Below are 72,089 nucleotides of genomic sequence, written 5' to 3'. Positions count from 1 at the left end.
GGAATTCTCTGCATATTTACTGGTGTGAGCACTAAGTCAAACAGATACATTTGTCCTTAAATGCACAGGGTGTTGAGCCATGTGAAGGCATAGCCGTGATTTGTCTCGTCTGGTGCAGACCACCCATTGAGTATTCATCCGCGTTGTATTTAATGATGCGCTGGGATTAGTTTCGGTGCAATAGATTGTTCACCTCCAATAATAGGTGGAGCGCACATTTACGAGTTACTAGCGAGTGTACAGGCGGATACAATAAAGAGGACTTTCTCTCTTAGGTATGACTTTGTGGCGGCTCTGAAAAGAGCCTTTTTTTGTGTGAAGTTGTGTTCTTAGGCACGTTCACCACGAATGCGGCGAGCCAGCTGGATGTCTTTGGGCATTATGGTCACTCTCTTGGCGTGGATAGCACACAAGTTGGTATCCTCAAACAAACCGACCAAATAAGCCTCACTGGACTCCTGCAGAGCCATAACAGCAGAGCTCTGAAAACGGAGATCGGTTTTGAAATCTTGGGCGATTTCTCTCACCAGCCTCTGGAAAGGCAACTTGCGAATAAGTAGCTCAGTAGATTTCTGGTAGCGACGAATTTCACGTAAAGCCACTGTTCCGGGCCTGTAACGATGAGGCTTCTTCACGCCACCGGTGGCAGGAGCACTCTTACGAGCGGCTTTAGTAGCGAGCTGTTTTCGGGGAGCTTTGCCGCCAGTTGACTTACGAGCTGTCTGCTTTGTTCTTGCCATCTCGTAGATCTACAAAGTAATCCCGTCGTCTTCTAAAACCAAACGAATAAACTAAACAAGCAGCTGGCCGTAACGCTTTATATTGAAGTCTTTTCGCGCTTTGATTGGATGAAAGGAAAGGGGGACGGGTTCTCTATTAGGCTCTACCCAGAAGACTCGTTTTGATTGCCTGTTTCAAAAGCTCGGCGCGCAATTTGAACGGTGCCTTTGTTTCCGCACCCGAATATTCTAACGGCTACTGCCATTGACTGTTCACAGAAAGCCAGCGTATTGAACGGTGTTCACTCTTCTTTGTTACTATATTTTTTCCATAACTCGCATTAGTATGTGCTCTCTAGATGTTTATATCTTAACTGGTTGTTAAAAAAATGAAAGATAAGTGAGATTTCTGCGTGATGGTCTCTGTAATATCAGTTCCAATACAACATACTGTACAATTCCTTAGCTATAAGCCTTCTAAATTGGTGTATAAAACAGTTATCATCCCAAAAGATCAAATAAATACCATTAATGATATTCAATTGTGCGATTATGCTGTGTTTTTAAATTCATTTGTGTACATATTTGAATGGTGGCAAAATAAGCACTTTTTAATTGTAAGAATTTAGGAAATGTACTCATATAGCATAACTTTTGGGTGCAATTTAGTCAACAAATTGAAAGTTAATAAGCTTTCTCATATGTATCCGCCTAATCAAACAGACATATCACATTTTCGTATTTTGTTCATATTTAGCAAGAAAGGTATGTGCAATATGTGATGGAGATTTGCTTGATTGGGAGCATACAGTGATAGCGCGTTGCCGCACCCACCACATGGTGAACCACCTGGATTGGGACTCGAGTGCAGCGTGTGACACCTCAGCACCACACTGGAACAGCGTTAAGTTTTTTTTTACCATGGCTGGAGCGCCAATCTTGCCACCAACTCCCAAGTTTTCCCTGCAAGTTGGACGACCAGGTTGCAGGGTTGGATGCAGATTAATGTTATACCCTGGACGAAGCAATTGCAGGTTAAGGGCCTTGCTCAAGTCACAGTTTTGATATTTATGGAATCTGAAACGGCAACCTTCCGATTGCTGGCGCAGATCCCTAACCTCGGAGCCACCATTTCACCTAATCTGTAGAAGAAGGTTTGTAAAATGAATAGATACATTAGTAATGAGAATTGTTTGCATTATGGACAAAATGTACAGTTATCTGAATTGTCTTTCATTTCCAAGACCTTAACCTAGAGGAGGGCATAGCACAGCTCTTTTATAAATTTTAGTAAATGACACAGCACCCACCTCTATACGTCAGAAATTAGATACTAATTTTCTCAGCACTGAAGAATTTTATATTCTGAATTTATTTGTACTGTTGAACTTAGATGCGTTTCATTAATTTCACAGTAACGGTTATTCCAACTGCCTCCTGTTTCACCCTGTAGCGGAAAGGGGGAAAAAAATGACACAATTATATTTTGATGCTCTTCTACTGCCCTCTTGTGGACAACCAAATGGAGCCTTACTGTCATTGAGTGAGTTTACCCGCACACACAAAGTCTGAATAAGGTGAGTACATCGATTAAAGTGGAAATCTGGTTTCTTAAAAACCTCTGTTTACATACAGGACTTATGGAGTTCTCTTTTGGCAAAATGCTCAGATGTCATAAAAATGCTGTAAAAAAAAAAAAAAAGATTTAAACATCAACGGCCACTATAAATCCGAAAACAAGAGTGGAGCACGTGTCTCTCGAATAATGTGGGGAGGTTACTTCATTACTTTTTACTTACAAAAAAGGTAACTAAATATGTTACATAGTTACTTATAAAATGTAATGTGTTGCAAGCAATGCATTATTTTTGCATTACTGTTTCTTTTGTATGAAAAACTGCATATTTGACTTGCCAGCATTTGTTATTAAATCCTAATCCCATATATATATGAACCTTCATGAAACTGACTATAAATGCAGCCAAACACAATACATTTCTTGTGTTTTATAAATACTTTAACAGCACTGACACATTGCCAAGGGATGAGTCACCCATAGTACAATAAAGTACACTATCTATCTATCTATCTATCTATCTACAAGCTGGGATGTCATCATGCAAATAAGAAACTTCAGTGCTAGCAGAAGGTGTGCTTTTAAAAATGGAAAGAATTCCCTCTAGTGCACCAAAAATAAACAGCCTTTTTGAGGATACTGACCCTCTTAAGAGCCTTGTAAAGAGCACAATAATCCATTCTTGCACTCTGCGCTACAACGCATTAAGTCCTACATGTAAAAAAACATCCATCCTCTTTTTATATCCCCGGCCTAAGCCACCAATGACTCACAGTGTGAACACTGGCCATTGCATTATCTAATCACACTTTTTTAACTCATCTATGACAAAAACCTGTAATAAATCTAAACTCACTCTATATTGATATATGTCTGTTTCCCGATTTCAAGCACCACACTCTTCTCTGCTTGGATGTGCGATTGAGCCCTGCAAAGTAAAGGCATGCTGGAATGTGTGCTGCTGAGATAATAATAATGCAGGAAGATCCTGTTGCATTTTGTTGAAATATTTAAAATCAAAGTATCAGCAGCATTGCACCCTACTGGCCTGCCCTGTATACATCAGATTTAGTAGATGCATTTTTGAAAAACAAACTAAACAGAAGCACAGGTAAATCACCTGCAAGACATTGCTACCTGACTCACCTCCACCCATGCCAATGTACCGGCTGCAGGGTCATCAGCCGGGATTCACTGATGTTTCTCCCCTTTAAACCAGGAACTTCTCAGGATGGTAAGGCAGCAAGTGGTACTCCCTACAGCTGGCCCAAGGATCTTTGCTCTCCCCAGTCTTGCATCACTTCTTCTAAGCCAAAACCAGAAGCTCCCTTGTACTGCTTCATCTGCCAAGTCCTTGACTGCTTTCTTTAGCCTGCAACCAGCAATCCCAATAGCCCCCAGAAATATTTGGGAGGATGTTCCAATGAAACCTCTGCAGTAGATTTCTTCAGTGTAGATTACTGCTTTCACCCTGCTTCTGCATATGCCTCTGCCATCTCCTATCTCCTTGTACTTCTTCATCTTCTTCTCAATAGCTACCTCCAAATTGCATCCCAAGAGATGGTGAGATTAGTGATGATCACTGTCCTGGTATAGATAGACAACAAGACAATATCTTGTCGTAGGGGAGTTGTGGTGATCTTCACTGAAAATATCAACTGCTGGTCCAGGTTGGCTCTTAGATTCCAGTTTTGGCCACTGCCACTGGGTGATGTTCTGTGCTCCTTCACCCTGCCTGACAAAGTAGATCAATCATTGTGATGTTATAAGACTGACTCTGCTACTTTAGGCTTGTGCCTTTTCATGAGAAAGTTTATTCACGATACAATCAAGTCTTCTTTGAATTATTCTCAGACTGCATTTCTTCATGAAAGCACAGATTCATTAATGTTTCATAAAGTAATACAATAAAATACTGAAAAGTTAAAGGGGATGAATAATATTTATAATAGACTAGCTGTCCCCCGTAGCTCTGCAAGCCGCCAGGTGGAACTCTCCCTGCAAGATGGAGGTGCCCTCAATTCCAGCAGGGCATCATGGACTTTGGAGTTTTAACTCACAGCCGTGCTGGATACCATGGGGGCTTCCAGAGGACGCTGAAAGGAGGTCTCAAGGACTTATATTTTCCATACATCCCAGAATGGGATACGTCCCAGTCATGGGGACAGAAGAAATGACGTACTTCCGGGTTGAAGAAAAAGGAGTTTTTCACCTGACCCGGAAGTGTTACACAGTCACATGGACAGAGAGAGAGAGAAACACTTCCGGGTCAAGAAGTATAAAAGGACTGTGGGAGATCCCAGCAGTGAGCCACGTTGGGAGGAAGGGTAACTGAGCTGCCGGGGGGTGTGGAGGATTATTATTGTGTGTATTTGATTATTAATTTATTATTGATTATTGAAGTATAGTGGAGGTGAAGGTGCTTGTGCACATTATTGTTATAAATAAATTAGATTTATTTAGACTTTTATCTGGTGTCTGGCGTCTGACCTGAGGGTTCAAGGGACGACAGCGCCTCCTGTCTGTCACTATATATATATATATATATATATATATATATATATATATATATATAGCAAGAGAGAGAGATGTATAAACAGGGGTGAAAAGTGTAAACTATTATTTATTTTAATTTAAATTAAAATATGCATTCCCACTAAAACCTGTGCTCATAATACAAATATTTATGTTGTAAAGAAGTGTTGAGAGACAGAGGTAAGAGATGGGGTTCCAAATGGAATGTCCTATTTAACTTTGGATGAAAATAGCAATTCTGTGTATGCATTTGTAACAATAACTTACCGTGCAATGGTGGTCAGTATCAGGGGTGGCATTTTCATTGATGAGACAACATACCACATGGGGTAAAATAATTATGCAGTGTCACGCACGTGTGCATAGAGGACAGCTGAAATGCTCTAGTGACTATAATTCTACCACCGCTCCAGTAGTTGGTGCTGTGTCTTAATTCCTTTTTTCTTTCTCCCTCTGCAGACCGGAAGATGGATGGCTATAACACCTCCGACATCACTTCCAGTGTTTGTCCACCTGGACGCACCTCTTCTTGCTGGAAGGAAAACCAGAAGCTCTTCCATCCTTTTCAGTTCTATCTTGAACTTGCATCTGAAAAAATGTCTCTGCAATTTTTGTGTTTTTTTCATTACTTGCAGTTCAGTTATATGGGGTTACCAGGCTGGTACCCCATCTATTTATTATTGTCATCACTTTACTCTTATATCAAGTAGTTGGAGACAATCAATGGTCAGGTATTTTCTTCTGGGTTGATAATTTTGAACTTCTCTGAATTCTCTTACAGCTTTTTCTTGTGATTCTCTGTACTTAGTTCTGGCGGATTTGTGAAAATATGCATCTTCTTGACAATACTTTGTACATTACCTAGCATTCTCAATTCAGTGTCATGGGGGCCACAATCCCTCCTAGAAGCACCAGGTACAAAGCAGGAAACAGTCTCTGACAAGGCTCCAGTTCATTGTAAAGGATAAGTTTGTTATTTTTCCAAGTTATTTTTCATGGCATTTATTGGATTTACATGTGCTGCATTCAAAAGTGAAGCATCTTATATATAAACGTCGACACATGGAAGTGTGTCTGTCTGGCCCAGAGGTGAAGTCGGGGTAAGGGTTCCACCTCTGAGGAAACAAACTTGCTTAGCCGATAATACACGAGCAAGACAGGCACGCCATAAAAACAAAACCTCCGAAGAGAGAGTCACTCATTTATCTGCTAATACAGAAGCAAGGCAAACACATCGACTAAAAGGTATCCCTTGAACTTTTCCTCCTGCCGCTAATACACAAATGAGGCTAGCACATCGGCAAAATGAAACTTCTGAAGAAAGACAAAGTCACTTAGCCGCTAGTTCACAAGCGATACGAGTACGTCGGCAAAACAAAACCGTGCTTTTTACAGCATGGGCTTACACAGCTAGTATTTTATAAATTTAAAAAATAACTAGTCTTCTGTTGCATGTACCAGGTTCCCATTATAAAGAGAAGCCTTAAAACTTACTGAATATGTCAACTTTGAAGCAACAAAATCAATTTTAGAAAACATGCCTTCCATGTTTATCAGGCATCCATGTAATTTCAAAAGAAAACTAAAAATATTTAATTTATCACAAATTCTTGGTGCTATTTTATCAAGGTAAGCATACTTTTCTTGATTTTTTTGTCTGCTTGCAGTGGTCTTTGTGTGTGGAGTTATGTTCGCCCAATACTGAACCCCCCCAGCCCTTTATTTTCCATGTTGATATTTTACAAAGCCTATGAAAGGAGATGCTCTGCAAATGTAGTTCAGTGAAAATAGCACGTAAGAGGTTAATTGCACTTTGTACACATAACATTAAATCATAACTGAACTGATTACATTGCATTGTATTAATGAAAACACCAAGCCATCCTTTCTGTGGTGTATGTTGTGCATGCATAATCAAAAAAAAAACCTCACAATCAGAGTGAGAGAATGTGCAACAGAACAGATTGAAGAGCCACAAATCAATTATGTATATTATCAATGCGCAATGAGTCGCTCTTGCTTAGGATATGTTAATAAAAGGATTAATCAATCGCTGATAAAACACAGGATAATCTTGCTGACTCCATGTAGAATCTGGCACTGTGAGGTAGGAATGACAGCCCTGTGCTACTCCACTGTCTATACCTATCTGTACTAAACTTATTAAACTTTAACCTCATTGAAATTACAACCCCCAATTCCACAAATTTGGGGACAGTATGTAAAATGCTAATAAAAAAAACAAGGGAGTGAACTGTAAATTTCCTTTTACTTGTATTCAAACAAAAGCAGTATAACAACGATATTTAATATTTCTTACGATCAACTAATTTTTTTTTTAAATATAAGTTCATTCTGAAATTGATGCCTGCAACATATTCCAAAAACGTTATGATATGGATAGTTTAGGACTAGTAATGATGTGGCAAGTTGAACTAGTAAGGTGATGTGTAACAGCTGAGGCCATCACATTCCACTGCAAAAGTCCTTCAAGATTAAGGATGTGACAAGTGTCACCAATTTGCTAACAGATGTATCAGCTAGTAATCCAGCATATTGAGAGCAACGTTCCCCAAAGACAAATCAGTAGAGTTTTGGGCATTTCACCCTCTACAGTGCACAGTATAATAAAAAGATTTAAGGAATCCATTCAAATCTTGGTGCATAAAGGACAAAAAAAAAAATACTTGTGATTGTGTGTAATCACTGATCTCTCAAACACCACTGTCTTTAAAACCATAATGTATTTGTAATGTATATCATGACATGGACTTGGGAATAGATGCAAGTTAAGGCTTTACTATGTCAAGTAGAAGCCATATATCAACACTGTCCAGAAGTGCGGCCAACCTCTCTGGGCCCAGTCTCATCTGAGATGGACAGTAGCACAGTGAAGTCGTGTTTTGTGGTCTCAACATTTCAAATATCTTTTGGAAAAACAGCTGTTGTGTTCCCTGGGCCAAAGAGGAAAAGGATCATTCAAGCTGTTATTAGCATCTGGTTTAAAAGCCAGCATCTGTCATGGTGGTTGGTATGTCAGTGCATATTTAAAAAAAATCTTAAATTTACAAGGTAAAATATAAAACAATGTGTTTCTGGAGTGTTTTCAATATAATACAGGGCAAAAAGAATTTACAAATCACTCTTTTTTGTTATTATTAGCATTTTACATAATGTTCCAACTTTTTTGGAATTGGGTTTGTAGGCGAATTAGCATTACGAAATTAACCTGTGTATGTGTGTTCATTCTGCAGTGGACTGGAGCCTTGTGTCCTATGCTTGCTGGGATAAACTCCTCCACCCCATGACCCTGTACTGAATGAGATGGTGTGACCACCAGGAGGCACACCAGCTCTCCAGACACCTGACACAACGAACACCAGGTACAAGTCCAGGACAACACACGTTTATTTAGATGTGGAAAATGCTTCCCTTTCACTCCCACCTGCACAGTACAGTCTAAAGCACCAGCACAATCTATAAAACAGCACACAGAACGTTGTCTCTTTTCTCTCAGTCTTCTCTTTTCACCTTCACTCCTCCTCAGGCAAGCAGTGATCTCTCCCTCTCGACTCTGGCTCCCTGAATGAGATGCGGCTGTTCCTTATATTCAATATCATGGGAGAATTTCCAGTGTCACATAATTGTGGCCCAGGAATACTTCCAGGTAAGGCAGGAGCACTGTGTAAAAGGGCTCAGCAGTCCCTGCAGCATCCCCTGGTGGCACCCTCAGAACCCAGCAGGGTTGAGCTGACAAATACACATTCCCATACAGTCCTGTGGTAATCCAAGGAACCATTGCAACCCAGGAGAACTACCAAATAGCAGCTGGGGGGGGATAACACTCTTCATAAGCCATCTCCCCGTACTTCCATTAAGGAGGAGTCCCAGCCAGGTAATAATCCCAGCCGTCCTTCTCAATGGTTAAGAAGATGAAATTATTGTTATTATTATATTCATCCATTAAAACATTAACATCGAGGTGTTGTTCCAGCCTTGTGCCTCATCACTGTTAGCATAGGCTCCAGCTACCCCATGACTCTGCCCTGGATAAGTGAGTTAGAAGTATGAATAGATCGATTGATACATGGAATATTGTTATCATCATTGTTATTATTATTATTATTGGGGGATGCAGTGGTAGTGCTGCTGTCTCTCAGTGAAGGAGTCTCTGGATTTTGTTCTGGGTGTTCCCTACATGGAGTTTGCACATCCACCCCAAAGCTTAATTTTCCTCCAACTGTCCAAACAAAGGTTATGTGGTTAAGGTGTGTGCGTGTCTGTGTTTGTGTGTGTGTGTGTGTGTTTGTCTTGCAATGGACTCGCACCATACTAAGAGATTGATCCTGCCTTACATGAATTGCTTGCTCAGACAGGCCCCAGGTGCCTCACAAACCTGCTATGCATTTTTGGAAAATGAATAGATGAATGGGTGGATTCCTGTAACATTTTTTCACTTCTTGACATTTGATTACATGCTACGGGCAAGCCCATCACCATCCTCCTGCTGCATCCTGTGGTGCTGGGCAGCGTGGCGGCATCTGTCGGTGGACCTTTGAGTCCACCCGGACTTTCTCTTCCCTATCAGCACAACATATTTAGAAGCTTCCTGCTGGTCCTCCTGCGGCTCCCTGCCACCATATTGCGCACTTCGGTGTGCTGTCTTGGGGCCGCACTCTGTGTGCTGCTGTGCTGGGTGCATGCCTCGCGCTGCTGTGCCTGGTCATTACACAAATTATTTTAATGGGTCCCAGCCTTGGAACAAGCAGAGAGTCCCATCGAGGATTCCAGTGTAACAAAATATTGGCGCCTGACCCGACACAGACTCACACCGGAGGCACATATAAAAGTAAATGAAGCTTTTATTTTTCTTCACCTGTGGGGAGCGTCTTCCCCGTGTCCCACAGGCACAACACAGCCCCAAAGCACCAAAACACCCAAAAGAAAGTCACCACAACACACTCTCCTTTGCACCTCTCCTTCAGGCAAGCATAGTCCTCCTCCTCCCAACTCAGGCTCCTAGAGTGGTGGCTGCTGGCCCCTTTTATAGTCCATCCGGAAGTGATCCAGCTGCTTGATTGCCGAGTTTCAGCTGCACTTCCAGATGTGGCAAAAACACTGCCCATACGGGCTCAGGAGTCCCAGCTGTAGCACCCCCTGGCGGCACCAGTGAGACCCAACAGGGCTGCACCCAACTCCAATTCCCATAGAGCTCTGTGGGTAATCAAGGCACCGCTTCAACCCAGGGGTTTGCCATCTAGCATCCAGGGGGAGGTATTGCAAAGTCAGTGGCTGCTCCCCCTGAACATATACCGAAGGGGCGTCTGCCACAATAGATAGATAGATAGATAGATAGATAGATAGATAGATAGATAGATAGATAGATAGATAGATAGATAGATAGATAGATAGATAGTGTTTAACATATTATCCAATGTAGTATCTAGCTGACACATGGCTGTGGATTATTTATTACTGCTGTAAAGACCTCCACACGTTGTTAAATGCTACTAATGTCAGTCAACGTTAAAAGTTACAGGTAAGTTTCTATTATCATGACGCAAATCAGTGGGTCCTCCCTCCTTACCCGACGTGTTGGACAAGCTTTCGTTGATTTTTGACACAGTCCCTCACCTCTAATTTGTGTCCTCTCGCGACGACTGATGTCCCACATGCAAACTGCCTGCTATAATAGGGTTTTCTTACAAAAATAAAAGGCTTCCACAAGGAAAAAGGTTTGGGGACTGTCCCAATATAATGTCCATAGAACAAAGAAAAGACACAAAGACTTCTTGCAGTGATCAAGAAACATATCGTGATTTGACATCGTTATAATACAAAATGGTGTTTTTATACAGAAGAACAAAATGCAGATGGGAAGTGAGTTGGCAGGAGATGACGTCGAAGCTGTGGGACGCATGCAACGTCATCAAAGGCGGAGCAGAAGTGATGTGGTAATGGTAGCGATGTCATCAGAAGGAGCTGGAAGTAGTGTCATATGAAAGAGCCGGAAGTGACATCATCTGGTGGTGCCAGATGTGACGTTTTTGGCGGCTATCTTTGGAATCCAGAATTATATATTTTTTTTCTTCTTTTTTTCTGATGGAAAGAAAAAGAGTGGCAACATTACCGCATATCAACCCCTCGTCTCACAATATTTCACTCACCTTTGAATTTATTGACTGCCTCCTATGCGCACATGTGTGACACTGCATATAGTTGTTCCAGTCAACTATTATTCCCTTCGACATGTGTAATTGGTTTTTGCACCACATCACTGATGTTAGCACCTCACACCACAAATAAATGAACTGATCCACAGTTGTGAATGGTAATCGGGAATTCTCCATCCATTTCCCTTGTCGGAAAGTGTCACTTGTGCGGCAAGTTTTCCTGGAGTACCTCCACTTTACACGGTCAGAGAAATATAATTTCATCGGGCGTTTTCGGGGACACTGCCTTTCTATAGGAAGAATACCTGTATCCTGAAGAAAGGAATGTCTCCTCGCTGGTTGGTAGTTCCCAATTTTTCTTTGTTCCAGGGTACACTGCACTATCAAAGAGATAACGTGAAAAGATTAGTGGCATGGAATTAACTGTCAGCATGGCATGCTGTGCATGCGTGACTCTCAGTGGAAGACAGCGGGGGTGGCGGCTTTACTTATATATTTATTGTTCTATTTAAAGCTGCTATAAGAAACACTAATTTAGCAGATTCGGATTTTTGGCTCCCAAGAAGATTCCACTTAGGCTAGTTTGGCTACAGGTGGCATTGAATATGATAGGTCTTCTTGTTGGAAGGAAGGCAGTTTGAGGACAATTTTCAGCTGGATTAAAACACGTCTACCTTGCACCTACACACTGAATTATCCTTTAAAGAATGCTAATATATAAAAATGTTATTTATGAAGGAAATTACCAATTTCAGCATCCCATTCGTAGCACAAACATATTTTGTATTTATGAAAATAATTTAGCTTTTAAAGTCGCATGTTTTTCTTTCCCAGATGTATGAAAAATCCTTTGTTAATATGTGTGATTTTTTTTGTATTCTTCACGAAGAAAGAGGTCAAAATGTACTATTAGCAGAGACAGAAACACAAGTTTGCTATAGGCCTACCGGAACGATTGTTTCTCGAGCACACAGAGCAGTTAGAACATCAAGTTGCGTGCTATTCCCGTGACGTATTTCCGTTAAGTCCCGGAAGCTATGGTGTTACACGTGAGGCGACGAAAGTGAGCGTGCTCTTCTTATATTAGGATACTGCATAGTAAATCATGAATACTTTTGATGAGGAGTCGTTATCCCAATCAGAATCTGAAAATGAGAACTCGGATCTATCAGACGGCGAGGTAAGTGAGTGTGTGCACGCGATTGTGAAACAAACCGCTCTGTCAATCTGATAGTAGTAATACTTATTGCATGGATCAGAAAATGTTATTATTTATTTATTATATTTGTGTTTTATCATTTGCAGCTAGCTATTCCTTTTAATATGTTAGTGTAGAGCTCACTCGTGGTTATTTTTGGATGGGTGTGAGGATCAAAAATTGTCCACATCCCGTTTTACCTCTTGTATTGTGCCTAATCGCACGTCCAAACTGTGTGCTGTTCTTAATGCTGATGCATTTGAGGCTTTTTACATTATAAGCGAACATCCCTAAACATTTCACATGTTCAGCTAATGGTTTTCCCACTATAAAGCTGTAGTTTTTACAGCATCATATTACAGAGCAATATTGAAATAAATATTGCAATATTGAAAGAAAATGAGTCATGTTTGGCACAAATGTTTGCCAAAAATTCCAAAATTTTTATCTGTGGAGATCAATGCATTGGTGAGATTTTGTTGTAATTGCTTAGGCTTTCAACAATGCTTATAAAGTTTCATACGGGCTGAGTGATTCTTTCTTACGCTCCCAGGTCCACAGACTCCTGTAGTAGAAATTAAACATCGTATTAAACAAAGAAACGTCCACTAACTGGACAATTCAGTAATCGGACCGGAGAAAAGGTGTTAATTGTATCTTTTAATTACTTCTCGGCAAACTGCCTTGGAGAGAGCGTTCTTCAAAAGCACTCGGTTACAGCCTGGTGAGAGTGGTCAGGGAAAACCAAGAATAGAGGTTCATTTTATAAACTGCTGACTTTACATACAGTGTCAATCAATGCATGCATTTACTCTGATTGGTTTACACCCAAATGATTTATATAAAATAAAAGTCTGTTATATTCTGGTTCTTATACCTTTTAAGTTGCACCACCACACTTGAAATTTCTGTGCATGTAACAATTGTCCATTCTCATTTATAGGACATCTTCTGACTTCTTAGTCATCCTTCAGTACATTTTGTATGTTACATCAACCTTTCTTCTGGTACATTATTTACTTGACCATCTCAATATTTTCCTAAACCAATTCTTATATTTCAGTGTACATTTTGTTGTTCACTTAACCTTTATCTGGTTTCCTGGTGTGTATGAACAGGTTTCTGACATTTATTAAGCCTTTATGCTATTTATTTAAGATAAATGCCACGTTACCCTAAAATGATTCTTCCACGCTCACAAGTTGACAGACATTACTCAGTTATGTTCATGTATGTGTAGAGTTGCAATATATGGCAGATCCAGCCATGCACACAGAATGGACATAATTTCATATGACAAAACATCCCAAAGAGCAACAATATGGGAAGCAATGCTTTATAAGTTGTGTATAAGAGATGTGAGATTTCAGTCTCGATTTTAAGTGGAAGACTAAAGAAGCTTATCTGACACGTTTGGAAGGCTATTTAAGCCTCTAAGCCAAGAGGGCATTCAGAGCGAGTGACCTTCAGTTTGTCAGATGCATGTTACAGTGGTGAATAATTACCACACAATTCATAATTGATGATTATCACCCTTGATTATATTAATGGCAATTATAATACTACAATAAAATGTATATTTTGTGTTGCCGACTGTGTATATTGTACTCTGTATACATACAGTGAAGTAGAACCTCAACTGAGCACAAACTACTTAAATTGTTAATATGAAATTCTTAAACAGTAATTTTTAAAGTAATGTTACACCATTTTGGCACTTAAAGTGTCAGGTGTTTGTGATTCCCCGGTGCACAATGAAATGTATCTGTTGCTGTTTTGATCAGTTTCTGACAGTTGGAGTGCTACATTGAATGCAGTAATTGCCACTTTTTGAGATTAGTATTTTATAGCACCCATAAATGCAATTGCAATTATTATATGATTAATTGTAAAGCAATAACTAGCTATATGTAGATGTGAATGTATGGTGGTCCTAAATGGAAGTGGAGATGACAGGTGTGATGTGTAATTAATAACATCAATACTGAAGTGAATGCCTACAAATGAAATGGGTTACACTGATAATACAGATCACAATGTCATCAGCAAACATCATAGTCCATGGGGACTCCTGTCTAATCTCGCCTGTCAACCTGTCCATCACCATTCCAAATAAGAAAGGGCTCAGAGCCGATCCCTGATATAATCTGTGATCTTTGACCTCCTCCTCATTCACATACATGTATTCCGTCTTGGTGGTCCTACTGACCTTCATTCCTCACCTCTCTAGGGTCTCCTCAACCTGCTCCCTACTCTCGCTACAGATCATAATGTCATCCGGAAACAACATAGTCCACGGGGACGCCTCTCTAATCTCGTCTGTCAGCCTGTCCATCACTGTTGCAAATAAGATAGGACTCGGAGCCGATCCCTGATGTAATCCCACCTCCGTCACTCCTACCGCAGACCTCACCACGGTCACACTTTACATATCCTGTACAACTCTTATGTACTTCTCTGCCACTCCCGACTTCCTCATACAATACCACAGCTCCTGTCGAGGCACACTAAGGCTTAGTGGAAAATATCTGCTAGTAAACACAAATGAAATTAAAGAAAAAACAACTTGCAGCTTATTTCTGTTTATTTGTTTTTTGTTTTTTTTCTAAAGTATTCAATGTTATCCATTCTGGAAATTACCACTCCTGTGTTTCTCCCATTGCAGCTTTTCTCTGGTAATCAACCTCTTAGTTGGTTCCTGCTTAGTAGAAATGTACATTCTTAAATGTTCTACTAGTACTGTGTTTTGTTTTAAGAGTAACTGTGTAATTTTCTCTTTTTAGCTTCAGGAAGCCTTCAGTAAAGGATTGCTGAAACCTGGCTTAAACATTTTAATTGACAAGAAGGAGAAAGGTGTCAATAATGTGGTGAGTTAAGATCTTTTTTTAAGTATTTTAAGATTGATATTTATTTGACTTTAAAATTGATATTTATTTATTTGACTTTTATTCATAATAATTAAAAAACAATATTTCTGCATGTGATGTGTTTTGCTTTTCCTGGGGCAAAGTTAATCGGTAGATGAAGAGTATTCAGCTCCTGTCCTTGTGGAATCTGGTGGCTACAGTTTTTACTGCAGTCAAACTCTTAATTAAAAGTGGGTTTTGCGCTGTCTGTTGACAATTTAAGTAACAGTCTGCGTCTGCAATTCCCTAGAGGTTATTTTTTATTTATTTATTTTTTTAAATACTCTAATTGTTGGATTTAATCAAAATAATGAGCCAAGTTTTATTACCATTTTTTATTTAAATGGGTCACAGTGCAAACCTTAAGCCAATGTGGCCTTCTGGTCCTGAATTGAACATTCCTCATCTGAATTATTTTGGCAGACTAGTTCCATATTTTTTCACATGGTGGTAATGTTTGTGAACAAACATTAGGGATAAAGTAAAGACTAAAACTTTAATGTGGAAGATTTTGAACCTAAAGGGAACAAAATTGTATACCCCTAGGTATGTTCACTATAAACTGCACTATTTATAAATAAATATTAGTGATGCTTTGGTCAGGTTTTTTTTTTTTTTAAGACCAATTCCAATTTTATGTTACTTGATTGGCTATATATATATATATATATATATATATATATATATATATATATATATATATATATATATAGTGGGTACGGAAAGTATTCAGACCCCCTTCATTTTTTTTTGTTATATTGCAGCCATTTGCTAAAATAATTTAAATTAATTTTTTCCCCCATTAATGTACACACAGCACCCCATATTGACAGACAAAAAAAATAATTTTTGAAATTGTTGCAGATTTATTAAAAAAGAAAAACTGAAATATCACCTGGTCCTAAGTATTCAGACCCTTTGCTGTGACACTCCTATATTTAACTCCGGTGCTTTCCATTTCTTCTGATCATCCTTGAGATCTCCTTTATTTGAGTCCAGCTGTGTTTGGCTTTCCTAATCAAGTCCAATCAGTATAATCACACACCTGTCTGTATAAGACCTTACAGCTCACAATGCACGTCGGAGCAAATGAGAATCATGAGGTCAAAGGAACTGCCTGAAGAGCTCAGAGACAGAATTGTGGCAAGGCACAGATCTGGCCAAGGTTGCAAAAAAATTTCTGCTGCACCTCAGGTTCCCAAGAGCACAGTGGCCTCCATAATCTTTAAATGGAAGACATTTGGGATGACCAGAACCCTTCCTAGAGCTGGCCGTCTGGCCAAGCTGAGCTACCGGGGGAGAAGAGCCTTGGTGAGAGAGGTAAAGAAGAACCCAAAGATCACTTTAGCTGAGCTCCAGAGATGCAGTCAGGAGATGGGAAAAAGTTGTAGAAAGTCAACCATCACTGCAGCCCTCCACCAGTCAGGGCCTTACGGCAGAGTGGCCTGTCGGAAGCCTCTCCTCAGTGCAAGACACATGACAGCCTGCATGGAGTTTGCTGAAGGACTCTGAGATGGTGAGAAATAAGATTCTCTGGTCTGACGAGACCAAGATAGAACTTTTTGGCCTTAATTCTAAGCGGTATGTGTGGAGACAACCAGGCACTACTCATCACTTGTCCAATACAGTCCCCACAGTGAAGCATGGCGGTGGCAACATCATGCTGTGGGGGTGTTTTTCAGCTGCAGGGGCAGGACGACTGGTTGTAATCGAGGGAAAGATGAATGCGGCCAAGTACAAGGATATCCTGGACAAAAACCTTCTCCAGAGAGCTAAGGACCTCAGACTGACTCCAACAAGACAATAACCCTAAGCACACAGCTAAATTAACGAAGGAGTGGCTTCACAACAACTCTGTGACTGTTCTTGAATGGCCCAGCCAGAGCCAATTGCATCTCTGGAGAGACCTAAAAATGGCTGTCCACCAACGTTTACCATCCAGCCTGACAGAACTGGAGAGGATCTGCAAGGAGGAATGGCAGAGGATCCCCAAATCCAGGTGTGAAAAACTTGTTGCATCTTTCCCAAGAAGACTCATGGCTGTATGAGCTCAAAAGGGGGCTTCTACTAAATACTGAGCAAAGGGTCTGAATACTTAGGACCAGGTGATATTTCAGTTTTTCTTTTTTAATAAATCTGCAACAATTTCAAAAATTCTTTTTTTTTTTGTCTGTCAATTTTGGGTGCTGTGTGTAAATTAATGAGGGAAAAAATTAAATGATTTTAGCAAATGGCTGCAATATAACAAAGAGTGAAAAATTATATAGAGAGACAGATATATATATATTTTTTTTTTCTCACACAATCAATGTATTAATATTGGTCATTAAACACTGCTTAAATGTAAATATACATGTACTTATAGGTTTAATAATTTTTAATCATTAATTGCACTGCAGCTTTTTTGTTATTAAAATATAATTTATTATATTTATAAAGTTGTTTTTTCTTCAGACGTTTGTAATGCTTGAGGTGTAATGTTTTAGCTACAATTAAACTTCTAATTGACTGGACCATGTTAGAAAACTTGTGGCTCTTTTATGTTATTCATAACATAATTTCTGAAATGCCAAATTACATGTCCTCTTCTGATTTTTATTCTTTTTTGACAATTTGCTTGTATCACTGGTTATGTCACTTTGTAATTGATAAAGAGAACAAAACATACAGTCATAAAAACTGAAGAAACAGAGTCAGGAGAAATTCACGGTTAAACAAAAAGCAATTAAATACAAACTCAAATTTTTTTCATGGAAATTAAAAGCAAACTTAACATTTCAAGTGTGTATTGTTGGAATTTGACAATTAAAGTACAATTTCATGCTGACATTTTTTTATCTAATTTATTAAAGTGAATAGTCCGCATTATGTTAAATCAACATAGCTAGTTCATGTTGCACCATTTTCTTACCAATTGGTGCTCTCACTTCAAAACCAGTATTTCTCATCTGTTTAATAGGCATGATAACTATCACTTTTTTGTTATTTAATACTCCAGGATGGCCACTCTTAAGCATAATTCTAAGTGTGTTTTTTGCTTTTGTTTATTCTAGGAAGGTCTAAAGAACTGCTTGGCAGATTTTAAGAAGGACATTAACTGGGAGGAGAGGCTGGATATTACCAAAGGGCTGGGCCCTGACATCATGGCCACTATCGACAGCAAAAATAATGTGGATGACAACAGTGAGGTCAATGCAGAAGATGACTTCCAGAGGGAAATGTGTTTGTGAGTCCAGACGTCATCCTCTAGTTTTATTGTCTTAAATATATTTACAGATTAGATTCTAGAAAATGCATGCTATTGTTTGCAAAGCCATTTGTAATTAATATTCTGATTCTAGTGCAGCAACATATTTGGTGATAAAGCACATGCTTGTGTTTAGGAAGCATCAGGATGTAGTTTCTTCTCAAGTAGTCAAGGAAGTGTTATATGTTGTTGTTTTTCATGTTTTTATAACTTGCCTGCTTTAGTGATTCATGTGTCTTAAACTTGTATTGTCTTGTGCCAAAATGAATTTATTAATTTATTTAATATAAAGTACAGGTATAATAAAGTGACAGTTCAAATAGGTTTGTTTTTTTTCCCCACACATAATTTTCATATAATGTGATAAGAATTACTGTAGCTATCATGTCTGTCCATTTGAAACAACTGTCCTCCCGGTGGGCTGATTTTTATTTAGATTGACACATTTTGATCTTCAAAGAAGTTTCTTAGGAAAGAAACAGTTTTTGTTGAGGTGTCTAAAATGGATTGCACTGTACAAATTTAAAAAATTCAAAAACCATTGAAAAACACTGGCAGGTGTTCAGACTCGCTTGTCTTACAATGTAGAAACAATCTGCAATTTACGAATGAGATCTACTTGTAGAGAGGTTACTTTAATGTTTATATTGTATGTATTTGACTCTATTACTCCTCTGACAGCGAAATGGCAAAACTCCTACAGAGGCACACACATGGCAGCAACTTAAGCCCGATTTGTTTTTGTCCTTGCATGGACCTTTGGCAAACCAGTTAACTTACCTTTCTAAAAACATACACAACGTAGGAATGTGTTGAAGAAGAAGAAGAAATGTAGCTTGGTGACACATGGATTTAATGAATATTCATGTACTCACAATTTTTGTTAAAAACCTCGTCACTGCTGTATCGGCTGCAGAGTACCACAATCATCTGCTGTCTATCCTGGTCAGATGCAGCCAACAATTTTGGCATTAGGCTTCAGCATAGATTTTTACCACTCGAATTTCATTTAAAAATGTTAAAACTTTTGGACTACAGTTAGCCATAGAACCTCCACAACTAACAACAGAACATTGGTCGTTGCAATTTTTTTGCATCACTTAGGTTTGAGTCTAATGTCTCTGAAAGATATTTTTCAGCTACCATAAGTATATTTGAGTTCCATAGTATTAAAAAACAAGCATATTTTGTAGTCTATTAAAACATATCATTACTTTTTGTTATCTCTGTTGTTTTTAATACGAGTCATTGTTGAAAAAATATTTAATAATCAATAATGTGGTAACTGACCTTTTCAAGTAAATAAGAAAAAAAAATAGTTTAACTTCCAGAACGATTTACTATGCCCTTGAACATACCTCAATATTTTGGCTTGCGGTCATTTTGTAACTTGACTCTAGTTAAGGAAAGCTCTGCTCACAATAGAAACATATTTACTTAAGAAATCTTATTTTCTTGTTGTTCACCTATTAACATTTCAAGTTAGAGTATTTCATTATCATAAATATTAGACTATAATAACTTTATTATCTGATCTTATTATTTTACGAATCTAACAAATATTGCTAAATTTTGTTCACATTCTAACCTGTCAAGTTGTAGCATTTCATTATCGTAATATTAGGCTTTTATAAGCTAACTTATCTTTTTATCTGATCTTATTATCTTAAGAGTATTTTAATGTAAAAAATCCCTAAATAGTAGGAAATTTTCTTGCACATTTTAGGGCAACAGTTTGTGGACACTCATAGATGCTGTCATGTTGTTTCATTTTGTAGTTTCTCTCTTTTTTTAATTTTTATGTCCTCTGTGAATCCAGTACACTTGAATTCTGAGTATTGCTTGTGTCAGTTCCAAATGAAAAATGGGTTATTATTTAATAAATGGTGTATTCTTTCATTATTAAATATAATAAACATATAAAAGAGCTGTGTAAAACTAGTTACCAAGAAGTCAGTGGTATATATAGTAAGCCGTCTTATTGAATGCTTTGTTCCTCACACCAAAAATAGCACTTCAATATGAAATGAAACGTTTTAAGATGAGGTTGATGTGACCAAATTTTGTGTATTTAACAACACAGAGAAAAACTATTGTGACAAAGGCACTATATAGGCGTCAACCTGACATGAACTAACAATGGAGGCACGTGTAGAAATAAATGAAAAGGTTTCTTCAGCTGAGGTCCACGTCCTCGCCGTGTCCCTCAGCCCTAACACAGTCCCAAACCACACGTTTCTTCCTCCACTACTCCTCACAGGCAGCTTTGTCATCCTCCTCCCGATTCTGGCGCCCTGACTAGTGGCTGCAGGCTCTCTTTATAGTTCATCCAGAAGTGCTCCAGGTGGCAATTAACCTAGATTAGGCTGCACTTCCAGGTGTGGCTGTGTTGCCGCCCACTCGGGCTCAGAAAGCCTTGCAGCTCCCCCTGGCAGTGGCCATGGAGCACAACCAGGATGAGCTCAGGTCTTCCAAGGTTTTGGCCCCGATGCAACCCAGGGGGGCTGCCACCAAATGTTCTGGGGGATGTAGTGTGCATCCCATGGCTGCTCGACCGGATCCAGTATCAAAGGGGCGTCCCGGCCATCCGCCACAATATGTAGTTATCACATATGCAATTAATTTCAAACCAACGTCTTATACAAAATAAATTACCCAAGCATCCACCTCTTGGTAACCTCATTTCATATTTCTTATAGCAGAAATGCTTAATATGGCCAAAAGTTCAAATTGCAATTGCAGTAGGATTTATAATTTAAAAAGAATTCTGTTCCTCATAGTGAAGGTAAGCATCATGTGATAGGCTGAAGACGCCATCATAAATATTGAAATAATTTCTTGTTGCCCAATTTAGTGTCACAAAGGCACTAAAGTCCAGCTCTGTACAGTGGTTACAACTGACCAGCCTCCTGAGCTATACATTGGATGAATTTGCTTTTGTCTTTGGGTGGGGGGGGGGTTCTATGAGCCATGCTCATGAATTTCTGCATATTTCCACCCCACCCCTTTTTTTCCTTGTAGTAATTTTTCTCTTGTAACATCCATGTAGTAACTAATTTACATGGCTCTTGCTGGAAAGGTTGTGCAAAAAATACACTTGTGGTTGCATGTATAGTAAAACAGAACCAAGCATGTTCATGAATAAATGTTAAAATTGCAGTCTTTGTAGTTTTGTTATGGCACATGTTAATATAACAATTTCATTTTTAGACTTAAGCCTGAAATGACTAATTATTAAAACATTACTGGAGTAATTGCCCAGAAATATAAGAATCCTTTTACTTTGGATTTTTTTACAATCAGATATTACAACCTTCACTCTAGGTCGGTGATTCCCAATGTGGGACGCACACCCCACTGGGGGGGCAATTGGAGAATTTAGGTACGTTAAACAATTTCTGAAATGAAAAAACAGAAATTCACTGTTAAAAATGATAGAAAAAAATAAGCAAATAATTTTTATTCTTTACAGAGACATTTATATATTTATATACACATAGAAGGGATGGTGAAGAGCTCTTTAATTTATGATTTTACAACCGGCTTGGGTTTTTCCTACATGGAAATCATTTTTACCATTTAAAATTATATGAATTATAACAATGATTGTAAAATTTTGCAGTATAACAAAAATATAAAATGATCAAATTTTTACAGAAAAAGCTGTCATTAAAGTTGTTTTATATTTATGAATATCACGTCTCTTATTATGCTTTCAAAACTGTATTTGCTGTATATTCATATTACTCCATCCATCCATTTTCCAACCCGCTGAATCCGAACACAGGTCCCAGCCAACACAGGGCACAAGGCAGGAACCAATCCCAGGCAGGGTGCCAACCCACCGCAGATTCATATTACTTTTTATTTATATATACAGTATATATATATATATATATATATATATTATATATATACATAGATATACATATACATACAGTGCATCCGGAAAGTATTCACAGCACATCACTTTTTCCACATTTTGTTATGTTACAGCCTTATTCCAAAATGGATTAAATTCATTGTTTTTCCTCAGAATTCTACACACAACACCCCATAATGACAACGTGAAAAAAGTTTACTTGAGGTTTTTGCAAATTTATTAAAAATAAAAAAACTGAGAAATCACATGTACAGTACATGAGTATTCACAGCCTTTGCTCAATACTTTGTCGATGCACCTTTGGCAGCAATTGCAGCCTCAAGTCTTTTTGAATATGATGCCACAAGCTTGGCACACCTATCCTTGGCCAGTTTCGCCCATTCCTCTTTGCAGCACCTCTCAAGCTCCATCAGGTTGGATAGGAAGCGTCGGTGCACAGCCATTTTAAGATCTCTCCAGAGATATTCAATTGGATTCAAGTCTGGGCTCTGGCTGGGTCACTCAAGGACATTCACAGAGTTGTCCTGAAGCCACTCCTTTGATATCTTGGCTGTGTGCTTAGGGTCGTTGTCCTGCTGAAAGATGAACCGTCGCCTCAGTCTGAGGTCAAGAGCGCTCTGGAGCAGGTTTTCATCCAGGATGTCTCTGTACATTGTTGCAGTCATCTTTCCCTTTACCCTGACTAGTCTCCCAGTTTCTACCGCTGAAAAACATCCCCACAACATGATGCTGCCACCACCATGCTTCACTGTAGGGATGGTATTGGCCGGGTGATGAGCAGTGCCTGGTTTTCCCCCCAAACGTGACGCCTGGCATTCACACCAGAGAGTTCAATCTTTGTCTCATCAGACCAGAGAATTTTGTTTCTGATGGTCTGAGAGTCCTTCAGGTGCCTTTTTGCAAACTCCAGGCAGGCTGCCATGTGCCTTTTACTAAGAAGTGGCTTCCATCTGGCCACTCTACCATACAGGCCTGATTGGTGGATTGCTACAGAGATGGTTGTCCTTCTGGAAGTTTCTCATCTCTCCACAGAGGACCTCTGGAGCTCTGACAGAGTGACCATCGGGTTCTTGGTCACCTCCCTGACTTAGGCTCTTCTTCTCCGATCGCTCAGTTTAGATGGCCGGCCAGCTCTAGGAAGAGTCCTGGTGGTTTCGAACTTCTTCCACTTCCGGATGATGGAGGCCACTGTGCTCATTGGGACCTTCAAAGCAGCAGACATTTTTCTGTAACCTTCCCCAGATTTGTGCCTTGAGACAATCCTGTCTCGGAGGTCTACAGACAATTCCTTTGACTTCATGCTTGGTTTGTGCTCTGACATGTACTGTCAACTGTGGGACCTGCTATAGACAGGTGTGTGCCTTTCCAAATCATGTCCAATGCAACTGAATTTACCACAGGTGGACTCCAATTAAGCTGCAGAAACATCTCAAGGATGATCAGGGGAAACGGGATGCACCTGAGCTCAATTTGGAGCTTTATGGCAAGGGCTGTGAATACTTAAGTACATGTGCTTTCTCAAATTTTTTATTTTTAATAAATCTGCAAAAACCTCAAGTAAACTTTTTTCACGTTGTCATTATGGGGTGTTGTGTGTAGAATTCACAATTTCTTACTGATTTCTTTGTCAGTACTTCAAGTATTCTTTCCCTCTTTTGTTTCCATGTTCTTTGGAAGCTTGTTTAGACCAAATTAATGACATTATGGACTTCCTCCTCGTGAGTAAGAGTTCACTTTTTTGAATAGGTAAGAATAAGGTATATGTTATAGTGGGGGACATCATGATTTTAGAGAGGCCTACGTGGGGTATGGCCAAATTAAGGTTGGGAACCACTGCTCTAGGTGCATTCTGCTTGCCCCATTAATGTCCAGAATTATCCATTAAGAGCAGAAGCACTCCTTTACTAAGGAGAGATATACAGACTCCTTTCCGTATAATTTACTTCAACTAGAAGTCATGTGATGAGGTATTGAGTTTGAGTGGATGTCAAATTTGACAACTGCAGTTGCTGATCTCTTTCTTTGAGCATCTCCTATTAAATGACTGGATTTGTCAGATTACACAACTGTGTAATGATTTTCCAGCGCACCTTCACATTTCCTAAGTATCAGCACTTTGTTGCATTCTGACAGCCCTTACCATGTTGCCTGACAGACCTGCTGCCCATGCAAAGACTTTATAGGTATGACAAGTTCAAGTACAATCTTGGTCTTTTTTTTTTCTTTCCTTTTTTCCATTCTGGCATTGTACATAAAACATGAGACATCAGACAGATGATACAAATTTTGGGCTTGACAATTGGAAGAGAGTATTTTCTTTATTTCTCATAGCTACATTATATGCATTATATTTCTGAATTAGTGCTCATTGGTTGTAACACTCAAAGGCACACAAACCCACTGCTACGACGAAGATAAAATCAGACAAGTTGAGTACTGATTGGACTGAGTCACTGGGTTGTCAGATTACACAACGTGTGGTCGAGGGAGTGCACTGTGACTGCCTCTGACGTGATTATGTAAATGAAATCTGCAACTGAAAATCACTTAAAAAGTTGTGTAATGTGTTATGACCATAATATTCAGTTCTGATACTATCTTTTGTGTTTTCTCATTTGCAAGTGTTTTTAATTTAAGGTTAGTGCTTGCACACTTTTAACACCTATGTTACTTTCCAGTTACCGCCAGGCACAAGCTGCCATATTGGAAGCCTTGCCACGGCTACACAAATTAAAGATACCAACCAAGAGACCAGAAGATTATTTTGCTGAGATGGCCAAGTCTGACCAGCACATGCAGAAGGTAATACATACTCCAGGTGTCCTCAAACATGTTCCACTTATTTTGGGATGTGATTGATCAGTTACAGCCTCTATTAGAAAGGGTTTTGTACATCAGTACGTTCAAAGTATTTTTTATATCTCTGCCATAAAAATGATGAAAAATGATTTTTTTCACTTAAATATTGTTGGTTATGTGAGATTATTAAGTACTAGCTGTGTAAACCCGTGCTGTTAAAAGCCTGGGCTCCTATAAACGACGGATTCTGGCGCTTCTATCATTCAACATTGGTTGTGTATTTGCGGTTAAGCGAGGTTCTCTTTACTCTGTGGTTTCGTTTTGCCGATGTGCTCGCCTCACTTGTGTATTAGCGGCTAAGCAAGCTTCTCTTTTCTCTGAGGTTTCACTTTGGCGACAGAGTCGATTTCGTTGAGCTTCACGCTGTAGCTTCGCACTTCCAAACAGACAGACCCACACACTTCCTCGCATAGATGTTAAGTTTATAGTTTTTTATGATACCTGTTACATGAGATTTGTCTGGAATTTTGGCCTTTCAACAATTTTGGTATCAACAAAAGCTGATATTTTGGCAAGGCTTGAATAAGGAGAGGGTTGAGAAGCTGGTTAATATGGGAACACTATGAAATAGAGTTAGGGTATGAGGGGCAGCTAGTTGATCTAGTGTAGCTAGACTTTGACTTTCTTTCTGTGTACACACTTACATTCTAAATTTTCTCCAGTAAAAGCCACAGATTACTTGATGTATTACTTTGGTTTCCTTTATATTCCCAAATTGTGTTCATAAGAATTATTTTGAACACTATGAAGTTACCTTAGCAGTGTGAGAAAACCCACACATATGATATACCGTTTGAATCCTCTTTATGGGGTTCTCCCCTAGTTTTGGCCCCCTCAAGACCCAAAAAACCATATATTTAGGCCATTTTGGACTGAGTATATCTGAAGTAAAAATGTTTTGAAGTTGTACGTGCCACATCAGCTAATCCAATGATTTCGCCCTGTATTGGGATATAAAGGGTCAAAATTAGTAATTTTTACAAAACTTTGAAAAAATGGGGATTAGTAAAACAGGCATGTGGAGTGCTGTTTTATGCTCTTCTCGAATACAGTAATCCATCCTCGATCACGGGGGTTGCGTTCCAGAACGCCCCGCGATAGATGAAAATCCGCGAAGTAGAAACCATATGTTTGTATGGTTATTTTTGTATATTTTAAGCCCTTATAAACTCTCCCACACTGTTAACATTATTAGAGCCCTCTAGACATGAAATAACACCCTTTAGTCAAAAGTTTAAACTGTGCTCCATGACAAGACAAAGATGACAGTTCTTTCTCACAATTAAAAGAATGCAAATATATCTTCTCTTCAAAGGAGTGCGTGCATCAGGAGCAGAGAATTTCAGAGAGAGAAAGAGCGCTAGCTAAGAAAAGCAAACAATCAAAAAATCAATACGTGCTTTTGTGCTTTTAAGTATGCCGAAGCACCGCGATAAAGCGACATTTTTTAGAGGAGCGTCCGTAGCTATTAAGCAAACAGCCTCTGTGCAAACAGCCCCCCTGCTCACACCTCCTCCATCAGGCGCAGAGAACGTCAGAGAGAGACAGAGAGAGCGCGAGATTAAAGCAAACAATCAAAAAATCAATACTTGCTTTTGGGTTTTTAAGTATGCCGAAGCACCGTGATAAAGCGGCATTTTTTAGAGGAGCGTCCGTATCCTCTAGGCAAACAGCCTCTGTGCAAACAGCCCCTCTGCTCACATCCCCTCCGTCAGGCAGAGAGAGTGAGAGAGACATAGAAAAGCAAACAATCAAGCACCGCGCGGGAAGCATATCTTATATCATTGAGGAGTTTTAGTTAATATGTAATACGTGCTCTGATTGGGTAACTTCTAAGCCATCTGCAAATAGCGTCCCTTGTATGAAATCAACTGGGCAAACAAACTGAGGAAGCATGTACCATAAATTAAAAGACACATTGTCCGCAGAAATCCGCGAACCAGCAAAAAATCCGTGATATATATTTAGATATGCTTACATTTAAAATCCGCGATAGAGTGAAGCCGCGAAAGTTGAAGCGCGATATAGCGAGGGATTACTGTGTTAGCGTATTTTGATATTTGATTCTACATGTACAGTATACTGTTGCTACAAGCTTTCCAAGAGCCATTCTCTGAAGTTTAAGAACTTAAGAAAGATTTAGATGTTAAAAATAACACATTTGAAACATAAGCTTGTGGTGTATCATTTTACACTATTTCAAGGACAGTGATTACAAATATTATGGAAATCTTTCATAGAGTAAAAATGACTAATTACTATTATAATTAAAAATATTTAGACAATGAACATTTAAATTCAGGCACAGATTTTAATATTTCAGATATATGGCACAACTATTCATGTATATTTTGTGTTCTTAGCTCACAAAGTAAATAACGTCTTATAACATCTTCCTGATGTTAAAGATATACTGTTTAGTATTGTAATATTGCAGAAATATGTTACAAAGTGTGCTTTCATTAATAAAGTATGTGTATACACTTTTCTATTGGAGAATATTTGGTAATAAATTTCTGCTACAGACTAAGACAGTGTTTCTTTGTTTGCAGTAATCCTTTTCTTATCTGTGTTTTCATTTCATCCTCAGGTTCGGGCCAAGTTGTTACAGAAGCAGCAAGCTATGGAGAGGTCAGAGAAAGCCAAAAAGCTTAGAGAACTTCGAAAGTATGGCAAAAAGGTAAGTCGGGAAAATCACTAATACATGTTTAAGAGAAAGCAACGATATGAAGCATTCAAAATGATCTGTTGGGAAGACATGCATTTGTATTAAAAAGCACACTTTTTCGCTTCTTCCTCATTGGTTCCTCATACTTGCGAATGGTTACTGTTTATGAATTACAAATATAATGAATGCTTCAATTTACAAGTGATAAGTATATTTCCTTGAGCCTTACACTGCAGCTTTCTTTTCCTTTATCCCTGTTCCAAATAACCAATACTATCTCTAAGTTACTTCATGATGACTGTGGAAATTCTGGAACTGTTCATATGCCATGTAGAAGCTCCATGTTGTATTCTAAAGCAGCATTTCTTAACCTTTTTACTAATAATCCCTTATTTAGCTTGACTACCACAGTGCAACATTCCTCATAGGGCTGATTGATGTATGTGTTCTTCAGTTTGGGTCCTAACCTTACATTTTGACCTTAATATTGGTGTATCTTCATGTCTCTATGTATATTATATAGCGTTTTTCATAAGTGAAGTGACTGGAGAACTTGGGAGCAGTTGTACATCTTAAATGAACATATCAGCCCTGAGATTGTTTGGGCAAAGCAACATTTTTCTCCTTTATTAGCCTTAAAGTTCAATTCAGCAAATCTAAATAGGGGTATGGTGCAATAATTTTACCAGTTGATATACAATAAAATATGAAAATCTAGGTAATCTAGATCGTATACCTGAATTTTGACCTTTTACTTAAATTTTAAGCTTCTCGTCAACTTGCTTGCCCATTTTCCTACAATGGTGGTATGCCAGGTTACCCATGTAATTTGTTTTGGATACTGCAGAGGTGCCTTCCCCATGGTATAGGATTGAGGGCACATGGATTTGCACCAGTGCCCTCTCTTCATAAATGTAACTGTGCAGTTAGTCACACCAATCTTTGTAAATTCTAGAGGCCATAATGTCTGAAATTCTCTTTTCTTCTGTACAGACTGAGTTGCAGTCACATGATGATGGCTAATTAGCATTGGAGGAAGGAAATATCTTTATAATTTTTACTTCAGTTGTCATTTTAAATGTGGCAAATGTTGAAGTTGTGTTTCAGTATTAAAACTACAATGAAGAAACTACTGTACAGTGATCTCTCCTCGATTGCGGGGGGTTATGGAACGCAAAGGTGAAAGTCCGCGAAGTAAAAACAATATGTTGTTGTTTTTATATTGTCACAGATTTGCACAGAAACACAGGAGGTTGTAGAGACGGGGACTTTAAAACACTGCAAACAAACATTTGTCTTTTTTTCAAAAGTTTAAACTGTGCTCCATGATAAGACAGAGATGACAGTTCCGTCTCACAATTAAAAAAATGCAAACATATCTTCCTCTTCAAAGGAGTGCGCGTCAGGAGTGGAGAATGTCAGAGAGAGAGAGTAGAGCAAACAATCAAAAATCAATAGGTGCTTTTAAGTATGCAAAGCACCGCCCGACAAAGCAGCCGCAAGAAAGGGAACAATGTGAAGGTAGTCTTTCAGCATTTTTAGAGGATCGTCCGTATCCTTTAAGCCAGTGTGCGAACAACCCCTCTGCTCACACCCCCTCTGTCAGGAGCAGAGAATGTCACAGAGAGAGAGAGAAAAGCAAACAATCAAAAATCAATAGGTGCTGTTAGAGCTTTTAAGTATGCGAAGCACCGCGCGGGAATATCATTGAGGAGTTTTATTTAATACATAATACGTGCTCTGATTGGGTAGCTTCTCAGCCATCCGCCAATAGCATCCCTTGTATGAAATCAACTGGGCAAACCAACGGAGGAAGCATTTACCATAAATTAAAAGACCAATTGTCCGCAGAAATCTGTGAACCAGAGAAAAATCCGTGATCTATATTTAGATATACTTACATTTAAAGTCCGCGATGGAGTGAAGCCGCAAAAGTCGAAACGTGATATAGCGAGGAATCACTGTACTGAAAAAACATTATAAATGTTGCTTCATCCAATTTCAGAGTGCTTTTAGCTGATGCCCAATTAGATGGTAGTACTGTCTAGACATTCTCTTTCAATTCAAAACCATATTGCCTCTCCGCTTTACTCGTGCAGCATTGAAATGAACTGTTCAAGGGAAGCAAAGCAGCAGTGACAGTTAAGGATATGAAAAAAAGGGTTAAACATTTAGCTGATTTGAGCTTGTAAACTGTTTATAATATTTAAGTTAATGTTGATTATTAGTATGTAGATATTTGCAAGAATGTAGAGCAAGATAGGATATGATATTTGGAAAAATAGCAATGCCGAAGATTGTGGTATTCAGCTTTTAATACATTGTGTAATATTTCAGGTACAAGTACAGGTCCTGCAGAAGAGGCAGAAAGAGAAGAAAGCCATGATGACCGCAGTGAAGAAATATCAAAAAGGCAAGTATACCGTTAGGAGAATGTTTTCTCAGATATGTGTGATATTAGGAATATATTTTCATGAAACAAAAACTCTTTTTATGACATTAGTACTTTTTTTGTTTTATCCAACTTCCCAATTGTGGAGTTATTCTGTATCAAGCCCTTCCTGTGTTGGTTTCCCACTTTCTCTTTGTTTTGGTGCGTCTTGACCAAAAGTCTATAACCTGTTGCCCTTTTCTTAAACACTTTCATTTTAATGACAGTGGTACAATTGTATGAAACGTGAGGAGACAACATTAGCATGCCAGCATACTCTATTTTGGAAACCACCTTATTTTAACTTTCTGTCTGTATAGTTTGAAATCAGTTGTTTTGTATATTTTGAAATTTGTGGATAACACATGTGTTTGTAAGCTGTGTGGCTGCTTTTTGAATCCATATTTTTGACCAGCCATCCATCCATCCATTATCAAACCCGCTATATCCTAACTACAGGGTCACAGGAGTCTGCTGGAGCCAATCCCAGCCAACACAGGGCACAAGGCAGGAAACAAACCCTGAGCAGGGCGCCAGCCCACTGCAGGTGACCAGCCATGTAATCATGAATTTAAATTGAAACCTGTACTATGATGAAAGGAGGTTCATTCAAGACCGGACCCTTAATCCCAAAGATTCACACAATTGACCGATGCAGCAAAAAAAAAAGTTATTTTTAAGAAACAGAAGGAATAAATATAGAAGTGGATGATAACTAAGCACAGGAGTATAAAAAATGTAGTCAAATATCAACTTACTGTAAGGGAAAAAAAAAAAACCTGTAGCTAATGACCCCTATCTACTTCTGGCTCTCCTAGTTTAACTGCTTCAGCACTCTCCGACACCATGCTCATTTATACTAGTTATGTTACATGAACTCATTCCTTTGTATTGATAGGTCATAGCTCTAAAACTTTAACAATGTCCCTGGTGTGTTTTTCTGAGTGCAAGTCAGGTACACAAAACTGCCCATCTGTTTGTATTTTTTTTTTCTATCTCTTCCATATACAATAGGTTTATTTATATAAGGGGTAATCAAAAATGGCAGTGTACTCAAAACCTTTCTTTTTGGGCATTTTAAAAAAACAAAAATTCCGTAGAAAAACAGCTTCATTAAAAAAAAGAAAATACACTAATGCGTGTTTTCCAATAGGAGGCACTAGCTTCCTGGAAATACATTTGTTTTGCAATTGCAGCATTTTAAGTAACCAGAACCTATATAGATATATACAAAGGCGATAATCCTTCCCTTAGTGATACGGCGGTAAGAAATCACATAGGAGAAAATAACTTTCTTTTAATGACGGTTTACGAGGCATAACAGACGGGAAGCCATGACAAGACCTTGTGTTGAGTCTGCAATTTTCGTCTTTGCGTTGGAAGGATTTTCCAGATCAGATGACGTTCTCTCCCATCCGTCCGTCGGCTTCACAGGTGTGCCGAGCAATGTTCCAAGGTTTTATACCCTTTCTCCATGTGCAGGCCCCCACTTACGTAAATCATGCCATTCCAAACAAGGAAAAGAAGATCTAATGTCATGCTGACTCTGTCACACAGAGATAGTACAATGTCCATTTTGCAATTGTCCCTTTCTTGTCTTCTAATGCTTGCCTAGCAGTTCTAAATGATGAGCCCCTGTGTGCTAAATCTGGAGTTATAAAATATTTTTTGTACAGAGCACAGTGACATTTTAAACTTACGTACTTATTACAATGTGTTACAGAGAAAATCCCTTAAACTCAACACTCATTAACACCAGACCAGAGAGCCCCAAATAAATTTGTTGTTCTTATAAAATAAAACAGAAAATAAAATAAAAATAGTCTGCACAGGGGCTGAATACTTATTTTGGGATTAGATTAATACATTTTGGACATTTTCAGAAATTTTGAACATTTGCTCATAAATAAAATTTCCAGTAATATAGAATATTACTTTCTCACTAAGTTATGGAAGATGGCAACCAAGTGTAGTGTAGGGTATCACAATACTGCATCTGATGTTCCAGCCTTTTTTTTTTCTTTTTTTTAAGCCATTTAAGGAAATTTTTTTGCCTTGCTTGTGCACTGTTCTGTAATTGTCTTAACATCTTTGTGATTAGAATAATATGTCCTAAGGAAGTAGTCCTGCAGATTGGTAAATAAGTTTTAGTCACATGAGGCCAAAATCTGGAGAACAGAATGAGTGTGGCTTCCAAGTCTACAGTTTTGCAAAACAGCCTTCCACTCTTTCTGCAGTGTGAATTGGGACATTATCATCACATTGTAAGGTGATGGTTGACTGATTTTTCTCTCCACTTTCCTCTGATTCACTGCCACAAACATCAAAGCAAATTGGCATAATATGGGCAGTTTTGTAGACCTTTGAGGCATGTAATAAATATGAATTAAACCTTTACCCTAAGAACGTGCACACCAGCTCTATAGAACTGGTTCAGTCTTTGAATTTTTGTTCTGTTGAAGAATCATCATAATATTAGTAGTAGAAGAATAATAACTATTGATCCTCATTATTAGTCCCTGTAAGCACTCTGAGGTTATCTTTTTCACATATAGAAATTTAAGAAAAATGCACATTTCTAATGTTTGCCTTTTGACAGTCTGTATATTTAACTTCACCTTTGCTATTGACAGTACACTTTGCCTACTAATTGACTAATGAGTTTGTATCGGCTTTAGTAATTGATGGACTGTAAAACTGTTTATTTGCTTTACTGAATGCTATAAATATAAACAAGCATGCATATCCTTGGTCTGTGATGTTTGTCTGCAACACTTAGGCATGTCCCAGGTATGTCTGTAAACAGTTATCTACATTGAAAGTGATTGCTCATCCTTTATGAGGTTAAGGTGTTCCTCTGTGCAAACTCACATGCACACAAAGAACTGAATTAATGTTGACTATTCAAATGTTACTCATGTGTTTTATACAGATACCCGTATACTGTCTATATTGTACAGAGCTAGCCATTCATGGGTTATGTTTTAAAATACATCATACTTCTTCCTAGTTTGTTTTTCACAGGGGGCCTGATTTTTTTTCCCCCCAGTATATTTTCCACTCCTTACAAATTCTAATTGCATTTACCACACAAAAATTGTGAACATTTACAGAATAAAGTAAAATACAATTTTACACTTTAACAGCTTGACACAAAGGTTTGGTGCAGTCACTGTGGTAACATGGAGAAAAAGTTGAAAAACTAACTTAACTGCCACCAATCTACATGGAATAAAAGATAATGTAGAATCAGTCCAATTGTTACAAAGGGTTTTGGATAGAATTAAGGCTTGGGCAGACATGTGGAAGATGAAATTTTATGTACAGTATTACATGTAGGAATAAACATTAGATTTGAATAGACAATGGAAGGTCTGAAACTTCAAAATACCCCTTATGAGAAAGGACCAAGGAGTTACAGTAGACTCATTCCCTATTTAGATCTAGACAGAGTACAGAAGCCATTAAGAAGGCTACCAGAATATTAGGTTATATAATACAATGTGTGAAGTACAAGTCAAAGGAAGATACAGTAATCCCTCGCTATATCGCGCTTTGACTTTCGCGGTTTCGCTCTATCGCGGATTTTATATGAAAGCATAATTAAATATATAACGCTGATTTTTCGCTGCTTCGCTGGTTCTGCGGACAATGTGTCTTTTTACTTCCTGTACATGCTTCCTCAGTTGGTTTGCCCAGTTGATTTCATACAAGGGACATAATTAATTTTCTACTTACAGTACTTAGTACATGTACGTACGTTTAGTGTCACTGTACACACATTTACTGTATACTATTTTTGTTGCATTGTACGTATTTATTGCTGGTGGCATGTCTATCGTAATGGCTGTAACGTGATATCGGAGACACTCGATATCTTTAAAATAATATTTAGGTTTTACTGTATATAAACAGTGTGTTTATATACATAATTTCAATGAATCTTACCTAATATCTAAGAGAATACAAAGGGATTATGCTGTATAACTCTGCGCGGAATATTTATAAACAGTGTGGGAGAGTTTATAAGGGCTTAAAATATATAAAAATAACCATAGAAACATATGGTTTCTACTTTGTGGATTTTCACCTATCGCGGGGGGGGTCTGAAACGCAACCCCCGCCATCGAGGAGGGATTACTGTACATTTAAGCTTTATCACTCTCTAGTGAGGCCTCTTCTGGATGCTGCCTGCACATTTAGTCTCTAGCATATAAATAGATATAGCAGCACTGGACTAAGTCCAGAGAGGAGCAACTGGGCTGATTCTGGGACTGAGCTATGAGGAGAAATTTTAAGAAGTTGAACCTTTTCAATTTAAGCAAACAGAGGTTAAGAGGGGACATGATAGTAGTATTTAAAATTATGAAAGGACATGGGGGCTCTGCCCCCTGCTCGCTTCACTTTCTAACCCCCAGGTGGGTGCTATGCACCAGCCACTTCACGCCTCTGCCACTCGCGTATAGGTAAGCGATGGTACAATTTAAATAGATTGTTATTTTTAATGGAAATTGTTACATATGTGTAATAGAATTAACTATTTTACATTAAAGCGAGTAATTAACCATAGTTAAAAATAGCAAAACATAATAAATTGAAATAAAATTGTTTCATGTTGCGTTAGAAGTACTCGTTGAGTTATACATTTTCATTCTGTTTGGCTTTGAAATTAGGACACACATACTTTTTAAACTTCTGTCTTTGATATCTCCATCTTTCGAAACTATTATCGCTAACAATTCCTCACATCTTGGTTTATTATAAATGAAACCGTGATCTTTCGGACTCATATAGAAATCCAAGAAAAGTTCTTTGTCCATGTTTTGCAGATAAATTTTGTGTAAAGTGCAATACCTTTGGACGTATGGATTTGTATCTATTATTTGCCGTAGAATTTCTAATACGTCCAATTGTTTAACTCTTTTGATTCTATGTTGCATCGCTTCTCCATGATCATAACTATAAACCTGACCGAATTGTGGTTTCTTTGAAAAATTAAACTTTTAGTAGCTTTAATTGTAGTGGGACCACAGATTCTCGTAGCATATGGTCCTGAATTGTGTAAATGTTGCAAACGCAAACAGATTATTATAGATTCTGATATTTTACCTGTAGTGTTTGTGGATTTCACTTTCACCAAACAACAGATCTTTTAATTATCGTGGATACGCATCTTCATTGGGAAGAAACACTACTTTTCCCTGATGGCAACATGAATTAGATGATCTACAAATCCCCGACTTAAACTTCAAAGCCGAACAATATCTATATACTTCTGTCATATCACCTATGTCCATATATTCGATCTCTTTCCGCTGTTCCATTATTTCACCGAGTAATAATTTCCACTTGTTAGCGCTAATATGATCTTTACTATCAGATTTTTAAGACTATTGAGTTTTAGTACTTTTATAATCTCTAACCTGCTCTGCATGTGTATTGCGCCGACATTTTTGAACCTCTTTAGAACATTCTACTTTGTCTTCTACTCTTTGCCTTTTATTTCCGACCCCGCTTGGACCAACTTAAGTTTTCAGTTCCACTGGGCTGATTATTACTTTCCTTATTTTCCAAATTTGTTCTTAGATTATTATTGTTCTTTTTTGAATAATTTTCTCTCCAATGCTTTTGGGCCTCTTTTTGACACGCTGCCCTTTCTTCTTGGCTTAGTCATTAACGTGTCATCTAGAATTTATAAAATTATTGTCCAGAAAAGGACTACATTGAAAGAAACAAATAGATTGTAAGTTTAAAAATACTGTCTAGAAAAGCTTCCTTGAAGGATGAAACTGGGGACTTTTCCTAAACGACTTTAAATGAGGAAAACGTAAAAAATTTATAAGAGCTGAGAGCGCAGGAACTGTGTCTGACAAAAGAGTTCACACCAATGAGAGGTGAGAGGGCTGTAGGCATGTTTGAAAATGGTTGAGAGGAGGGCAGGACTTGACAAAATCTCTTGAAAACAGTCTTGTCTAGTATTATAGAGAGAGACAATAGAGAGAATTAATAAAATAGATTGGAGACAGTTACTTTAAAAAGAGTCTCACAAGTACAAAGGGAAACCTGTTAAGTGTAAATTTCGCACAAACAATTAGAACTTTTTTTTTTCTTCTTTCACACAGAAACTTATACACTTGAAATAAATTATCAAGTAGTGTGGTACAGAGTACAACTTTAGAGTTAATTTAAAACTCATCTTAATGCTATTTTTGGGAAATCACATGGATAAGGATCACCAAGCTTTGTTGGGCTGAATGGCCTGTTCTTATCAAAAGTTTTGTGATGTTCTAACTGAACCATCAATAGGTTTGTCACTCTGTGTGTTAGATAAACATAATTACAGCTAATTGTTTTTTTCAGTTCTAAACATTTATTGTGTTTAGCCCTAAATTGGCATTAATTTCCAACAAGGTAAATAATGTATATAAAATAGCTTAATTGTTTTAAATAAATGTTGACTTTAGATACCATGCTGCCTCTGTCTTGCTTTATTCTTTCTGAGTTGCAGGCCTGTGGTAGGTTGTTCAAACAGCTAAATTTGAGTCACAGGTACCATCAAACAGTGTAGAAATGCTCCACCATTTCCCAGACTAAGCAGAATTTTTCCTTTAGCAGAACTGTGTATGACTGTGATGGACTGAGGTTGTGTCAAGGATTGGTTTCTGCCTCATGACCAATGATGTCAGAATGGGCTTTATTACTGAAAATGAGAGTATGCCGAAACTGGGAGACAAACCGAGTATTTTAGAGAGTGTTTACAGTGCATAAAATGCAAATACTGCCAAAGCTGTTATTATATAATGCACTTCTGTTTATAAGCCCAGAGCACAGTACACCTTTAGAAATAATGTTAAAATAAACAGAAATAAATATAATGCATACATTCTGGCAATCGTTTATTTTTTTAAACCTGTCAACATATGCGTCGTTGATGCTTTTCCATATGTGTAAGAGAGAGAGTTTTACTGAGTCGATAAGTAAGTATGTCTAGTACTTGTATATCAATCAGATTCTGCACACATTCTACGTGCTTGCTAGCTACAGCTTGGTATCCATCCATCCATCCCTCTTCTGCATTATTCAAATTGTATCTTGCATCTTGCCTCAATGTATATATATGTATATATTCATGTAGAGTTAGCTCTGTAACAAGTGAATACATTATACGTGTACATGCAAAGAAGTGAACATCTGCAAGGAAAAATTAATTTGCATGAAGCCAACTTGTCTGCTGCTGGCAAAGAGTACAGCTCACAACAGTCAGTCAGCAGTAATCGCACCACAGCAGTCAATTCTGGAAAAAGTGATAGTGGTTGCAAAATAACACCTGTACTACTACTCATCCTGAAATAAGCATTTTAATTGTGAATGATAGATTAATCATTTGAAATTCTATTTCATGTTATACCTTCATTTATTTCATGTGATGTATTGGTGTGGTGCATTCATTTGCTTGATTTATACAGTATGTCAGTCATTTTTACTTACTATTATCCTGTTTACAATTTCATTTACAGTACTTGCGCAGCAGTACATAGTGTGATTGTTTTTTTGTTTTTTTTTTCTGCATAAAAGGTTATGCTATTTTTCATTCATTCAGACGCAGTTGCAAGGGAACTTAGTAAAAAAAGTAGACATGTTTTTACCCAGAATGTAATTTATTTGAAAGTGTTTGGTTAGTCTGAAAAGTAAAAGCCAGCAGCAGCTTAGATAAATTGGTGACTCATGGGGCACCACACAGAGGGAGGTTCATATCCCCTGTCGTTGGTAACTCTTTGTAGTTAAGTGATGCCTTTACAATAAACAACTCAGGAATCGGCTTTCATTGTAGCTATTATGAATTAATTATTATTCAGTCTGTGAATGTTCACTGAAGTGGCAGAATTGTGGCTAACCCTTGTTTTCTGTCTGTGTTGCAGGGATGGTAGACAAACTTGATTTCTTAGAAGGGGATGCAGAAAGAGGCAAGAAGAATACTGTGACAGCGTCCAAGTCCAAATCTGCCATGAACATGAAAGGGTAAGCAACTTGAGTTTGACTTGTAACAAACTGAGGGAAAATGGCATTATGTAACTAACTCTGTCATTGTCTACTGTATTTATTAGATCTAATGCCAAAAGAAAGTACAAGGACAAGAAATTTGGCTTCGGTGGCAAGAAGCGTGGCTCCAAGTGGAACACCAAAGAGAGCTATGACGATGTTTCGGGTTTCAGATCCAAGGTTGCACATGGGAAAGTTGGTGGAATGCGTGGAAAAGGGGGTAAAAAGGCAGTAAATGTAAGTCAACATATGTTATTCTTCTCTAACGTTTCAGTAGATTGAATAGAAAAGGTCCCTCTTAACTTGCTAAATCCCAGGCTGAATAAATTATCCTGGTGGACCTTGGTGGCTGCAAGTCTTTTAGTCAATCTAATTGTATGAAGGAAAATTGAGTAGTGAGAAAAGTGCTATATAAATATAAATAATTATTATTTTTATTAAATCTGTAAATTAACTACTTAGACTCCTGAGAGTCTTTTATAACAGCACATTTCTAATGAGCATAAGCTGTTGTTTAATGGTAGAATATTAATTTAATATCTGACCTTAATAATATTCTTATGCCAGTGGTTCTGTTTTATAGCTCAAACTGAGCAGGTAATATATTTATTTAATACAAATGTATGCTAACATTTTGAAGAAAACAAACGTACACTCAACCTACCCATCTTTAAAACTAGGGGGCTTTGGCCCCTGCTCACTTCACTCGCCTACCCTCGTACCTACACTATGTGCTAGCCTCTTTGCAGTACTGTTGCTTGTGTATGGGGATGCAATGTACAATTTAAACATGTTTTTATTTTCATGTGAATTGTTACATATGCATAATAAAACTATTTTACATTACAGCAAGTAATTAACCCTATTAAAAAAGAGTAAAACGTAATCATTTGAAAGTAAATTATGTTTCATGTTGCGTTAGAGTTATTTGTTGCGTAATATGATTTTGTTCTATTTGGCTCTGAAATTAACACGCAAATACTTTTTAAACTTACACTTTTACTGTAAATCTTCAGTAAAAACAATTTCTTTAAATTCAATTTTGGTCAATATCACATTGAATTTTGATTCTATGTTTGGACTTTCATCGTGACAACGCGGTGTATAACTGCCCGTGATTGAATTTCGTTTCTTTCTCTTTATTAAATAAAACGCATTTTTCGAATGTTTGGCTCTGAGATTTCTTATTTGACTTTGCAAAAGTTATTCTAATGGGAAGCTGTTAACGTTTTAATATGAATGCCATATCAAGATCTCCTTTGTTGTGTAATGTTACCCACGGAAAATGTACTACATTACCTTTCTTGGATACATCCTTCTTTCTACAGTAATTTGTGCGGTGGAACACCAGATGGTGTTAAACGGTTGTAGTTGTTCTTCATGATATTGTAAGTTGATGTTTTCATCTTCCACACCATCACCACCAACTGTTTCAGCAGAGTCTATTGATACGCACTTAACCAATTTGCCATGTAACCGATCAGCATTTTTGGCTTCCTCATTTCTCAGTGCTAGGGTTGTCCATGTACTCATTTCTTCTGTTGATAACCCTTCATGATGAAATTCTTTAATAAGATTTGGACATAATACGTCTTCTTTAATTGGGAAATTTTTAAAGTGAGAAAAATGTTAAAATTTATAAGAGGTGAGAGAGCAGAAACTGTGTCTATCAAAAGCATTCACACGAATGAGAGGTGAGATTACCATGTGTGGTGGAATATGGTTGAGATGAGGGCAGGACTTGATAAAAATCTCATGGCCAATGTCTCATCTCGCAGGACTTGAAAAAATCTTCAAAAAAGTCTTGTCTCATCGCAGGATTTTTTTTTATATAATAGAGAGATGTTAGAGTCTGGCAATGTGTGTTTCACTCGTACCTCATAAGTAACACCTTTAAATGGTGTAAGTGTTATGCAGTGGGGCTTCAGCTCTTTAGAAAATTATTTTAACAATCTGTTCTTGGTGAGGCTTTCCCAACATGTAGGTACAAACCTATTAGGTTTGGAAATTGCCAGAGAAATCATGATACAATTTTATTTATAGAAAGATAGATAACATAAATGTAAAGAAAGAATATGCTTCATTTGTCCCCAGGGAAAATTTGGCTTTTTACAAGAGTTCAATAAATTAAACAATGTTCCTACATTATGAAAAATAACACACCCACTTTCAAATACATACAAGAATAAATACAGTGAAAGCAAACTAAAGAAGAAAACTTCTGATGTGGCTTAAAATAATTAGAACAGTCACAGTGAAGCAGTATAAAGTTTTGTTGCTGTAGGTATGATGGAGTCCTAGTAAAGCTTCTGAAAGCAAACAATGTTAGTGTGTAAGAGTGAGGATGTGGTACATTGTTCATAAAGGCACTCAGTTTTGTTTTTATTTTGTCCTTCGCTACTACCTCCAGGGTGTTGAGTGTGTGTCCCATAGCAGCATACAACCTTCACATCTACTCCCTGAATAGTAACCAGACATAGAGGCTCTTTGGTGCAGTAAAAGTCAATAACCAGTTCTTTGGCTTTGCTTATATTAAGTTGCTGCCAATTTCTATTTGCACCAAGGAACAAAGTTCTCCACTTGGCCTCTGTATTCTCTTACCCCCCTTGTCATTACACCCCATTACTACAGAATCATCAGAGAGTTTCTGCAGGTGACATAACCTGGTGTTCTACTAAGAGCTCGTTTATACTTCACACTCAAAACGCGTATGCGCCCGCATCATGGCTGCCACGCGTTCCCAGCGTTCATTTGATGCGTCCTCTTAGTCGGTCCTCGGAAATTAACGCGACACATGCGCGAGTTGCAGTACCAACAAAAAGTTAGAGGGCACAGTGTGATAAAAGTCTAAATGTGACGTCAGAGTCTCTGTTTACTATCTACATGTGACAGAAAGCCGCTTTGAGGATCCTCCGGGATCGATGTTTGATGAATGGTTCGATGTGGTGAAGCAAAATGCCGACATACATTCGCATGCCAACATGCATTCGTGGAGCTTTTACAGTGGGATGCAAAAGTTTGGGCAACCTTGTAAATAGTCATTATTTTCCTGTATAAATGGTTGGTTGTTACGATAAAAAATGTCAGTTAAATATATCATATAGGAGACACACACAGTGATATTTGAGAAGTGAAATGAAGTTTATTGGATTTACAGAAAGTGTGCAATAATTGTTCAAACAAAATCAGGCAGGTGCATAAATTTGGGCACCACAAAAAAGAAATGAAATCAATATTTAGTAGATCCGCCTTTTGCAGAAATTACAGCCTCTAAACGCTTCCTGTAGGTTCCAATGAGAGTCTGGATTGTGGTTGAAGGTATTTTGGACCATTCCTCTTTACAAAACATCTCTAGTTCATTCAGGTTTGATGGCTTCCGAGCATGGACAGCTCTCTTTAACTCACACCACAGATTTTCAATTATATCAGGTCTGGGGACTGAGATGGCCATTCCAGAACGTTGTACTTGTTCTTCTGCATGAATGCCTTATTGGATTTTGAGCAGTGTTTCGGATCGTTGTCTTGTTGAAAGATACAGCTCCGGCGCAGCTTCAGCTTTGTCACTGATTCCTGGACATTGGTCTCCAGAATCTGCTGATACTGAGTGGAATCCATGCGTCCCTCAACTTTGACAAGATTCCCAGTCCCTGCACTGGCCACACAGCCCCACAGCATGATGGAACCACCACCATATTTTACTGTAGGTAGCAGGTGTTTTTCTTGGAATGCTGTGTTCTTTTTCCTCCATGCATAACGCCCCTTGTTATGCCCAAATAACTAATTTTAGTTTCATCAGTCCACAGCACCTTATTCCAAAATGAAGCTGGCTTGTCCAAATGTGCTTGAGCAGACCTCAAGCGGCTCTGTTTGTGCTTCCTCTGCATCACTCTCGCATACAGCATCTCCTTGTGTAAAGTGCGCCGAATGGTTGAACGATGCACAGTGACTCCATCTGCTGCAAGATGATGTTGTAGGTCTTTGGTGCTGGTCTGTGGGTTGACTCTGACTGTTCTCACCATCCATCGCTTCTGTCTATCCGAAATCTTTCTTGGTCTGCCACTTCGAGCCTTAACTTGAACTGAGCCTGTGGTCTTCCATTTCCTCAATATGTTCCTAACTGTGGAAACAGACAGCTTCAACCTCTGGGACAGCTTTCTGTATCCTTCCCCTAAACCATGATGGTGAACAATCTTTGTCTTCAGGTCATTTGAGAGTTGTTTTGTGACCCCCATGTTGCTACTCTTCAGAGAAAATTAAAGGAGGAGGGAAACGTACAATTGACCCCCTTAAATACTCGGATTCACCTGTGTATGTAGGTCAGGGGTCACTGAGCTTACCAAGCCAATTGGAGTTCCAATAATTAGTTCTAAAAGTTTGGGAATCAATAAAATGACAACGGTGCCCAAATTTATGCACCTGCCTGATTTTGTTTGAACAATTATTGCACACTTTCTGTAAATCCAATAAACTTCATTTCACTTCTCAAATATCACTGTGTGTGCCTCCTATATGATATATTTAACTGACATTTTTTATCGTGACAACCAACGATTTATGCAGGAAAATAATGACTATTAACAAGGTTGCCCAAACTTTTGCATCCCACTGTATATCTAAGCGTCGCATATTCCCCATCGTCTGCAGTTGGTTGGCGCCCCACCCGGGGTTTGTTTCCTGCCTTGCGCCCTATGTTGGCTGGTATTGTCTCCAGCAGACCCCTGTGACCCTGTAGTTAGGATATAGTGGGTTGGATGATGGATGGATGGATATTCCCCATTGTAATGACACAATACATTTTAAAAGTCTCACATACTATCTTTTGTGCCGTCTTTTTTTTTGCAACATAATGTACAGTGCTGTAATTGAGCCACAGAGGAAAAAATTAAGGATGCAGTGAAGATTTGAATTTTGTGATTAAAGTTGAAATTTCTGCATTAATCTTGAAACGTCCACTCTAACCTCGTAGTTTACTGTATCATTAAAGCAGACCGTTGAAAAATGTCATCCCAGTTTTTAATCGCTACAAGCTTCTGACCTGACAGCAAACAGGAATAGATCGCCACACAGAACACATTAAATGTATGATATTCCTCTCTGCAAATTTAGGATCTTTAGGTTTATACTGGATATTACTTTCATGATAAAATGCATTTAAGTATGTATGTTACATTTTACAGATAAATCGTTAATTTAATTTAAATAATGAATACTGTTACTAATTACACACATGGTGGTGACACGGTGGCGCTGCTTTCTCACAGGGAGTCACGTCGCTGGTATTCCCTGCCTGGAGTTTCCATGTTTTCATGGTGGGTTTCCACACTCTGCTCCAGTTTCCTTCCAAAAATATGCAGATTTGGTGACACTAAAGTGATGCAAGTGTATGTGAGTGCTTGTATTCACCTTGCGATGAGCTGATGCCATGTCTAGGGATTGTTTCTGCTTCGTGCCCAGTGCTAGCTGGAATGGGCACATTCCTGGATTGATGGATTTAATCATTAAACATCCTTTTCAGAGATATTGCGGTAAGGCGTCATTGAAATTTAATGGCTGTTCCAGGTAATTCGCAACACAGCGAAGCCGAACCTGTTCTCACTGGGATAATATCTCACACTGCCACCTGGTGGATTCCTCCAGATTTACGTAAAGTACGCGCGCAAGTATAAGCAGTAAAATGCTTGCGTAGTAGGAGCGTCTGCTGTAGCGTGCATCACGTGAAGTATAAAGCCGGCCTTAGAGTCCAAGTACACATGGTGAACAGAGGAGACCATACATGTTTCTGTAGTTTTATCAGCATTACTCGCATCCCTCAGTAATTAAGTCTTACAAACTGCAGTCTGTCTGGCAGATGGTCCATTACTCAGGACACCATAGGCTCATCCACCTGCGTGTCTCCGCACTTACCCTTTAATGGGGATAGGTGGACGGTATTGAAGGCACTGGAGAAATCAAAAAATGTAATTCTGATAGTGTTGCCAGCTTTGTCCAGATGGGAATTAACCTGGAAGAGCAGATAATTTCATCTTGGACTCCAATTTCTGTCCTATAGACAAATTGTAATAGGTCTAGGTGGTCTTTGCCAAGAGAATTCCTATAAGTCTGGTCTGTAGTCATTAGGTGAAGAGACGCATGCCATCTTTGTAAATGGAACAATGCAGGATGTTTGCCACAGCAGTGACACATATTTCAGCCTTAGTGACAAACTGAACAGGTGACAGTGCACACTACAAAGTTGGTTAGAACAGGTCCTAAGGACTTGAAGACTGATTCAATCTGGTCCCTTGACTTATCTCAATATAACTACAACATTAATGCAGTTTTCTTTTAATGTTTCACCAAACATTAAAATCAACAAAACCCCAGCATTGGTGGATAGTACTTTATTTGTCCCAAGGGGAAATTTAGCTTTATGTATAGCATGAAAGTCCAAAATCAAGTTGAAGAAGGGCTCACTAGATACCATCTAAAGAAATGTTCTGATCAGATGATATGGTACAAGTAAAATTGAGATTACTGAGCTTGATACACAATGCATAAGTTAGTATATTCTGTAAATGTAGCTCTGGTAGAGTCCTTGTGAGATGAGCTCTTATGTTTTATAGCATGGCTGTTGGCCAATCATTGACATTAGAATGTTTCATATTTAAAATATTATTTGAATATGTACAAAAATGTATTAAATATATTTATGTATATGTTTGTATATAAAAATATAATGTGTGCATCTATTAAAATCCAACTTCCTTCCTGTGTCTGTGTGGGTTCAGTTTACTCCACCAGTCTGAAGACAGGACAGGTTAGGTTGATTGGTGATGCTAAACTGACTTTAGTGTTCCTGTCTTTCACCCTGTGCTTGCTGGGATGGGCTTCAGCTTCCAGACGAAACTGCTGAGGGTAAAGCAGATTTCGAAAATGGGTGGATGTTTTCTAGAGAGAAAGTAAAATTAGTGAGAACTTGTCACTAATGCAGGGAATTGTACGGTTTTCTTTGTGTAACATAAAAAATTATGAAGTTAGATTAGCAAGTAAATGCTGTGGTGCAGGAATAGCTTGAAAATGATAGGATAGTATATGACTTAAGGAAGCCCAGAAAGTGATGCATCATTTTTGTTATAACTTTTTTTTTTTTTTTTTTCTCTCTTCTTCTTGCAGAACCGACCAGGCAAAAATGCAAGGAAGAAAATGAGAAATCGATCTAGATAAGCACAAACTCGGGGCCTTGAAATAAGTTGCAAGCAAAGTTCTATCTCAGACAGGTATTGAGCTTGGATATTTTTCACAGGCCGTGCTTTATCTGTGAAAATTAAAAACTGGTTTGCGTGTTCTCAGCTCTCACAAGCACCATATTCTTCCAGCTACTCACCAGGAGTGAACCCAGAAACAACACTGGAAGCCAACTGGGAAAATGTGCAGAAGCCAATTTTGTTGCTTCATTGAACTGCCAAAGAAACTGTTCATTGTACAAAACTGATGGCAGAAGTAAAATGTTGCGTTCAAGCTGCATTTCACAACAAAAGTGTAATAGATCTGGACATCTGTTTGTAATTCACTTTATTTTTTCGTAAATAAATATGAGTGTTTGTTAGACTTTAACATCTCTGTATTTTTTAATGAAAAGAAATTTTCCAAATGGTGCTGGATTACACCCAATTACATAATAAACAAGCTTCTCGGAGTTTATTTAGGAAATGAACCTGCCAAGTTTAGTTAATATTCATAACTACTATAAATATTGGAAGATTGTGTAGGTAGCCAATGTATTTTAAAATAACAAAACGCATCCTGTTTTGAAAGCTTTGATCTGCACCACCACCATGTGAGCCAAACTGTAATCTGTATATCTATAAATTAACATGCAGTATTTTGATCCTGTCTACATACACTTCACAAATAGATTACAAAAGTCTGGAAGTAAGCACAAAGGTCTAGTCAAGTATGTTACTGTGTGTGTACACAGTAGCAGGTTTGGGGTGCACCGTAGAACTTATGTGAGCCATTAAATTATCCTTCCACCAGGTTCAGGCCCATTTGAACCTTTAAAGAAGAATAGTTTTTTAATTGATATTTTAGAAGATTTGATTGTGACACTGGATGAATGTTCTCCCACATCAGCCTTCAGACATGTCAGAACTCTAGAGTTTTATCCCCCATCTAAATGACACAGTGGATCTTCTTGGCAGATGTGTGGCCTATGCCAGATTCTGTGTCTGCTCCTTCAGCCATGCCGCCTCCATATATGTAGTTATTTCTGAGTTCTTCCGGTGAAAGTTAAGCCTTCGATCAGTGTGGTCGACAGTAGTCTGATATTTGGATAGGAGAGAAAAAAAAACACAGAAAATTGAGACAGCTTTGCATGTTTTCAAATATTCAGCAACAGAACAATGAAATTAAAGGACATAAACTGTCAGCTTTTTGGGCCAGGAGTTGTATGTCATTTCCCCTCTCCCTTTTTGAATTTATAAGCTTTGGCTCGATTGGCCTGTGCACTTCTCGAGTGTAGAGACCGGGCATACTGTGTACTGGTGAAGCCTATCTGGACTAAGGGTACTGGCTTTAATTTTTTTTTTGAGAATTGAGGCCTGCCTTTGTGAGTTTTATGGATGTGGCTATCGTAACACAACAACCACTTTTCTGGTTGTACAAATCAGGTGGTCTTCACACCAAGGGGAATGCAGGACTGATCGCTGAAGACAAGCTGACTGCAATGCCAAATCAACCGAGTGTGATGCCCATTGTGATGGACGGCCGACAGCTCAACCCAGGCCGGGACGCCCAAAGAGTGGAAGGATGGAGGAAGGCAGCTACTTTGGGACACTACCTCCCACAGGATGCTAGATTGCAGCTTCCCTGGACTGTAGCGTTACCCCAGATTCCCGCAGGGCAACATGGGACACGAAGTTCACTTATACAGCCCTGCTGGGTACTGTGGGTGCCACCAGGGGATGCTGTGAAACAAGGATGGGAGGTGAAGTGCTCGCCTATCCCGGAAATACTAGAAGGTCATGGGAACGTAAGCCTAGAAGTACTTCTGGGCTGAAGAAAAAGTTAAGTTCTCTATCTGACCCAGAAGTGCTGGCAAGTCAGGTGATCAGAAGGACGGAATTAATTCTGGGTCGAGGAATATATAAAGGACTGCGGAACAGTCGGTTGCAGGTGAAGGAATCTTGCTGGGAGGTGTGGAGGAGAAAGAATAGAGAGAGAGAAGAATATTGTGCTTAGTTTTATTACTTGCCTGTTTGTTGTAGCTGTGGTGCGGAGTGGGCACTGTTAAAGGAAGAAAAGAATAAATACAGGGTGGTCCAGATCTAATTATGCAGATCCAGATCCTCTAGGTGACTTTCATTTATGTAGGGATGATTCCAGTTCGGCCCAAAGACGATTCTTCATGTCATCAGTTCACACACTTCTCGATGGTCTGGGCTTTTTTGGGTGATATTCTGTGTAATAAACTTCAGTTATAGCATAATGAAAATTGCATAATTAGATCTGGACTACCCTATATATCTTCTTGGTGCTTTTACTCTGTGTTCTGCGTGTCTCTCTGTTGGGTTAAAGGGGCAACAGTGACCCCTAGTGTCCACACCATCAAGATGCACTTTGGGATTTTCAGAGTTTTGTGGCACACGATTTCACCATCTGACACATTCAGAAAATTCAGGGCAACAGAGCATGTTTACTCATTTAATATTAGATTGTGGGGAAACACCTGAAAATACCCAGTGGCCAAAATTTGCAAAAATAAAGAAAATTGGAAAGGGCTAATGTTTTTTTTCTTTCATGGCCCTATATAAACAAAAGAAGGAAAAAGTGCAGACACCGAAGAAGGACACCAGAAAACATTTTGGGCCAGGCAAGCACTGTGGCCACTAGGAGTCCACATGGCCCACTTCTCACACACGAGCTCCACACATCCATGATGGTGTCTTACCAGAGGAGTTGTTATCCAGCCAATCTCCTGACTCTCAGTCTGAGGGTGAGTGAATTTCTTTGTGGGCTCCAGCCTCGCTTTGTGGATAAGTTTCAAAAAGTTTTCTGCCAAGTGAGAAGACGGAAATTGAAATAGAATTAGTGCTGCATTAAATATTTAAGTATAAAAAAGTTACTGATACAAGTTGGTCAGGGTTATGTGTAGAAATGTAAATGTAGTTCATCTTTATTTAATGTAGTATCTTGTATATAAATGTCTATGCGTGGAAGTGTGTGTGTCTATCTGGGCCCGGAAGTGAGTCGGGGTAAGGACTCCATCTCCGAGGATACACAAGCGAGGCCGTCATCTCGGCAAAGCAAAACCTCTGAAGAAAGACAAAGTCACTTAGCCGGTAATGCACAAACGATGCAAGCACATCGGCAAAACGAATCCTCCTAGGAGAGAGATGCCCAGAGTAGTTCATTTCAATTACCTGACATCTCTACATTTCAATCTTTTTTTCTGACGATTTCAATAGTTTCTAGGACCCTGTGCTTTTTACAACACAGGCTTACACAGCTAGTATATAATCCATGGGTGGGCAGCATCGGTCCTGGAGGGCCGCAGTGGCTGCAGGTTTTTGTTCCAACTCAAGTTTCTTAATGAGAAGTCGGTTATTGCTGATAAAGCACCTAGATAGAGATAGATAGATACTTTATTAATCCCAAGGGGAAATCTCAAGTGAGATTCTAATGCTTCATTTTAGTGGTCTCGCTTGTTAAGGCTCCCCACCCTTACTTGCTTATTTCATTCTTAAACAGCTGCAGTCACAAATTTTAATGGCTCCATCCAGGAGTTCTACATCTGACTTGTTTCAATTTATGCCTGTGGGGAATCATCCTGCACTATCTGGTTTAATAAAACACTTAATATGACAGACTGACATTCAAATCATTTGGATGATATCCATGGAATGGAAAAGAATCTACAATACACAAACCTAACCTTGCAAACTAATAAACCATAAGATCAGGTCCGAGATTGGCAAGGATTGGTTTTTAGTTAAGCAGTTGGGTTGGAAAGAAAACCTGCAGCCCCTGCGGCCCTCCAGGACTGACTTTGCTCACCCCTGGTATAATACATCTGACAGACTCCCGAAAATTAAACCCATTTAGTCTCAAGCAGAGGAGACAGGATGGGAACCTAATCCGGGTCTTCAAAATTCTCAAAGGCATTGATAAAGTTGATCCATCGGAATTCTTTCAGCTTAATAGTAATTCAAGTACTCGAGGACACAACTGGAAATTAAGGGGATGAGCATTTAGGACTGAAGCCAGAAAGAAGGCAATATATTACCCAAAGCCATGGATTTGAAGAAGAATACTGAACAACATTTAAGAAGAATCTGGAAAAGATGTAGGGACAGGTTAGCTATTAGCTAACTACTCTTATTCTATGTTAATTAATGTTGACTTATGTTTATTTTTTATTGTGTCTTCTATTTTTCTATTCATTTTGTAAAGCACTTTGAGCTACATTTTTTTGTATGAATATGTGCTATATAAATAAATGTTGATTGATTGATTGATAGCTAAACAGATGAACCAAAAATGAACTGAACGGTCTATTCTTGTTTATTAATTTATGTTCTATTGTGCCTTTTAAAATGAGTGTTACTAAGTACATTTGTCAAGTTTATGTTCTATAGCATGTTAAAACGAGTCTTACGGAGTACATTTGCATGCATAGACAAACCGGGATAAGGTGGGTAACCTGCTTAAAAACTCCTTCAGGGCTGGTGTCGACTTTTGTCAAAATTCAGGGGTACAGGACAGTAATCAGCTGTAAACTGTGACAAAACTTGACCCTTGCATTTAAGTTTGACTTTCTTTGCTAGAAAGGCAGTAACATACAAAGTAAAAAGTATGTGAACCCCTAGGAATTCTCTCTATTTATGTCTAATTCCCATATAAAACATGGTTGAATCTTCATGTCAGTCACAATAATGAACACACACACAGTCTCCTATAGTTAAAGATACACAGATTTTCAGAGCATTTTTTGACCATATTGAATAAATCATTCAAACTGTGAAACTGAAGGTTGGAAAAAGTAAGTGAACCCTAAGCTAATGACTGAAAAAGCTCATTGCAATCAGAATTTAACACACCTGGAGTCCATTTAATGAGACAAGTTCAGAGGTGTGGTCTAGAATGACTTTGATTGATCAAAAACACTATAAAGTTTGAGCTTTTGACAAGAAGCATATCCAGATGGGAATCATGCCTTGCACAAAAGAGCTGTCTGAAGAGCTACGATGGAGAATTGTTCATCTACATAAGGCTGGAAAGGGTTTACAAAGTCATCACAAAGATTTGAGATATTCAACAGTCTACTGTTAGGCAAGTTGTCTATAAATGGAGACAATTTAGTATTGTGGCTACTCTGCCTAGAAGTGGGTGCCCTGCCAAGATGACCCCAAGAGCACAAAGTCAGCAATGAGGTAAAGAAGAACCTTAGAGTGACAGCAAAGGACTTGAAGAAGTCATTAGAACTGGCTAATGTCTCTGTTCATGAGTCAACTATACGCAAAACACTGAATGAGAAACAAGTCCATGGCAGGACACCCAGAAGGAAGCCACTGCTATAAAAAAAGAACATTGCTGAACGGCTGAAGTTTGTGAAAGAACACTTGGAAACTCCACAATGGTACTGGGCAAATGCCTTGTGGAGTGATGAAACCAAAATTGAATTATTTGGGAAGAACAAGCAGAACTTCATTTGGCATAAAAAGGGCACTGCATGTCAACATCAAAACATCATCCCTACAGTAAAGTATAGTGGAGGTAACATCACGATTTGGGCCCGCTTTGCTGCAACAGGGCCTGGACAGCTTGCCATCATTGAGGGGAAAATGAATTCACAAGTTTATCAACAGGGCGTCTGTCCGTCAACTTCAGCTCAGAAGAGGCTGGGTAAGGTAACAGGACAACGACCCCAAACATCGTAGCAAATCCACAGCACAATGGCTTCAGAAGGACAAACTCTGCCTTTTGGAGTGGCCAAGTCAGAGCCCAGATCTCAAGCCGTGGAATGACTTGAAGAGAGAGAGCCACACGCAGAAGACAACCAAAGAATATGGAAGAGTTAAGGCCGTTCTGCATGGAACAATGGGCTCAAATTCCCCCCGCACGATGTGCAGGTCTGATCTGCAGTTACAGGAAGTGCCTGGTTGAGGTCATTGTTGACAAAGGAGGGTCAACCAGTTATTAAATCCCAAGGTTCACTTTTTCCACTACCACTGTGAATGTTGAATATGTTTGTAAAATAAAGACATGAAAGAGTAGACTTTTTTTGTGTGTCATTGGCTTAAGCTCATTGTGTATATCTGGACCTGGGACTTAGATGAAGATCAGATCACTTTTAATGACCAATTCATGCAGTAAACCAGATCATTCCAAAAGGTTCACATACTTTTTACTTTGACTGTAGCTTTGTTGATTTAACCTCGATTCCCTACGTGTGCCCGAGTAGCGAAGAGCAAACAACCTCCAAAATGGCATAGACTTCTGGCGAGAGACCAAAGCAAAATACTCCATGGACGTTATACAAAATTTTGTTGAACAGAACTCTGACTTGTCGGACTCAGAGTTTGATGCAAGTGATCTGGAGATGGATATCGAAAACGAAAGTGAGGTACCATCATCATCTGATCGGTCGCCAGCCGATTGTGGTGCTGAACACTTTCATGTAGCTGATGTGCCTACAGCAGCATTCGCCTGGGTGGACCACCACTTATGATGACAAGAGGTACAAATCAGGTTGTGTCACACTGCGACTGCCGCCCACCTGCCGTGCGAAGGCAGCCGGCCCACCGCATATTCCTGTTGACCATCAAGGTGTCCCTATGCAGTCACTGCTGCCAGAGATGCAAAACTTGCGCCAACAGCAGCCACAGCACATAGCAACAGACATTTTATGTTGGTTTGTGTGTGAAACCATTGCTTTGTGAGTTTTTCAGAAAACTGAGTTCTTTGGAAAAAATCTTCAGCCCTCAAAGAGTTAAGACAGATACCATCCATCCATTATCCAACCCGCTATATCCTAACTACAGGGTCACAGGGGTCTGCCGGAGCCAATCCCAGCCAATACATGGCTCAAGGCAGGAAACAAACCCCAGGCAGGGCGCTAGCCCACTGCAGGGCACACACACGGGACAATTTAGAATCACCAATGCACCTAACCTGCATGTCTTTGGACTGTGGGAGGAAACCCACGCAGACACGGGGAGAACATGCAAACTCCACGCAGGGAGGACCCAGGAAGCGAACCTGGGCCTCCTAACTGCGAGGCAGCAGTGCTACCCACTGCGCCACCACAGATACCTGATTTCTAAAAAAAAAAACATTTACATTCTTAAGCCCCCTTATGGAGTTCTCCTTTAGCAAAGCGTTCCAATGTCACAGAAATGTGCTAATAAAAGATGTACAGTAACATCATCAATGACCGCCTTGAGTCTGAATACAAACATGGAGCCTGTGTCTCCTGAGCAGTGTGGGGAAAGTTATTTTTAAAAGAAACTTAGTTACTGTGTTATATAGTTACTCGTGATGAGCAAAGGGTCCGCAAAAGGGTAACAAATCTTTTTCCCAGGCCCAGCTTTGGCTCCCGATTCAGACTACATAACACAAGTTACTTTTAACGTGTTACCCTACTGTTCCCAAGATTGTGCTGCTGAACTTAGCACTGCACGTTCAACTCATCAACAGAAAGAAAAATGTTTACTTTTTAAAATCTGAAATTTAAAGCATTCGTATTTTAAAAATTTTAAAATATAAGCGCTCATCATATATTGTCCAAACCCATTTTCTATTTTTGTTTTGATTTGGGAAAATGGTTCAAGGGGTTCTTTAGAATAAGTGGGCAAAAATCAGAGAGAAGAGGTCCGATACTTCAATAAAATTTACTTATTCAATTATAACATTTAAATACATATAATGCAGTATAATGAGGTAGCGATAGATTATAGAAACATATATATGCTTACAGTAATAAAAACAAACTTATACTGTAAGCATGAGTTATTTTCTTTTGATATACTGTAAGCATATCAAAAGAAACAAAGCTATCATCCTAGACCAGTAGACTGAGGGAGCCCGCATGTCAGTCTCGTCAGAGGATCAACTCGTTAGCCTACTCCCAAATACCAAACAGGTGTGCACATTCCCCACGGTTGAGCTTCCAAAGAAACTGAGGGCGAAACCTTCCCTTATATACTAATTGAGCGTCCTTGCCCAAAGCGGCTTACGTGCAAGCAGTGTATACAGAAGTGATCAGTTTCAGTACACACCTTTCCACGGGACGCGGTGTTGTTTTTCACTTGGTCCTGATGGAGACGGCGCCTAGTACCAGAAGGCACACAAAAATAAGAGCTGTGTACAGTAAAGCCCCTCGAAGTGAAAAACAAGTCAGCATAACCCTTTGGCTGTATCTTTAGAACATTCCCGGCTGTTTCTCCCAAAACATTAGTAATGCAGCTGGGTTTGCACTGGAGTGATCAACGCCCATCTGCTCTCCTGATTCCCTTCCTATTTAGAAAAATCCTTCCATTACAATTTTACAAGCATCAACATAGCCAGGAGGGTGTTTCTTGCTTTAAACTCTTCCCAGAAATATATTTAATGGCAGTTCCAACTGATTGACCATTGATGGACTTACAATTCTTGTACTTTCCCAAACCGCCCTATATCCCCTGCCCAACATTCAAGCCTGGCTGCTCCTCTTTTTACAGGGTTGTGGGAGAGAAGCTGAAACTAATCTTAGTAGAACTGGATGCAAGGCACGAAGTAACCATGTATAGAACAGCAGCCAATCACGTTACACTCACGCCAACTAAGCAGTCACCTGTGATACTCCAGTGCCCACAGCCATGGGCACCAATCCCTAATGAGACATCTAGTAGTTCGTAATCAAGATGGACCAGGGCAAGTGAGATGGCAGACAAAGCGTACTGTGCAGAAGTGTATTAAAGCAAAGAATTAAAAGTGTCACAGTGATGGGGTGGGGGTTGATTTGTTTTCGATCCTATTTTTGTAAAAAATTTATTTATTTGTATGGAATGTTGTGCGATTTCAATTAAATCAATAAAATCAAGGATGGCACGGTGGCAAGACCTAGGTTCGCTTCCCGGGTTCTCCCCGCATGGAGTTTATATGTTCTCCCCCTGTCTGCGTGAGTTTCCTCCCACAGTCCAAAAACATGCAGGTTAGATGCATTGGCAATCCTAAAATTGTGCTGGGTGTGTGTGTGCCCTGCGGTGGGCTGGCGCCCTGCCTGGGATTTATTCCTGCCTTGCGCCCTGTGCTGGCTGGGACTGGCTCCAGCAGAGCCCCGTGACCCTGTGTTAGGATATAGCGGGTTGGACAATGACGGACAATAAAATCAAAAAAAAAAAAAAAGTCACAGTGCAAACCCAGTCATTCAATACATAAATCTTTAAAATTGTGCTCATGAGACCAGAATTTTCAGGAGTGCAATTCAATATCCAAAATAAATACTTTTAAAATCCAAAAGAAATCCTTAACAATGCATTCCTTTCACTCACTGCCAAAAACACTGGAACAAATCTCTCCTGTTGTAGCCTGCCACATCCCAAAACTGCAACTCCAGCACCTGCACGATCAAAATGCCAGCTCTATCAGTACCCGCAGATCACATGATATTTGTCCTTTACACCAATGATGCTACACTCTAGATCCCCATTCCCCCCATTTCTGAAGCAACTCTGTATTCTTCTTTGCTCTCTCTTTCTGAAAATCATCAGTTTTGAATTATTTGCGTGCGTGCCGTCCTCTCCTCTCGTCTCGTCTTTCTTCTATTCCAGCTGACACCCATTAATTACTAGGCTGCTTCACAGTAATTAACTAAAATTAGTGATCACACTCACTCACATGTGAACCGCTAATCAGTGCAAGTTAAGTCATCAGGCAGGGCTTAAAATCCACTAAAGTAAAGAAATAATTTAGTATCCTTTAAAACTCTCCTTGACTCGGATTATCACATCACCAACTAAATTAACACCACCTTTCATTTTACGAGTGATAGAGACTTATTTTTTACTTTATAACTTAATATAAATGTGGTTTTTAAAAAGTATTTTTAATATATTTTTAAGAAGTGAACAAATTAAATTTTAAAACATGACATTATTATTTAACAAAAGTATTAATCCGTTAGCTTCCTATATTCCACGAGCCCTCTCCCCTGTACTCTTCCCTGAGCCAGCATGGTTGGTGAGTTTATAAATCTTTATTTTCTTAATTGACTAGGATTAAGACTTTCTTAGCGGACTTTGTTTTCTGCTCAATTGGAGTTAGTTTATGGGTTCTGGCTAACGTGGTGGTGGCGGTTACTGCTTTTTCTGAAGATTATCAACTCTACAACACAATTATGCGCTTGCCGTATGCACTCCTGACTGGATACGGCGGTTTACGGTTTATGCATGTAGCTTGGCATTCCTCGTCCGCGGTATTTACACCGCTCCTCTCGGCGTCATTTTAATATCCCTCTGCATCCGCCGACACTATTGCCACGATTTGGTCTGTTACACCTGTTTGCTCAAGAAGACATTTCGCAAGACGATGGAGTAGGCGGACGAATTGGCTGAGACACCTGCCGCAAATGCTGGACCGTAGTAACCAAGGATTACAATCTGACGTAACTCTCCACTGTGCGCTCCTTAACTGCAGATCAGTAACTAATAATACTACTTTCCTCAACGACTTATCAACTTCTAAAAATCTGGACATGTTCATTGTAGAAACTTGGCAAAATCCAGGTGATTACTTACAACTAAAACTGCTTACCCCTTCTGGTTACAGTTACCTGTCTAAACTCCGTCTGATGGGCCGAGGTGGTGGATTGGCGGTGGTTCAGCGTGATTCTCTTAAAGCGACCACTGCTGATTTTCATAACATTACGTCCTTTGAATACCTGGTTGTTAAAATCACTGGGAAGGCTTCGCTGCACTTTATATTCATCTACAGACCTCCTGAACTTCCGCTGGATTTTTTCTCTGAACTTTATGAAATACTCACTCTTGTCTGTGGCATGTCTGCTGCTGTTATTTTACTTGGTGACCTTAATACTCCTGTGGATTCTGAATGTCCATCTGCTTGTGTGCTACGTTCAGTACTGGATTGTTTCAGTTTTGTGCAGCATGTTGGTTTTTTTAAACCCATGCTAAATGCCATATTCTGGATCTTGTATGTTCCACTGGTCTGCAGAATGTCTGTACATCCGATATTGTTAGTGGTATCTCCGATCTCAAGCTGATTTAAATTTAGCTTCACTTATCCCTTCCCTAAAATAAGTCTAAAATCAAAAATAACCTATCGTAATATCAAGAACATTGATCAGTTATCCTTCTCTATGTCTGTTGGTGCTTCCTGTTTTCACGATGTTTCTGGGTTGTCTTGCCCTATACGGATTTTATCTCTATATAATTCCACATTGTCACAAATTTTGGATCATTATGCACCTGTTAAATCCTTGAATGTTTCTGCTACCCGGTCATCTCCATGGTTTACAGCAGAATTGCGTACCATGAAACAATCTGGTCGACGCTTGGAAAGGCTGTGGAAGAAGACTGGTCTGGCTGTTCACGCCATGGCTTACACCGAGATGTGCCTTATCCGCTGCATGTTCAAAGTACTCTTCCTCTCTTATTGACTTTGGTACTTGTCGCCCTAGTACTCTTTTTAATACAGTTAACAGACTTTGTCAACCTGCTGGTAAAAATCCATATTTCTCTGTTGATCACTGTAAACTATTTTTGGACTATTTTCAGTCAAAAATTATGACCATATATCAAAGTTTCCCTACTAATCATTCCTTATCTCTGTCTACTGATCATACTTCTAAATCTATAGTTTATTTATCTAAATTTAACTCCATGACACCAACTTATATTGCCGAAGTAATATCTAAATTAGATCAATCTACCTGCCACCGAGATCCTGCACCTACTTTACCGATTAAGGCTTGCACTGTCAAACTTTCTGCCCCCATTTCTCACTTTATCAACTGTAGTTTCCACACGTGTGTTGTTCCAAGTGATTTAAAAACTGCTGCTGTAACCCCTGTTTTAAAAAAACCTGGCTCAGATCCCTTACAGCTACATTTTTACCTCCCAATTTCTAATCTTCCATTTATGACTAAGATCTTCGAAAAGGTTGTTGCTGCTCAACTCAATGATTATTTAAACTTACATAATCTGTTTGAGCCTTTTCAATCTGGATTCAACGCCCTACATAGCACTGAAACTGCTTTACTTAAGGTAGCCAATGACTTACTGATAACCGCAGATTCTGGGATGGCCGCTATTCTAGTAGTTCTTGACTTGAGCGCAGCGTTTGATACAGTTAACCATGACATTTTACTGTCCCGACTCTCAGCTATTGGTATCTCTGGTTCCGCTCTTTCTTGGTTCACATCATACCTCAGTGATCGCCAGTATTACGTCTTCATTAGGGAATCCAAATCTGCCACGACTTCATTCACACAGGGTATTCTTCAAGGGTCAGTTCTCGATCCAATATTCTTCAACATCTGTATGCTCCCGTTAGGGGAGATTATCTGTCGGTATGGTCTGAGCTTCCACTGCTATGCCGATGACACACAACTTTATGTAAGCGTGGATGGAACTGCAGCATCTTCACCTGTTGCACTGACTGATTGCATTTGGGAAATCAATCATTGGATGACAGATAATATTTTAAAACTCAATCCTGATAAAACAGAAGTCTTATTAGTTGGCACCAAATCTGTCCTCTCTACATTTCGTGGGCTAAAAATTGACATTGATGGGATCCTGGTTCAACCCTCAGCATCTGTAATTTGGGTGTCATCTTTGATCAGCTTCTTACTTTTCAATCAAACATCAGCTCAATAGTACAGACGGCCTCTTTTCATCTTCGCAACATTGCTCATCTTCATTCTTTCCTCAGTGTGAAAGATACCGAGTCACTCATTCACGCTTTCATCACTACCCGTCTGGACGATTGCAATGCTTTGTTTTATGGCCTCCTGAGTAAATATATCAACAGATTACAATATGTTCAGAATTCTGCTGCTCGTTTACTTACACACACTAAAAAATCTCCTCACGTTACATTGGTCACCGGTTTCTTCAAGATTCAAATACAAAATTATCCTTCTCACTTTTAAAGCCCTTCATGGTTTAGCTCCTCATTATCTGTCTGAGCTGCTGGTTCCCTACACTCCTGCCCGTGCCTCACGATCATCGGACGCTAAGTTACTCACCGTACCTAAATACCGGTTAATAACTATGGGTGGCAGAGCTTTCAGAGGGATAGCCCCTAAAACTTGGAATTCTCTCCCTCTCAGCCTTCACATGGAAAAGTCAATTATTAATTTCAAACATCTCTTCAATGAGTATTATTCTTCTTCATGTATGTGATTTCTACTGTCTTGTATTGAATTGTAAAATGTCCTTGAGTGTATGAAAGGCGCTACATAAATAAAACTTATTATTATTATTATTATTATTAAACCACGAATACATTTTTAAATGTTTAAACATGTTTTAATGTAAAATATATAAAAATGAGATCATGTAATAAATGTTTAATACTTTTAAAATATTTAAAACAGAAAAATATAAAATATTTAATTTTTAAATTTTAAAATATAAACCAATTATATTTAAATACTGACTTTTCACTTTTAGCCGATACAGTAAGTTTTATTTGTGGTTTAAAATATTGTAAAGTATTTTAACATTACTTCTCTGCTCAAAATATAATCAACTTAAATAAAAATATTCAAACAGTGGTTTTTAAAATTTGAAATGTAAATGACATATGTAACATATTATGAAGGTATTGTTTATACATTTAAATTGAACTTAAAATGTTTATTCTTAGGCCAATCGTAATTTTTTCTGTGAAGCACTTTCAGCTGTATTCAATTTATGAAATATAGGTTATAAATACATTATTATTAGTAGTAGTAGCAGTAGTAATAGTAGTAGTAGAGGTGGTATAAAAAAAGAACAAAATCATATATTATTTGAAATGTAAAGAGATTTAAAAAAAAAAAAAAAACGTTCTTACCGTCTTCTTCATTATCCTGGCTTGCCTCTTTTGACATGGGCTTCCCAGTTAAAGGGTAAACTGAAATGCAGAAAACTTTAGTTTAGCATTTTAAAGTATTTATATGCCAAGATTGCCATTAACTAAGCTGGAGTGTCCTTCTTGCACCAAACAGCAGGACTCTTATCTGGTAATAATAATAATAATAATAATAATATAGCACCTTTCCCATGCTCAAAGTTTAAGAGAGTTAAGCGTCCTCTTAAGGAGTTGTGGTCGTGGGCCCCCAAATCACACAGGATAGAGGAGTGAAGGGACTGAGGACTCAAAAGTAGGCATACTACCTAAGTCCACCAAATTCATAGGAGGGCGAGTTGTCTTCTGTGATTTAATTTTCATTAATGCAGTTGGATGAATGCATAATTCTGAATCAGTGCACAGTGTGGCCTCCTCATGGTTAAAGAGATGGTAACGCTCAACTCACAGGTTCTGGCCTCACTATGGTCTTTACACAAACATGAACAATCTGTCAGTGCTCACATTGTAAAATTATGGAAACATTTACCAGTTAAGGACCCCTTCTTTTTTTCACCAGAATGTGCTCAATCATATTTTACTGTTGCGGGGCTCTGGAGCCCATCCTGGCAGCACTGGGATCATGGCAGGCACCAAATCTAACAGGTTACAGTAGCATGTAATGGTAATAATAATGGCTTGTCTTATACTTGGCAGTAGCCACTGCACCCATCTTAGGGGTCACTTGTAGACATGATGTCCAGCCTTTTTGTTCGCTCGTCATCCTCCTGTTTTAAAACTTTTAAAATTGAAGAACACCAAGTGTTGTAATTTGTTGAAAAAAAAATCTTTTGCAGAATGTATCCAATTTGTCATTCAGGAAGTAGATAGATAGATACTTTATTAATCCCAAGGGGAAATTCACATAATCCAGCAGTAGTATACTGATACAAAGAAACAATATTAAATTAAATAGTAATAAAAATGAAAAAAAAAAAAAAAAAATAGCAGACAATAACTTTGAGTAATGTTAGCGTTTACTCCCCCGGGTGGAATTGAAGATTCGCATAGTGTGGGGGAGGAACGATCTCCTCAGTCTGTCAGTGGAGCAGGACGGTGACAAAAGTCTGTCACTGAAGCTACTCCTCTGCCTGGAGATGACACTGTTCAGTGGATGCAGTGGATTCTTCATGATTGACAGGAGTTTGCTTAATGCCCGTCGCTCTGCCACGGATGTTAAACTGTCCAACTTTAATCCTACAATGGAGCCTGCCTTCTTAACAAGTTTGTCCAGGCGTGAGGCGTCTTTCATCTTTATGCTGCCTCCCCAGCACACCACCGCGTAGAAGAGGGCACTCGCCACAACCGTCTGGTAGAACATCTGCAGCATCTTACTGCAGATGTTGAAGGATGCCAACCTTCTCAGAAAGTATAGTGTGCTAGTAATATACAATCTTAGCACAGCCAATGTGAACTTCCTCTTCTTATTGGTAGAAGACGCTATTTTCATTGAAAACGCTTGGTTTTACTTCTACCTATCTTGACACACACTTCTGTTGCCATGACAATGAGAAAATACAATTCTCTTTTCCAACGTCACAAAAGCAACTTAAACCTTACTGTATTGTGCAAACAAGTTCTGTGAATGCGTCCATGGGCTTGTCCAGCCATGCTTTGTTATACAATCAGGATTGCTTGCAGAAGAAACTGAAGCTTGAATTTGCCCAATCATACTTTTATGATTAAATTAAAAAGAAAATGGAATCATAAAATGGAGTGAAGGGCAAATGCTATATGGAAATATTTAGGTGTGCAGCAATATTTGCCCTGAAGTGGTTGTTTCAGGTAAACATACACATCTTCATCAGTGTGATATTCAATGTTTACACACAAAGCCATGAATTTTTAAACCATTACATCTTGTGAGGGTTAACATCTAGTAACTTCTACAAAATCTGTTCTCACTAAGAGTCTCATGTGGACAGGGCGTGTTTAGGACATTCACAGGCCCTAAGCACTGCATCTATATCTACAGTAACTTAAAATATAAACAATAATTAACTGTAAAATTTTGTGAAATGAAACTAAACTTACAGTAAAAGGGAAAATAATGTTTATTTGTGTATACTTCCATTTTAGTTATATTTGAAAAGTTTTTTTCTTTATCTAATTGCAAAGTCTTTAAACAGATCCTCAAAACTAATCTTACGTAACACATCTGCTTCTGTACTCAGTAGAGGTAACGCATCCAACCTACCTGTATTATTATTTTATTATTATCTCTCTATTATATAAAAAAAATCCTGGGACGAGACGTGACCTTTTCAGAGAGACAATTTCAAGTCCCGTGCGACGAGACTTTCTGCCAAGAGATTTAACCAGGCCCGGGGCCAGAAATAAAAGACAAAGAGTAGAAGACAAAGTAGAATGTCGTAAAGAATTCAAAAACGTTGGCGCAGTACACATGCAGAGCAGATTAGAGATTATGAAAGTACTAAAACTCGAAAGTCTCGAGATAAAGTAAAGATCGCATTAGCACAAACAAATGCAAATTATTACTCGGTGAAATAAGGGAACAGCGAAAAGAGATCAAATATAAGGACATAGGTCAGGGGTCCTCAATCACGGTCCTGGAGAGCCGCAGTGGCTGCAGGTTTTTGCTCCAACCCAGTTGCTTAATAAAAAGCACTTATTGCTAAAGTAACACTTCTGCTTCACTTTAGTGATTTTGAGCCCTTATTGCTTAACTTTGTCTTAAACAGCTATTTTAATTGCTCCTTATTATCAATAACATGCTAATGACAAGAGAGAGCAGCATTTCTCCATTTAGCTTATTTACATTTACACCTGTGTGTATTTATCTGCACTATTGGGTTTAATTAAATACTTGGAAGAAAAATGAAGAGAAAAAAGTGAAGGACTGAGAATTACTCGTCCATTTTAGCCTTCAAATCATTTGCATGATAGAAAGGGAAAGAAAATCTAGGATATGAGAATGACCTGACATAGCAGAGTTAATTTAATTTCATAGCTTGTTAGTGCTTTATTGGCAAGAATTGCTTTCTAATTAAACAACCAGGTCAGAACAAAAACCTGCAGCCACTGCGGCTCTCCAGGACTGGGATTGAGGACCCCTGACATAGGTGATATGACAGACGTATGTAGACATTGTTTGGCTTTAAAGTTTAAGTTAGAGACTTGTAGATCGTCTAATTCGTGTTGCCATCAGGGAAAAGTAGTGTTTCTTCCCAATGAAGAGGCCTATCCACGAGAATTAAAAGATTTGTTGTTTGGTGAAAGTGAAATCCATATACGCGAGTGGCAGAGATGCTAAGTGGCTGGTGTGTAGCCCAGGCCGGGGGTAGCAAAGCAAAGTGAGCAGGGGGCGAAGCCCCCTAGTTTTTATTATTGTATGTATGCGTGTATCAAGTGATTTTTTTTTTTTTTCCATTTAATGTGTCCTTTTTGTGGAACCTGATTCATTTGCACTATTTGCAGTTTTGCACCATATGGTCCATGGTGAATCTGGCAATGGAAAATTTCTTTGGTGCCCCACCTACCCTTGACACCCTAAGCACGTGCTTATTTTGCTTAATGGTTAATCCAGCCCTGCATATGGGGTTAGTAATGGGAAATTAGAATTTTATACACAAACATTTATTAGTTTTAAAAGGTGAAGTGACTGATGCAGGGTAAGAGATGGAATAAGAAGTGTGATTAACCTCTAGGCCACTCTCCCTGTTCAAAAATGTTTAGTGAAGCCTGTGGTATGTTGATTGTCCCTTTTTTGATAGAGACAACAACTTTTAAGCAATCTCCATGATCACTGGGGTGGAGTGGTGGCTCTCTAGTTAAAGGATCTGGGCTGGTAGCTCAAAGGTTGCCAGTTCAAATCTGAGCAAAGACAGAAGAAATGCTACTCCATTGGGCCCTTCAGCAAGGCCTTTATTCCTAATACAAGAAATTGTATTTGACAAATAAAGCATTAAAAAAACTCCTAATTTACTGTATACATGAAATTATCTATTGTATAGAGTATTCCACATCTGTCTAGATTTAATTTTCACCTAGCACAGCAAAGTCTAGATTTATTATAATTTATAATAGTATAACCCCAATCTGTGATATAGTTCCTTAATACCTTTTGATATAGCTATTTTAATCTATTTGTCTATTATAAAGTGCATTTTTATCTGTATATCTTTTATATAGTACCTTTCATGTCTATGTATCAACCTTCAATGCTTTAATACCTTTAATATAGAAACTTTCATCTGCTTTTCTCTTAATGTATATAGTGCCTTCTGCATCTATCAAATAGATAGGTAGACGTGAAAGGGACTATCATTATATTTTGTATTTTCCCATTTAGTACATTGCTTTCACCTTTATCTTTCAAATTTATGATGTAGTGGGCAGGCTTGGCAAAGCGTACTGCTGTCTTTCATCGAGTGTTCTGTTTCATGAAAACCTAGCTATCTGTCATATAGCAACTTATTATCTATAATAAGGACAATTTAGTCTGTTTTCTGTTATATAGTGCCTTCTGTATCAAAATATTCAGCACAATTTACAATTTTACTTTAAAGGCCAAAAAACCGTCTTTGCATATGTAAATACTGGCTATTCAGTGTTTTATCAACACACTTACGTTTCGTAAACTGGTTGATGTTGAACGTTGTGTAGATCTTATGGCAGTGCTGCTCCTTGCGGATGGTTTCGCACAGAATGGCATTTTGGTGCACAAAATCCACCGGGTCCTTGTCCCGCTCCTTTCCCTTGCCGGCCATTGTGATTTCTGTGGCCGGCGAACGCCGAGCATCCGAAGTGAGTTGTTGTCGTCTTGGAAACGCGCGTAAACAATGCAGCCTGTTGCTTACCAACGCTCTTTGGCACTTACGCAACGCTCTTCCTCTATGCAACATCAGGGAATTCGAACCTCCAAAAAAGTGAAGAACTTAGTGAGCACTTAGGTGAAGTTTACGGTTCTGCTATTGACAAATGTTGTCAAGACATATTAAACTGTGCTGCTGTGTCTTCTCCGTTGTAGCATTTCATTAAAATCTATCTATCTGCCCAGAGCAAGAACGCATTCGGATTGATAACGAAACGAAATTATAACTTAATAAATTAGTTGTTTATATTCCTGGAAATTCTTATCGGTATGTTTATTTTTGTTATTGTCTCATAAATTTCAACTGCTGTGTCTGATGCCATCACAGAAGGAAAATATTTTTGAAGCATTTGTGGATAAAAATCAGAGAATTTAACTTTTTTCATACATGAGTGATATTTTTCGAACTCTGCTGCTTACACACGAATTGTACTGAGCCTTTTGGCCAATAATGATGCCCCCAAAATGCGTCGCCCGGGACGGACTGCCCCCTCCGCCTGCCCCTAGCTACACCACTGTATATTTCTGTTATGTGGTGCCTTTCATTTACATTATTTCTTAAATTCTGTGAACAGACTACATTCTTTCAAACGCCCTCCTTTATACAGTATGTCATTTCGTTGCGATTTCAAGCAATTCCCCCATTGGCCGCACGAGGGCAGTGCAATCATACGGTGTCTCATTTCTTTCTCTAGCGGTAATAACGTGCATGTAGAAAGTGGAAACTTAAAGTGAGGTTCGAAGTCAAAACTCGTGAATGCAAACACGAGAGAACTTCTCGATTAAATGTGCTGTAGTAAATGACCTCATAACTGGTAGTCGACACGGTACATGGCAACTTAACAGTTCATTCGTGGAATAAATTGGTTCAGAAAATCGAAATAGAAATTTAGACAGGAAAATCATTGGATGGCGGATTTTAGGCTACTGACTGGTCTGGTCCAAAGTTAAATAGTTAACAGGCGTGAACAGAAAGCAACGAAATGTGAGAAGCCATGCGTGTATTATTGTATGTACAAACAGCCACGTTCAGCTCCAGTTAATTTATTTCAGGGTCACAAGTACCAAAATTTAATCCAGAAACACAGTGTGCTGCCCCAGCAGTGCCAATCCATCACAAGGCACAGAGTCAGTCAAGAGTCACGAATACACATACCATACAATCATTTTTAAAGTTAAATGACACTTTTAGTAAACTATAGACTTAGAGAGAGAGAGATAGGTTAAGAGCACGCGCTTATACAGTGCATTGCCGCACCCACCACATGATAAATCAACTCAGGGATCAGGATTCCAGATTAGGACCCAAGTGCAGCCATGCGATGGGTGACACCTCAGCACCACACTAGTTCAGCTGGAATGGGACAGTGGGAGGTTTTTAATGGTAGCTGGAGTGTCAATTCTGTCTCCAACCCCCAAGTTTTTTCCCTGCAGGGCTGGATGCAGATCAACATCATTCCCAGGATGAAACTTAATAAAATGATTTATCAAAGTATTAATTGTTTTTAAGAGAATTACAACGGCGCATTAGATTGGGGTTTCAATAGCTACCGTACAATACCATTCCCGACGGCAGCAAGCAGCACGTATACAGTGGCGTAGCTCGAGTTCGTGCCGCTCGGGGCGGGGCAGTGTTTCAAATTGCCGCCCTCCATCATATTTCAATATGTTAACTTATTTAAATAGAAAATTAAAATGACGTATAGAGAAAATTAAGATCAATTTTGCATAGATGTATTCATGTATAGAGAAACCGCATTCATTTTTCACAGATAATTATTTATAAGCATCAACTAGACAAGAATATCGTATAGACGCACTGATAAGCCATGTTCTAAATGTTAGTTTAAATTAATAATTTAAACCTCATGTATAACGCCGTGCGTAGAACTCGCACTATAACATGGCGTAAGCACAAAAGCCGAAATGTGTTTACGCACAGAAAAATCCAGATGCAGGAATCTGTGCGTACTCCAACTTCCACGTTCTTCTGCTACATAAATCCCGATCAGCGTGAAAACTAACGCTCGTGCACGCGCATTATGTAACGCCCCAAATCCTCCCAGAATTACGCCTATTTGAATATGCAAATCAATATAAATCGCCCTTAAGCGCGGCCTTCTGTGAAAAGACAATGGGAAAAGCACGGGGAAAATATAAGAATTTCAGCGAATACCAAGTGGAGGCAAAGGAAAAACATACTATTTGTTCAAATAAACCGTGGTATAATCAACAAAATGAAGTTGATCGAGTGACATAGCGTTTTGGAGAAACTTGAAAGCTCACATTCACAAAATCGCACAGTACCGGAAATAAAAAAGAAGTCACATATCAAAGTTGCCGTGAGAAGAAGAGTTGTAAGCCCACTGCCTGAGTGTCATATGAAAGTTTATTAGGGTACAGAGAAAAAAGGCACACAGTGGGGAAAAAGCACGAAATGTCAACTTCAATCTCGACATTTCCACTTTAATCACGTAGTTTATTTTGTCATTTAGTAGAACATTATAAACTTCATCTTAAAATCGTTTAATTAACCAGTTTCTCAAATCACATCGTAATTAAAGTAGCACGTTAAATGCTTTGTTTTGTATTTGATCTTCTATGTGCTCTATGTGTGTGAATCACTACTTGCTTCTTAAACTGGCTCTCTTCCTCCAACTGGACACAGAGTCCATTACATTCGTGATATTACAGCTCTCTGAATAACTAAAATACTGAGATGTATACGTGATGTCATTTTCATGATGATAGGAGCTAAAGCACATTATTAAACATGTGTTTCATGAGCCTCGTGCTCATGACAAGCATTTATCTTTTGTCGAAATTTGTCGCTGCGTTTTTAGCTGTGTTGTTATTTTCTCTTTCTGTTTTGTATTCAATATATATTGGCGTGGCCGCCCCAAGAGTCCTTGCTTTTCTTTCCCCAAGTAACCGATCGCCACACAATCAGCTCTGTAATAGAAGTTAAGCCATCTGTAAGCTTAGCACCGATTCTTCAAAACGTTTAAAGAACATTGAAATATCTTCGTAGTACATGTTTAATTATTCTATCCTTCACGACACTCCCAGTGAAGAATATAGATTATTTAAATGAAGTTAAAGTTTTATGTGTATAATTTAACAAACATATTTTGCTGCATTTCACCTTAAAATATCGTCATCATATGTAAATACGCGCTTTATAAAGTGGCCCAGGTTGTGAGATATTATAACTATAGTGCAAGTTTACAGTGGGGTGATTGTACTTCTAAGTACAAACAGTTCTACAAGGAGCAATTGATTGAGTGCATTTAAAGTTCTTGGGATTAAACTGTTTCTGAACCGCGAGGTCCGTACAGGAAAGGCTTTAAAACGTTTTGCAGTGGCAGAGACAGCGTGTGCTTAATGCCGTATACCGATAATTCTCTTTCCGATCAGCTACTCTGAGTCGTGCAGTGAGAGTAATATGGAAAAAGATGATCCGCTGTCGCAACTCCTAACGGGAGGAGCTGAAAGAAGAAGAAGAAGAAGTGAGAGTAACAACGCTAAAGCAGTTATGGTATTTGGAATACTATGGCTGTTCCCTGGACCATTATATTGTTACGAGTTAATTACAATCAGATGCATTACACTAATAAACAATATGCGGTTAGTTTCTGTGTATTTATAAAGCCGCGTCATGAAAATAATGAGTAATCACACAAGAACAGTACCATTGCTTTGACGCTGGGTGCCGCCAGTCAGCAAAACCGAGCGGAGAACTTGCGTACGACAAGGCATGAGGTACCGTGGAAAAGTGCGTGGCTTTACGGCAAGTGTAGGTTTTATACATCGCGATTTGAACGTGGAAAACTTCTTACGCAACATTTCTGTGCGTACGCACCGTTTATACATGAGGCCCCAGGTGATAAAGCGGCGCGACTGCACCACACTGGCAGCGTAGCCAATATTGCCAAATTGAGTTCAATAATTTACTGCGTATTGGGTTATGTTCAGGATACAACTAACAGCGCTATAATATCTGTCGGACGAAAGAGCGTTCGTCTCGTGCAGATTGACTTCATCGGTGTCCTCGTTTACGAGATTTTTAAAAATGAAAACATATTTAATCGTTTCATTACATAAAAAAATAAAGAATAAATTATTTATTCTTATTTGTTTTTGGGATTAGAATTACTACCAAAACACAAGGCATTTTAACAGTTATTAAAGCACTTAAAAAAATAATAAATTGCAAATATTTCATCGAAGCCAAACACATGTAAATCTTATTGAAGTAAAAATGATAGGATACCGCGACACCGCACGAGTATCATACATTTGTTAGTTGTATCATGGGTTATTCTTATCTATCTTATATTATGTAGGGAGTGCAGAATTATTCCAGGTAGAAAACGGGAGGGGGCACGAAATACAAAAGTTTGAGAACCGCTGACTTACACTATTTTTAATTAACTCAAAAGATACAACGGGTAGTTGAGCCAACAGTGCCAACTTAATGACAAATATCACCACTGCCTTCTCAAGGAGGGCTTCAAAGCAAATAAGAACAGACCCGTGAAACTCTCAACCCAAAATAGGGTGGAACAGAGTGCACTGCAATGATGCCTGCAGTTGGCACAAGTGGCACTGGCCAAGCTCCCTTTACAAATAGAGCATTACCCTGAGATTAGTCTGGTGGATTAGAGTAGATTGAATTGCTTGGGAAGATACAGGCCTGAGGCACAACATGCATAAAGTTCCAGCCTGGCGAATCCATTTGTGATGCCCATAGTAGGAAGCTTGTATGCCACAGCACTTTTCACTGCATACTCCAGGCATCAATTAAGCAAAGGGTTTGTGCCAAGCAGGAGTCGGACTTGACATCATTCCATTCAAAATATAATGTAGATGCCATCTGTGCCGCCAGCACTAAGGGCATGACCCATAAGCTTTCAAATGACATAAGTGGCATAACTGAACAGCACTTGATGTAATTAAACAAAATACAAGTGGTGTGGAAAGAGGTCATAAAATAAGAAAAGGGGTGTAGCAAAACGTTACTCTTAAATACACCAACTGAATTGTTGTGTGTGTGTAAACCAAAAAGATGGCATTAAAGAGAAAAAGGAATTTGTGTAAAAATTCAGATGCAGGAAATCAATGATGCAGCTTCTTTCCCGAGTGGCTGAGATGGCTTCCCAAGATAATCTAAAATTTGAACCGATGTGGCTGGATGGAGGAATGGCAGGTAGCGGAAGGATAAATGTTGGGATACCAACCGGGTCAACCCATTTAATCAAACAAAGGTCCAACAAAGGAAAACACCTCTTGGCGTTGTATAGCCTACCCTTGGGCAAAATATATGAAAAGGTATCGGACTCTTAGCCGCAGAAACAAGGGTCATTCATAGCAGCTCCATCCAGACGGTCGCTCTTATGTAAAGGACGCATCCTTCCGGGAGCCGGGCTTCTTATAACGGACAAACCAGAAGGGGCGGGACTAAGCGCCCTTCCTGGGCGGGGAGAGAAGAAGAAGGGAATGTTAGTGACTTTGCCTCCTCTCGCCCCGGCGCGTTTTCGCATACTGTACCTTGAATGAGATCGTTAGGTGATCGTCTAATGCGCATGCGTGACTCTATATAGCGCCTCTCATGGAACTTGCTGTTCATATTTGTCAGCTTTGTTTCCTAACGCCTACATTGGGTGATATCATGTTTTTGTTACCTATGCCTGTTTAAATATTTTTAATTTATTTAATATTATGTTGTAATCTTGATTAGTGCTTAAGGTGCCTTGTTATGGGGGTACTGTTTAAGGTGCTATATAAAACTAAGACTGACTTATTGACTGGAATACCTTTAAATCTTTTTAACAGTCATCGTCCAACCTGCTATATCCTAACACAGGGTCACCGGGGTCTGCTGGAGCCAATCCCAGCCAGCACAGGGTGCAAGGCAGAAACAAACTCCTGGCAGGGCACCAGCCCACCTCAGGACACACACACTCACATGCCAAGCACAATTTAGGATCGCCAATGCACCTAACCTGCATGTCTTTGGACTGTGGGAGGAAACTGGAGCACCCGGAGCGAACCCGGGTCTCCTTACTGCGAGGCAGCAGTGCTTCCACTGAACCACTTATTTGGCCTTAGAGTTTGTGTGTGTGTGTGTGTTGGCCCTGTGATGGACTAGTGGCCTGACCAGGTTGTTGCTCCTGCATTTCACCCTCTGATTGCTGTGATGGGCCCCCAATGCACTGCGACCCTGCCTTGGATAAGCAGGTTAGGAAAATAGATGGATGGATGGAATTAGCAGACAGTTTTAATCTAAAGTTTCCAACATAAAATACCTTGAACTGGATTAAGCAGATTTAAGAATACGCTCTTATGTTGTGCATCAGAAAATGGATTCAACAATGAGAGTTCTGCAGGACAACTGACTTGCTCAGGGTGATCCAGAAAATAACTGGTAACCTAATGGCATACCCTCTTGAAGGATGAAGGAGGTGATGCACACCCTGGTAAACTGGATTATGAACTACGGACTTGTTTTTACTTACACTTACTTACACTTTACTGTACTTGCTTACAGACTTGTTGTGGTCCTTTCGATTGCCTGGTTGATGTTCTCCAAGCCCAAGGGTGGCGAACTCCATGCCTCAAGTGCCACAGTGGCTGCAGGCTTTCATTCTTACCATCTTCTTAATTAGTAACCAGTTTTTGCTGCTGATTACTTCCTTTAATTAGCGTGACTCAGGCCCCAGAGCTGTTTCTTATTCTTTAATTAGCACCCAAACAATAATGAGGCACAAAACAAGCCACCACATGACCAGCTCCCCTGTGCCCATCACACAACATCTGAAATTAAAGAGAGGTGAAGGTCTTGGTAAGGCTGATCTCTTAGGTCACTAAAACATTTTGACATTGGTGCTCTTAGAAAGAACAGAAAAGCAACAGTTTTTGAAATGTGTGCTGTGGCAGAATGAGAGCAGCAACAAGCCATGGAATTAAATAACGGGTTTAATTAACAGCAAGAATTGGCTTTTCATTAAGAAAGTGATTGGAGTGAAATTGGTTGGAGTTTAAAGCCCCAGTTTAGCTGGTCATCTGTTAGCTCGTTTCAAAACTCATTTCTGCTTGGCTGTCATTTAATGAAGAAAGGAATCAATTCAGAGGGCTGAACTCTTCTAACAGTGATGGGGAAAAAGTAAATTAGCAGTGAAAACTGGTCACTGATTAGGAAAAGGGTGAGAATGAAAACCTGCAGCCACTGTGGCCCTCCAGGCCTGGAGTTCGCCACCCCTGTCCTGGTCAGTAGGTGACAGAGTTTGTTGAATGTCATTTAGCCGATAATGTCACAGCAGAGGAAGTGAGACTCTGCTGATGGAAGAAGACCAGTGTCTGCTATTGCTGACTCTAAGAGGAAAAAAGAAGGCAGAGCGTCAGACCTACTGAGCTGGGTGACCTACATGATGAGCATCAGTCAGTTATTATCCATCCATCCATTATCCATCCATTATCCAACCCGCTATATCCTAACACAGGGTCACGGGTTCTTCTGGAGCCAATCCCAGCCAACATAGGGTGCAAGGCTGAAACAAATCCTGGGCAGGACGCCAGCCCACCACAGATGATGAGCAGATGCACTTCAAATATTTTGCATGTCTGTCTTGTGCTTTGATGACCCGTGGCGTCAAATTCTGCCCTTCATTCATCATTCTGGAACCGACGTAACTGAACTCTAATTCCAATTCAAGCTGATTCAACATTTAACTCCTTTATCTTGATATCTACTTTCAAAAAGTTGATTTCATGAGTTTTAAATTTGATGCTGCACTCAGAAATGTAACATCGGGCTTATGAAATTTGATATCGAGCTTTTGAAATCTCATTAAGTGTATAGGTTGTCCATATCAGATTTTAAGAACGTGATATCAAATTTCAAAAGTATGATTATAGTCAGAAA

At 39.0% G+C, this 72,089-nt stretch overlaps 3 protein-coding genes across 3 annotated transcripts; 1 reads left to right on the top strand and 2 right to left on the bottom strand.

Annotated features, from left to right (window-relative positions):
* Positions 1-281: 281 nt before the first annotated feature.
* LOC120514643 (histone H3-like) lies at positions 282-759 on the bottom strand. The gene has a single exon (XM_039735137.1). It carries the CDS (start codon positions 738-740, stop codon positions 330-332), a length of 411 nt encoding a protein of 136 aa, XP_039591071.1. The 5' UTR covers positions 741-759; the 3' UTR covers positions 282-329.
* An 11,256-nt stretch (positions 760-12,015) lies between these two features.
* Positions 12,016-45,828, top strand: ebna1bp2 (EBNA1 binding protein 2). The gene is made up of 9 exons (XM_039735248.1): positions 12,016-12,183; positions 14,985-15,068; positions 18,161-18,333; positions 24,916-25,039; positions 27,687-27,776; positions 30,102-30,177; positions 38,115-38,214; positions 38,301-38,472; positions 45,388-45,828. Exons 1-9 carry the CDS (start codon positions 12,109-12,111, stop codon positions 45,436-45,438), a joined length of 945 nt encoding a protein of 314 aa, XP_039591182.1. The 5' UTR covers positions 12,016-12,108; the 3' UTR covers positions 45,439-45,828.
* fam183a (family with sequence similarity 183 member A) lies at positions 45,820-64,082 on the bottom strand. Its single transcript, XM_039735249.1, has 4 exons — positions 63,923-64,082; positions 59,278-59,337; positions 48,164-48,267; positions 45,820-46,535 (listed from the first exon to the last, which is right to left on the bottom strand). The coding sequence occupies exons 1-4, from the start codon at positions 64,059-64,061 to the stop codon at positions 46,425-46,427; spliced, it is 414 nt and encodes a 137-aa protein (XP_039591183.1). The 5' UTR covers positions 64,062-64,082; the 3' UTR covers positions 45,820-46,424.
* Between the last annotated feature and the right edge of the window lie 8,007 nt (positions 64,083-72,089).

The sequence above is a fragment of the Polypterus senegalus genome, chromosome 14, assembly GCF_016835505.1.
Source record: "Polypterus senegalus isolate Bchr_013 chromosome 14, ASM1683550v1, whole genome shotgun sequence".
NCBI classification, from domain to species: Eukaryota; Metazoa; Chordata; class Cladistia; order Polypteriformes; family Polypteridae; genus Polypterus; species Polypterus senegalus.
Note: the sequence above shows the minus strand (reverse complement) of the source record. Positions and strands in the feature narration are given on the sequence as shown.

Excerpts from the sequence above, each read along its gene's own strand:
- fam183a (XM_039735249.1), bottom strand. The coding sequence starts at position 64,061 with ATGGCCGGCAAGGGAAAGGAGCGGGACAAGGACCCGGTGGATTTTGTG. Across the intron at positions 59,338-63,922 it reads CATCAACCAGTTTACGAAAC|TTTACCCTTTAACTGGGAAG; the intron begins GTAAGTGTGTTG and ends TCTGCATTTCAG. Across the intron at positions 46,536-48,163 it reads GCTGGATAACAACTCCTCTG|ACTACTGTCGACCACACTGA; the intron begins GTAAGACACCAT and ends TCCAAATATCAG.
- ebna1bp2 (XM_039735248.1), top strand. The coding sequence starts at position 12,109 with ATGAATACTTTTGATGAGGAGTCGTTATCCCAATCAGAATCTGAAAAT. Across the intron at positions 25,040-27,686 it reads CTGACCAGCACATGCAGAAG|GTTCGGGCCAAGTTGTTACA; the intron begins GTAATACATACT and ends TTTCATCCTCAG. Across the intron at positions 38,215-38,300 it reads TCTGCCATGAACATGAAAGG|ATCTAATGCCAAAAGAAAGT; the intron begins GTAAGCAACTTG and ends TGTATTTATTAG.
- LOC120514643 (XM_039735137.1), bottom strand. The coding sequence starts at position 740 with ATGGCAAGAACAAAGCAGACAGCTCGTAAGTCAACTGGCGGCAAAGCT.